The 72,089-nt window shown below is 42.6% G+C and overlaps 1 protein-coding gene across 1 annotated transcript; it reads right to left on the minus strand.

Annotated features, from left to right (window-relative positions):
- Positions 1-4,250: 4,250 nt before the first annotated feature.
- Positions 4,251-41,723, minus strand: pard6a (par-6 family cell polarity regulator alpha). Its single transcript, XM_028586427.1, has 6 exons — positions 41,325-41,723; positions 33,043-33,265; positions 11,375-11,664; positions 9,644-9,769; positions 8,915-9,114; positions 4,251-7,692 (listed from the first exon to the last, which is right to left on the minus strand). Exons 1-6 carry the CDS (start codon positions 41,403-41,405, stop codon positions 7,392-7,394), a joined length of 1,221 nt encoding a protein of 406 aa, XP_028442228.1. The 5' UTR covers positions 41,406-41,723; the 3' UTR covers positions 4,251-7,391.
- Between the last annotated feature and the right edge of the window lie 30,366 nt (positions 41,724-72,089).

Genomic DNA, 72,089 nt, shown 5'->3' on the forward strand with positions numbered 1-72,089 from the left:
TTCTCTCTCAGCCTCTGTTAGACAAACAGCAGCGCTGCTTGCTTTAGTTAATCCTGTAATGGATATTAGCTCTGCTCACACTGATCACATGTCAGACCAGACCCAGCCAGCCTCGGCTCATCACGCACACAGCTTCCTTTCTTCCTCAGCTGGAAGGATGAGAGCGCGACTGCATCAACATGTCGGGGGGGGAACAGTTGCTGCTCTGCTCGCTGCACACGCATGTCTCCCCCCCACCCAAAGACGATGGTGCTACTCTGTACCACTGGGCAGCGTTCAGGAGAGAGTACACTTTCTCTGTGAACGTTCAAAGGAAACAGACCTTCACATGGATTCCAATACAGGGAACCAAAGAAAGAATGTAAAGAAAAGAGAGAAAAGACACAAATGGAAGAAAGAAAGAAAATATTGCCATTAAAAGAAAGGCTAACACTTTATTTGAAGGTATCTACATAAGAGTGGCATGACACTGTCATGAACACATGACACTGTCATGACAGAAGCGTTATGTCATCGTTTATGACTTGTTTATAATGTTTATGACACGTTCATGACAGTGTCATGTCACTCTTATGTAGATACCTTCAAGTAAAGTGTAACCAAAGAAAGTCATACTATAGAATGTCAAAAATGTCACAATGTATTATGTCGAAAGTCACAAACAGTCATTGTATAGTGTGTCATAAAAAGTCATAATAATGAGAAGTGGAAAGAATGGAAGAAAGGAGGGAAAAGAAAGAAAACCAAGACTGGCAGGAAGGAAAACGAGACCGGATGAAAGAAACAAAGAGGAGGACTTTGCTTAAATTCAGTGGAAACAGGAAATGAAATAGATACAAACCTTTTAATAATACTTTATTTTGATAATCATCATATTTGATCTCCAAATGACATTCACAGTTAAGTTACAGACTCGCACAGAAACAACGGTGTGTTCAGCGCAGGGCACCCGTCCAATGAGAACCCTCTATCCGGCCGATACAGGAAGTGCTGCGGTCCTCCGTCCTCTGACACCAGCTGCTGCAGTGACATCACACACAACATGACATCATCGGAAACACGAGTATCCTTACTCAGAAAGGCACTTCCTTTGTTTTCTACAGTCAGGGGAGGACTTCCTCATGTTTTGCTTAGCCACACAAGTGTCCATCATCATCATCATCATCATCATCATCATCATCATCATCATCATCATCATGATGATGTTAGCGGCGACACACAGAGTTAAACAGTGACATGACATGGAGGGGGTTTGGCATCATGAACACAGATGGGGAGATGTCCTTTTGGCTCGATCTTTCGGTGACACTTTACTGGAAGGTATCTACATAAGAGTGACATGACACTGTCATGAACCGGTCATAAACATTATAAACAAGTCATAAACGTTTATGACATAACGCTTCTGTCATTAAGTGTCATTTGGTTTTTGTCATGACAAGTTAGGCTTAGGGTTAGGGTTCATGTGTCATGACAGTGTCATGTCACTCTTATGTAGATACCTTCCAGTAAAGTGTTACCGATCTTTCTTCCACAAAGTACCATTTTGCATCCCAAGAAAGACGCCCACGTGTCACACGTGCTTCATCACAGTAACTCGTACCACTCTGATCGTCGCGGTAACAGGAGCTCAGGCTGCTTCATGACCTTTTAAGGCTGAGTTATGCGTTAAATCCACACCGTTGCAACGTACGTAGCTAATTTTTCGAAACTCAAAAAATTTAACTACGCGTCGTGGCGACACTCATCTCTTGGCCGTGGCGTGGTAGCGTTGCATTCTCCCCCTCCCCCCCGACTCATTTCCTGGTTCTCCTTCTCCATCAACAACATGGGATCCACACACACGCACGCACACGCACACGCACGCACACGCACACGCACACACACACACACACACACAAACACACACTGCTATTCTCCTAAAGAAATCGACGCACACACCAACGCACACGTGTAAACTTCTGGCCACGGAGAAAGCTGTGCGTGCAGCCGCCGCAGAACCATAAATCACTCTTCAGTCAGAGTCAGACGGGTCTCTGCTCCTCCAGTACAGAGAGGGCTTAGCCTAGCTTAGCACAAAGACTGGAAGCAGGGGCAACCTGCTAGCCTAGCTCTGTCGAAAATGGGAAATACGTATAGAGTGGTTTGCAAACCATACATGTTGGGACCGTCTGAACCAGCAGGTAAACTGCTGAACATTTCAATCCAGTCAGAACGTGTTTTAGCTAACAGGTTTAGTGTCTCTGAACCCAACATAACTGTTTGACACTAAAGTGACAGTGGCTGGTCCATGAGATCTCAGCAGATCCAGGGTCAGTTTCCATCAATACATTATTGACGTAATATCCAAATCAGAAGCATACACTTTTTAAGAAAATCAAGCTGAAACTATGTCTTAAAGTGCTCATATTATGCTCATTTTCAGGTTCATAATTGTATTTAGAGGTTATACCAGAATAGGTTTACATGGTTTAATTTTCAAAAAACACCATATTTTCAGCTTCTCTTTTCACCCTGTGTTGAGCTCTCTGTTTTAGCTACAGAGTGAGACATCTCACTTCTGTTCCATCTTTGTTGGGAGTCGCACATGCGCAGTACCTAGGTAAGGACTACTAGCCAGTCAGAAGCAGAGTATGAGGGCATGCCCTGACAGTACCTTGGTAAGGACTACTAACCCGTCAGAAGCAGAGTATGAGGGTGTGCCACGCTAGCAGCTAGGCGAGCATTATAACGTGTGTTCCAAAGTGACCACGTTGGTCTCTGAAGTAAAGGCTGGACTACAATAGAGCTGTTTGGAGCAGTTGGTGAACAGTGTTTTCTGTTGGAGATGGTAAGTCCCTTTGGGGGGGACTTTGGGCTTTTTCACTTTGTAAACCAAAACAAAATAACGTGCACAAAAAAGATATATAACACAATAAAGGAAAGGGGAAAAGCCAAAAAGCATAATATGAGCACTTTAATGATCACGCATTCAGGGTTTGTTAGTATAAAAACCATAATTATTGCGCGTGGCATCACATGACTGGGGTTGGTTGAGAAATAGCTCCAAACTAACGGCTCATTTCTTGTTTTTACGATCCGGTTTATTTTTCAGCAAACTACAATGTCTAAAAATATGAGATATGACAGTTTCCCCTTGCTTCTGTTCTTTGTGCTAAGCTAGGATATGAGACATTGAACTCTGGGTAAGAATACTGGACTGCATCTTTAAGGCTGGCGTACACTCCTGGCTGAATTAGCCTGCTCGGGGCAGAAAAACTGCTGTGGGCACCTCCCCAAGTTAGCTTGTGATCATTTCACAGATTAATAAAGAATAAACTCTGTAAGCACAATAGCAAGTGAAATAGTGCCGGGACAGATGGCCCCGTCCCATTTCACTTTAAATTTGTGCATTAGTGGAGCACATTGGTCTGGTCCAATCAGCCCAGCTGGTACATGACTCCATTATTTCAAACCCTGTGCGTGCTGGCAGGGACACCCAAAGTTACTCATCCAACAGCAAGGAGAAATGATCCATACAGTTATGGATAAAGTTATAAGCCACGATGAGCACCAGACGTATGAACTGTGGAATGACTGATGGTACTTCATGTTGGAGAATATTCAAGGATTTCTACCGTTAATGTGGGACATTTAGGCATGCATTCATTACAAATTCAACTTGGAAACAAGCTTCAAATCTCTGAAAAGACATCCTTGATCTTGAATAAGTTTGTAGAAGCACGTCTGCTAAACACAAACAGACAAACAACAGCGAGCTTCCACACACAGCCCAGCCCGTCTCCACTCAGAAACTATTTCAAAGTACAAGAATAAGAAAAATACTCTCCATATTTTACACCTAATATAAAATGTTCTCTGACATAAAAACGTTTCCCAGGCAATAAAATTTCCCCCGTTTCATAATCTGATATTTACATTTATATTTTACAGTAACATACATCAAAAGGGAAAAAAAAGTGGCTGTAACTGTGTGTGTGTGTGTGTGTGTGTGTGTGTGTGTGTGTGTGTGTGTGTGTGTGTGTGTGTGTGTGTGTAGAGTTGCTGAAATCAAACCGTGATAGAATAGATCCAAGTCAGCATCAGTGGACTTGGACCATAAATTAAAAAACACTCGTCATGCTTTCCTCCAGCGGTTTGCTCGCAACATGTTCAGCAGGACACTGTGTCTTCTTATTATAGTTGTTATTATTATTATTATTATTATTATTATTATTATTATTATTATTATTATTACCTACTGACCACAGTTTATTTAAGTTGATGTTGAGGGGTAATAAGCAGCCAGGGTTTGGTTGGAGATGCTACATCTTCTGTACAGTTAAATAACATTTTTCGTAGGGAGGGGTTGGGGTTACACCCAGCTGTGCAGCACTGCGATCAGGACCGTCTGCTACAGGGAAACACAACGGCCAACCAAACCATTATTTTGGTAATCAGTGGGATTCTGTGTCATTTGATGGTTAAGCTTAGCTAACGTGGACAGCGGTCTCATATGAACGGTTCATCACACACACCGCTCTCAGACAAATGCTTGATCTTTCAGGGCCAGGCTCGAGCACCGTGGTACTCTTTTCCCCTCTAACAGTTGGTGATCCCTTCACCTGTGTCAGGGAGATTTTCCATAACTAAATTAGCTGCTTCACGCCGTCACACGCTAACAGACGACTAAAGGAATATGTTGATCGTCATCTCTTCGATGCTTGTCTACATTTTCCTGTCAGTGCGTCTCGTACATGTACACATTTGTAATCCCTTCTACAAAGCTCTGATTGGTCAATTCTCTGTGGACGGGAGCAAACAGCCATCAGTGAGTATCAGACCTGATTGAATAACCGACTAGTTAGTTCGTACTCACAGTAAAGGTGAAAATGCTACTTAAAAAATGACAACTAGTGATGATTATAGTTGTTTCTAACCAGTTAGGGCTCTCAGTTCTTTAGTTGAGTGTATTAAATAAGGTTGGCTGCCAGGGGTTTGGGACTGAGGACTGTTGTGAGCTGGACCGGCCCAACGTGGCCCTGGAAGAGGACACTAAACACAGGCAGACTATGGAGCTCTCCTGTTGCATGTCAGCTGATAATATTATGTAAAACATAAAACTGTAACATGGATTCAGCTTGACAGTCAGAGCAGAAATATTCGGGTGGATTATATGACTATCCACACACACACACAGTTTAAATATGACAGGAAGTTCCTTATTCTGACCCCTGATGAACAGTGGGTTTGTGTCTCTGCTTCTTTAGTTTATAAATGTAGTATGAAAACCATAAAAATATTCTCCACGTACTATGATACAGACACTTTGACTTTGATACCAACACCAAGTTTAGTATCACGACACTGGACACTGACTGGATCCTGGATAGCTCACAGATCACAATAGTAGATCATGTATTATAGAGCCGCCCTGCACAATGCCCATGTATTACTCTATCAATACTTCTTTCTACCACAGGCCATATCCACTGAAACATTACTCCCAGTTTGTTTTGGTTACGTTTAAGGTGGGTGAGTGCTGCTGACACTACGGCGCCGTGGATCATGTAGCGCTATGCTCGGTGTCTGTCCGTCACTGCGGCGCCGGTCGAGGGTCAAAGCGTTTCCTCCCTCGCACCACGCGGTTTTCTGGCCCCAGGCTTGGTTCTGTACCGGACTTGTGGGTACTTGGGTTCTGTACCGGACTTTGGGAAATTCCAATACCGAGCCGCTTTTAAAAAAAAAAAAAAAAAAACTAAATGTTGGCCCACTGTGCAATGACACTGTATATCTCTATCAGCCATCTCCTCCTTGTCCCATCCTCTCAATAACTGTTGATGAAATTATTTTAATACAATAATAATAAATGTGACTCACAGTCATTGCGTTTCCATATTTTGAAATGCCAGAATGTAAAAGCTATATCTTAGCCTACCAACACCGAAGATCTGACACCTTTTCAAAGTAAAGTGTTATTTTTTATATTTATACACATTTGAAAAAGGAAAGAAAACCCTATGTCAAATATAAGCCTTGAATTAAACCAGTGAGATGAATCATGATTATTGTTTGATATCTGATTTAGTGAAGAAAAAAGTATTGCAAATATTATTTAATCCCTTTATTAAATCCCCTTCTTCAATATATTATGTGATTTATAAGACAATTAGGGCTCTATTCTGCTGTTGAAACAACCAGTGCAGCGCTGCAGGTCTATAGTAATACACTGAGCCAATGCCATCCTCTGCTCAATTAGCTCTCAAACAGCTGAGTGACACTTCCTCCAATCAAAGGCTGCAGATGTGTAAACATGTGTACCGCTGCCTTCACATTCTAAATCCCTGCACATTCTGCAGGGATTTAGACTTCCATTTTACAACTGAGTTGTTAAAAAGCAAGTCGTAGTTAGTTTGATTCTTAAAGAGGACTCCATTACTGCTGAGCATTTGCTACAAGTACCGTATTGACTTTGCTCCTGTTGATGAAATCCCCAGATTAGCAGCTCTAGAAACAGACGTGAGCAGAGAAAGTTTCAGAGTCGGGGAAATGGCGACCTGTCGCCGTGCTGCTGCCACTGGCTGTTGTGCCGCCAAGAAAATAGAGCCATTAATGTTTCACTGGATATTGTTCTTTCTTCGTCTCGTTGTAGTCAATGAGTCAGCCATCCTGCAGTTAACGGGATGTTTGGGACTGGTGCAACCCTGGGATAGAGATCATCTCTTTAACATCTCTTGACATCAGACTTGACTTATGGCTAGATTTCTCAATTGTGTTGCTCTCCCAAAGTCTACATCGATTAGTTTCTGATGTCTACATGAAGCTTGATGAAGCATTCCCTTAACTTCCTGAGCCCACTAGTTGGCGCTCTCTGTTCAACAAAAGGGAAGCACACTAGGTGGCCCTTTGTTGAACCTACATTTCTTTAAGCCTAGAGCGCCCCCTAGTGGGCTCAGAAGATACTTCATGAAACTAATGGTTCATGAAGCTTCATTTGAACATCAGCAGGGCCACACGGCATCTGCAGACGCAGAATCAAATTTAAAAAAAGAAAAACACATCTCCACCCCGAGCAGAAAAACAGTCCGCTAAATTCTGCAGATTTTCATTCTGAGTCACAGCTGAAGAGATTGCGTTTTGGGTCGGGACATCACTAGTTCAAACATGATGGCATTTCAATCATCCTCTGGCGAATATAAATCCTTGTTTGGAACCTGACAGCTGACCTCAGCCATATAAAGAGTCAGTGTTGTTACGCTGTAGACTGGGAAACCCCCATGATGCACCAGGGCTGACAGAGCCTCACCTGTCCACAGGAACGGTCTGCGAGTCTTTAAAAAGGAAACGTGCTGACGGGAGCACGGCCATCCGTGGTTGTCATGGTGACAGCCCATCCCATAGTCCCAGCCGTGTCACAGTGTGATGATGTTGCCGTCCTCTCTCATGCTCTCCTGACTGCTGCTGGGTGTGTGGGCGGGGTTTCCGTTCTGATTGGACGTCACCGGCGAGCTGACGCTCAGGGACGCTCCGACGCTATTGGGCAAGGAGACGCTCTGTGGGAGGGGCCTGACCCCCGGGGAGTCCCTGTTCAGGTTGGTGTTGTTGCCGTTGGCGACCCGCTGGGCGTCGTAGGGCGTCAGGCAGTCATTCTCCAGAATCAGGTCGCCGTCGTCATCGTCATCATCGTCACTGTCGCCCTCGGCAATACTGTTGCTGTGGTAACAACAAACGACACGGAAAATAATTATTAAAGAATGGTTTGTTTTTTATTGTTTATTTTAGTGTGCAGCTGATAGAGGGAATTTTCAACATTGGAAACTTTCCATGGTAATTAACGGGAATATATGGGAATTAATGGGAATAAACTTGGTTAAAACAACCTGATTTAATGCAACTTTAGTTGAATGTCCTCCCTATATTCATCAATGACATGCACACACGCAGAAATCAGCATAGGCTACTACATATTGGCCAACATTTAGTTTTTAAAATACGGGAGTATTTTTTCTCTTTTTTGCTATTAACCTATGTGTGTTAATTGTATAGCCCACTTGTTCTTGATTGGCTTGAAATAATAGAATTGATGGTTAGCTTAGCATGCATACAGCCATAACCATAGTAAATCAAAGGCAGCATGCTAGCTACCTTATGTTAAGCTAAAGTTCCATGGTTGGGGCTACTACTTAGCCTACTGCAGGGCTATTGAGGCCACACCCACTGCAAAGATCATTTCTAGAATCCAACATTCTACAGCAGATTGAAGCTGATTGAAGACAGTTATTATAAAACAAAACGTTTATATTTATGTTTGTATAATATGGAGTTTGTATGAATTACCCAACGTTTCCAGTTAATTCTCGTAAATTCCCATTAATTCCCATATTTTCCCATTAATTCCCATGAAAGTTTCCAAATTGAAATGTTTCCAAAATTCCCCAGCTTAACTTTCCATGGAAAGTTTCCGGAAATTTACTGGAAAATGTCCACCCCTTTGCAACCCTAGCTGATGGATGTCAGTCCAATATTCTCTCTCTGTAGATGCTAGGGCTGTTGAAATGAATCGCTAAATTGCTGCATCATGATGCAGACCTGGAGGATTCTGACAGACCATAATCGATTATAGCCTACGGATGTCGCTTGTACATTTTCCTGTAGCTGCTTTCTCTGTTTTTGCCTTTTGTCTGTTGTGTTGAGACACCAGTACATTCAGGAAGTGTCTGTTTTAAGAGCAGATACGATAAAAACAAATGTGTCGATGAAAAACATATGTAGCAATATTTCATAATACTAAGGAGGGAATAATGCGTCCTGATGATATTGAACACAGCACTATCTGATTGGTTACACGTCACAAGTCACAGCCAATCAACAGTGCTGAAGGCCGTGTGTGTGTGTGTGTGTGTGTGTGTGTGTGTGTGTGTGTGTGTGTGTGTACCTCGCAGTGATGGGGTTGCTCTGAGAGGCGGGGCTTGGCGAGTCATGTGACAGAGCCGAGCCACTCGATCCGGCTGAGCCCACAGAACCCGAGTTGCCCATTGAGGTTTTGCTCCCACGATGCACCACGTTGTTCCTCTGGTTGGCTGGTTTGACCGTCACTATGAGGTTGTGGCTGTTGGCCACCATCATGTCTGTAACCTGAAATCACAGACAAATGCTCTTAGTCCTGAAGAAAGAGGAAAACAACACTCCCAGGATGTCAAAGACAGGAATATCAGTTCCTTCTCTGACGACATAGTATTTAGATATTTGACTTCCTGCTGCTCTTTACTCCTCTTTTGATGCTGTATTGAGATCACAGCACTTAACAGCATCAGTTAATGCCGTGTTGGATCTTCAATCTGCTTCATTCATTTCATCAGCCTGCTGTACCTGAGGGCTCCAAAGCTATTTACAGATCACGATCATTTACCATGATTATTCACTGATTTTAGAGACAACTTTTTTGTAGCTTAGATCAATGGTGCAGGTTTTAGATCGGTTGAATTAAGGAATGGAACAATGGATTGTTTTAGTTTAAAGTAATGGGACAGATTTCCCGTCACACTGTGTGAACTATGCTGAGCTGGTTTCACAAGAACAGATTCTCAGCTTTTGGTAACCCTGCAAAAAAAAACAAAAAACAATCCTCTTAAATATGTTGGCAGGTCTCCAGGAGGTAATTTACCTGATCCAAAGATTTCCCTGCCACATCGATGCCGTTGACCTCCAGGATCTCGTCATTAACTCCCAGCAGCCCCGTGCTCTCTGCCAGCCCTCCCCGCACCAGACGGGATATGAACACCCCCGGGACCTACAGCAGGACGGAGAGAATATTACATCTATACACCAAATCTATGACACATACAGCATGTTATTTTTATATTTGCTATATTTTTATATCAATAACCTTATTTTTGTAATATTGTCTGGATTGGTTTAACATACTGTACAACTGCAGAAACACTAACTGTGTTCAAAGTCCTTGCATTAGAGATAATACTGATACATGATCCCAGGAATGAGCTGGTCTAGTCAGGGTTGTGTTAGGGGTGTCACCATTCTCCGAATCCACGATTGGATTTGACTTTTGATTTAAAAATTTTAGAATTGAGTAGAATAGAACACACTTTGTTGTCCCCGAGGGGGAATTTGTCTTGGGCATAGTGCTACAAACTGTTGCTTCACAACAGAAACATGTAACAGGAATCTCAAAATCAACTAAAAGATTTACATAAAATAAAATCAACACAAAAACATAAGATCAACAAAGCATCGTAGGACATAAAAGAAGGACACACGTGACTGTACAGACAATACGACATCTTAAATAGTGACTGTAATTATTAAAGTGCAAAACGTGCTGGTATATTTATTGCACTTTTGCTCTGTTGTGATAGATTTACTGTATAGTGCTGTACAGCATGACAGACGATCGAATAAACAATAACTTTATTGTCTGTTTTACATCTCGGCACAAGGAATCTTCTTCCTGATGGCAGAAGTTTGTAGTAAGGAAAGACGGGGGGGGGGGAGAGAGACGGTAAAATGTAACCATTCTGACTATTCTGAGCAGGGACAGCAACGTCACAATAGGAGCCACTAGGTGGCAGAAGGGTTCTTTACAACAACACTGAGTTTTTTTTTTCGTTTTTTTTATTAAACAGAAAAAGATTAAAGACAATCGGGCCTGACTCAGTGTAAAACTGATTTTCAGCAGGTTCCTGCTCTGCAGAACATAAACACCATATACACAACAAAAACTCCTAGACAAAAACAGTAACAAACACAGAGTTTCTCAGTTTGTTTTTGAATGCACCATTAGTTTAACGGGGTGAACTTGAATGCACCATGGAGTCTCGTCGGAGCCCACACGTTTTACTTTGGCCGCTTGTTTCTATGACTCACTAACTGAGTGACTGAGTTGCCACACGGTGACTTCAGGGAAGCAGGAGGGTTTTCTGTTCTGTTGTTTCTCTGTCACCTCCGACCCCGGCAGAGGCCTGCCGCTAAGCTAACCATGTGTATATGGCTGCATGCTGCCAGCCACTAAACTATGCTGTGTCTGTTGTTGTTTTCTTCAGGCGGGTGGAGAGATATAATATGCTGGGGGAATCGCCGATCATGCTTTTGATTTCGACAGTGGCAATCAAAAGCTCATTTCGATCGATTTTAGATTTAAAATCAAAACCTTGACGCCGCCGATTGTGCTGTTTACACAATACATTTCTACTGTATAAGTATTATTAACCCCCATGTATTGCTTTGAATGCTGTGTTGTATGTTTTAACTACTTTAATTATTGTCCTGTATGACAACACCAAAATTCATATTCACTTTTCATGCTTATTAACAATTAATACAACTTAAAAAAATGTAAATCTTGTATTCTTTACTGTAATGAAGTCATTTGTCTCACCTTCTCGACGCCCTGCTGTGTGACCCGCATGCTCACGCCGTCCCGGATGTAGAAGCCCAGGGGTTTGTGGGTACCGTGCTTGTGCAGTCGTACCCGCCGATGTGTCTCGGGTAAGATGTCCACGTCGATGATGGAGGAGATCTGTCGGAAGTTCTGCGGCAGGCCTATCATGAGGCCCTGTCTGTTCTTGGAGTGGGTAGAGCCTGAGCCGGGGGTGCGCAGGCCGGTCAAGCCCAGCCCCTTTTTACGCCTCTGCAGGGAGTTGGTGGCAAAAACTACCGGTTCATCCTCTTAAAGAAGACACAGAAGGATGGAGGCAACGGTTAGTTATTTGTATATTCCGATACCATTTTTTGCTTCCCGATAACCATTCCCATACCTGAACTTGGATATCGGCCAATACAGAGTACTGATCCGATACCAGCGTGTTAAAAAAGTTACAAAATATATTTTGTTATGTTTCAACAGCTGTATACTACTATCCCTGGATGTGATAGAATTTCTATCTTAGTTGTTCACAACTCTTTGTGAAAAATGAAAAAACACAAACAATGAATGCCACAGAACTTTCTTTTATTATCCAGTTTGACAGCAAATCCTAACGGAAAAAGTACAGAAATAAACTACTTTTAACAGATCTTCTAGGCTACATTATGTGGTATTGGATCGGTGCATTAACTCCAATACTCGCTGATACCGATACCAGCGTTTTAGGCGGTATCGGAGGCTTTTCTGATAATGGTCCAACTCTAATGCTATCACAGCATACACCATGCACATAGTTTAGTAATTGATTGTTAGTGCAGGCCTCATAGCAGTGGACTTTCAAACCCCTCACTGAATGCAGTGATCAGATCACGTTGTGGGAAGCTGCATCTGCTGTGGGACAGACTCACACCTTTCTCTCTATAATCAAATCAGGTGGAACAGCACATTTGAATGTTTTCCTTCGTTCTTGTTTTGGAGGAACATTAACACAGTTCAGTCCAAAAATATTATTCTCTGTATTAAATGTCATATCTGGATCCATATCTCTGAGCACATGTGCACGGGGATATTTATGTATCCACATCCTTTTCTAATCCCACACTTCACCCTGTGCACACATCTCTCTCTCTCTCTCTCTCTCTCTCTCTCTCTCTCTCTCTCTCTCTCTCTCTCTCTCTCTCTCTCTCTCTCTCTCTCTCTCTCTCTCTCTCTCTCTCTCTCTCTGATGACTTCATCAAAAACATATCAGATGACCAGAGAGGTCAATACATGAATATACCTCACTTCTTCATCCACTACTTCATCTCTTATGAACACTTTGCTGCTACTATCATTAATACTTCACCTCTGGATTATTTTTGAAAGAAGCATGAATCACTTTGTTTATTAATAGCCAAATTCCAATCACATATTAAAATATAAGGCATTTGGTGGAATGCTCTCTTCTCTAATGGCTCACACGGTAAATTCAGTTTAATGAACTAATCATGTCATCCTCACTAACTGGCTGCTCGCACTCTCTAACAGAAATACAGTTTCTATTCTGCTCCACACTGCTGATAACTAGGGGTGGGAATCTCTTGGCACCTCACGATTCGATTCAGAGGCCAACGATTCGATTCTAAACTGATTATCGATGCAACAATTTTTTTTATGTACATTTCCATGTGTGATTTTTAAAAATATACACATAAATCTGAGTTTGCTACTCAGAGTTTGCTAATCACTTCCTAGATTCCTAGATTTTGACATATATTTGTCACACACAAGTTTTAATGAAATGTTCTGTCTAATGAGGTTTTCATTTTGTAGTCATTCCATGCTTAAGCCTTAAACATGCTTGTGAAAGTCACCTTCTCTCCCAGTAATCTTCCATGTCAGAGGCTCAGTCATGTTTAAAGGTGGAGAATTGGCTTCTTAGAACATGAAACATGAGGTGGTCAGATATCATGTGATAACGTAGATGAAGAGCCTATATGTGTTTTGCCTAATTATTTTATGTATGTCTTATTAGATCATGTGTATATATACAAAATGTAATTGTTTTTCCTTTTGGCCATTTTTGTGTGTTATTTTCTGCACTCTTGCCTAAACTCTAAGTTGTTGTCCATTGTCCCATCCTCTTTCAGTCACTCGGTTTTCTGATTTGTTCTTGTCTGGAGACAGTAACTTTTAAATAAAAATCAACACATTTTTTTTTCTTTTTCCGATTATTAACTTATCAGAATCGAGCATTGAATCGTTTTAGAGAGAATCGCGATGCATCTAAGAATCAATTATTTTTCCCACCCCTACTGATAACCAACTGGCATTGGTGCATAATACTCCCTTCCTTTCTGTTCCACATAAAAAAAATAAAAATACACCAGCACATTTTAGAGGTACTCTGCCTTACTAAACACTACAAAGAAATAACGGAGGCAGACATGCTGAGCACTGTCCAGAAGCCAGGTTACCAACCTAGCACTAAACCTGCAGAAAATAGTTCTTCTCAGGTTTCTTATATTTAGCTAACACTTTGCACTATTTTATGACACTTTATTAAGCATTTCTTAATTATTCTTTAATTTTGCACGTTAATGTTAAGAGATAATTGTTAAGTGTTCATTGTGATTTTAGACCTGTTTACATTTTAATTATTTGAGTGTTTTCCATGGTTGTGTTGACATTTCTGCTTTTATAACTGAGGGGATTATAATCAGAGTAGGGTTAAGTTTAAAATAAAAATGTTTAAATTTAATATATTTTTCTCCTGGTCCTTATTTTAAATAGGTCATAAAAAATATCAATAATTATCGATATCGACCGATATGAAAAACTTATATCGTGATACAGTTTTCAACCATATCGCCCAGCCCTACGTGGACGTGTTGAGTTTGCATCAACAGCAAGTTAAAACAGAGCAGATCTAAAAACATAGAATTATCAAATCTACTAATAGAACAGGCTTGTCTGGTAATAAAGGTCAGTGTCTGACTTACTAAGGATTCAAGGCATCATATAACAAAGTCTTGCACGCACGTAAAACCATTTAATAATATTTTCACAGCAATATTAGAATATAATTTTTGTATCATCCGGTCTGAAAGCAAGACTTGGACTGCAGTGGTCACTAACTTTCCTGATTGATTAAAGAAGAATATCTAAGGATTGTGGAAGATTTCTAGAAAGCTCTGTGTCTGAGTGAGCCGTGGAGAGGTTCAGACTCTGAAGCAGATCACACACACACACACACACACACACACACACACACACACACACACACACACACACACACACACACACACACACACACACACACACACACACACACACACACACACACACACACACACACACACACACACACACACACACACACACACACACACACACGAGTGATTTCTGGGACTGCTGTGTGCTCTACTGACGGGGATGATCGGGGCCAGACTGAAAGGTTTAAAGGGTTAATCCATTCCAGATGTGACTCGGATGTGATCCAATCATCCACTGATATCTGGCTGTATCCAATGTCTTATTTTTTTCCAAACATTCACAGCTTCTATTAAAATGAAGCTTCAATTGTCTGTCGTGATATTTTATGACGTCATCACACACAAAAAAAGAAAATCCTCAATTTGAACAAAGTGATTTATCGGATTAAACGAGTTTGTCTTAATCGGAGGCCTATAGCAACATTATGCTACGGTATGATACGGTACATCACATGTATATAACATCTGACTCACACAGGGGTGAAAAGCAGATGTTGAAGGGGTGACAGGACTACCGAGGTACCCACTAATCACTGAGAACATGCAGACTGGGCAGAGCCATTTCAAATATAAATGGAACACCTTTCTGTTTCTCTGGCCCGTCACATGACTAGGTGACAGCTCTTACACCCTCTGAAGCTCTGCGCCAGACAGTGGCGCTACACCTCACTTTATGTTGCTGTTGTGAAAACCAATCTTTGCACATGCTTTGTATCTGGTTTCTGTAGTCAAACCTTCCAATGTTTTCCTGTAAGCAGTGCTACGAACAGAAAAATACTTTGCACATCTATAGCATGAGAATTAGGTCACAAGTGGCAATATAAAAATAATAGCTGGCAACGTTTTGGTACGAGACCTTCGTCAGGCAAATGGTGTTACATACTATGAAGCTGTCTTTTGTAGGAGGTGGCTGCACCAATCACCTGCTCCACGTGAAATAAGGCATACATACTTAACATTCATTCACATTTCTATAGGTAAAGCTTAAACACAACACTTTATATTGTAACGATAAGATACCATCCCAAAGAAATATATGAATAGATTCTGATGTGGCTAAGCTGTGGGGGCCACATCACAACCTCCACATGTTCCTGCATCGATCCAGGTCAAACACATGTAACGCCATAGAGACTGGGGTTACCATCCTCCCCCATGTACAGCCATCTGTTCTCACATCATCCACATCCATACTGAAGACTGGCTGAGACTACACACACTGGACAGCCACACACGGCATGCTTGAAATACAGTAAGACTTTGTAACAGCTTTACAAAACCTTTTTTCTGTTTCTATCACCATTGTACTAATTAACTGTTAAAACTTCACACAGTCTGTGTGCCCAACATCTACCACTCTGTCATTGTGCTTGCATGTTAAAAGCACAGAAACCGCCCAGACAGACATCTGTCTGCTGTATGCCTGTGTTGCTAGGAATCCTGAGCCAAACAAACCAACCTGTCAGGCATTAGCCTCCTCGCCAGCCTTTGCAAACGATTTGGGTAAAAGCTGAGTGTGCCTGCCAGCTGAGGGAGAACACCTGCTGTGATGTCAGAGATCAGGGCGGGGCCAAAAGCACAGGTGGCTCACCTTCTGATCAAGGAGAGCACTGAGGGAGTCAGACAGACTGCTGAGAGAGAGAGAACATCCTGAGAGCCAGGATCGTGTTACTTATCGTGTACTTATTTTCTGATTCTGATTCTAATGGACTACAGAAATCCTAGTTGACTAAGAGCAAAACGACCATCAGTGGACTAATGGACTCAGAGGGGGCAGCCCTAGAGATCAGAACATGCTAAACAAAAAACAAGTCTTACATATCACATATTGATTCAAAAGATAAAAATACAAGACAGCCTTCTGTGGTGCTGTATTGTATGTCAGGAACCAAAATGATTTACGCTGTGAGCCGACCAGCGAGAGTTAAAGTCAGTCTGGCTCCTGCTGGCAGCCAGACTGCAGATGGTCTGCAGCACGCCAGCACAACTACATTCCATCAGCACGTTGTACGACCGCATTCCATAAAGCTGAAGTGAATATGACAAACAACTTCATGTCATTACGTCATCTGTTTACCAATGATCAGACTATACATATCAACACATGCACCGATCAATTTTAATATGCTAATTAAAAGGTAATTGTAAATTATATTTTCAATGGCTTCTGTGTGCTAACATTTACTCTGCTTTTGGTCTTTATGTCCTTTGTGTTTTATCTGGGACCCTCTTTGTAAACTCTCTTTTGATATAAATGAAGTAGTATCAACTCATTACAGATGGCATTGGCAAACAGAATAGTTTGCAGATGCATGTTTAAATTTGACTTTACATTTTTGACACAATATGCAATATCAATAAGTGCAGTGGTGTGTAGGGATGGGGGCTCCGGCCCTGTTGAAGGACTTAGGACCGCAGTTCTTTTCATTGAGAGAGTTGTGGAGCAGACAGACTTTATATGAACATTTTTTGATTCATTGATGGGAGTGGGCATCAGGCTCTTGCATGTGCATGTATGTATGTTTCTCTCTACAGTTTGTTGTCACAATGCATGAGGAAATGACAAGAAAAAGCATGTCAATGAAGCATGTCACAAATGAATTGCCCATTCTCATACTGGGCTTTTGTTGAGCTAGAAAGGAAGAAGAGCAGACAAAGTGAAGGCGGCTCTCTGCTGGAGACAAATACCTGACCTGCTGCATTCCTCATACCACATTCTTCATGTCTGTCTGTCTGTCTGGGTGTAACACACTGTTTCTCTCACTGCATGAGTATGTTTATAACTTTATGAGAGCAGTATCCACCATTAATGTAAGGGCAACCCCCCCCCCCCCAACACACACACAGTCTGCAGATAGAGAGTGTGTGCATTTCCGGACAGAAACTCAGCATGAAGGACCAGACTAAAGCCTGGAGGCACAGACACTGCTGAGCCCTCCTACACACACACACACACACACACACACACACACACACACACACACACACACACACACACACACACACACACACACACACACACACACACACACAGAATCTGATTAACATTATAATCCATGTAAATCCTACTGTACAGCATCATCCAAAACAAAGGCAAAGTCCAAAGTCGAACTATTCTGTAAACTGTCCTGATATACACAACTGGTTTCAGCCTGGAAAACAGCGAGGTACATAAAGATAGTATTTTGTGTTGCGTGGGATTTCCTCCCACTGTCCAAAGACCTGATGCAGGCCAGGTTCACTGCTGACTCTAAACTGCTGTAGGTGTAAATGGTTGTCTGTCTCTATGGCTGCTTTCCCGAGGGACAAGGGAACCCCAAAAAGTCCCTGATCAGAGGGTAGTACTTTCTGAATGTACAGGGAGCTACAGAGTGGGGTTTTGTAGGGCTGACCATTGCTGATTGGTCAAAAACACACACAGCCCGGTTGCTTCAACTCACCCACCGCTTCATTCATAAAATAAGGAAGTGCTCTGATATCGATTTAAGACCAATTCAGACAAAGGGAGAACATTTCTCTTGGTTTGAAAACTTTAGTAAAGTTAGGCGTTGCTGTCGGCTTCTAGACTCATTTTTAAAAGACCGAGTGAAAAAGAGAGATTGCGCAGAATAAGAGACACATTTTTGATGGTTTCACAGTGTTTACGTTCTCTGAATGTTGCAAATAATTGTTAATTGACTTCCCAGATTTCATATTGAAATGTGGTCAAATGTTTCCGAGCTATAAAGTAGAGGATATCTGTTGCATTAGGCTGTCCGTGTGGCCTACAGTCAGCCAACACAAGCTCCGTGTGGGTTTTATGTGAAACTGGATTCTGCAATTAGATCAGACTGTATTCATGTTAGCATGTGTGTCTGTGGGAACCATCCATCCATCCATCCATCCATCTTCGTCCGCTTATCCGGTGTCGGGTCGCGGGGGGAGCAGCTCCAGCAGGGGACCCCAAACTTCCCTTTCCCGAGCAACATTAACCAGCTCCGACTGGGGATCGAGGCGTTCCCAGGCCAGGTTGGAGATATAATCCCTCCACCTAGTCCTGGGTCTTCCCGAGGCCTCCTCCCAGCTGGACGTGCCTGGAACACCTCCCTAGGAGGCGCCCAGGGGCATCCTTACCAGATGCCCGAACCACCTCAACTGGCTCCTTTCGACGCAAAGGAGCAGCGGCTCTACTCCGAGCTCCTCACGGATGAGTGAGCTTCTCACCCTATCTCTAAGGGAGACGCCAGCCACCCTCCTGAGGAAACCCATTTCAGCCGCTTGTACCCTGGATCTCGTTCTTTCGGTCATGACCCAGCCTTCATGACCATAGGTGAGGGTAGGAACGAAAACTGACCCGGTAGATCGAGAGCTTTGCCTTCTGGCTAAGCTCTCTTTTCGTCACAGCAGTGCGATAGATTGAATGCAATACCGCACCCGCTGCGCCGATTCTCCGACCAATCTCCCGCTCCATTGTCCCCTCACTCGCGAACACAACCCCAAGATACTTGAACTCCTTCACTTGGGGTAAGGACTCATTCCCTACCTGGAGAAGGCATTCCATCGGTTTCCTGCTGAGAACCATGGCCTCAGATTTAGAGGTGCTGATCCTCATCCCAACCGCTTCACACTCGGTTGCGAACCGATCCAGTGAGTGCTGAAGGTCGCAGGCCGATGATGCCATCAGGACCACATCATCTGCAAAGAGCAGCGATGAGATCCCCAGCCCACCAAACTGCAACCTCCCCACCCCGACTACGCCTCGATATCCTGTCCATAAATACTACAAACAGGATTGGTGACAAAGCGCAGCCCTGGCGGAGGCCAACCCTCACCTGAAAAGAGTCCGACTTACTACCGAGAACCCGGACACAGCTCTCGCTTTGGTTGTACAGAGATTGGATGGCCCTGAGAAGAGACCCCCTCACCCCATACTCCCGCAGCACCTCCCACAGTATCTCCCGGGGACCCGGTCATACGCCTTCTCCAAATCCACAAAACACATGTAGACCGGTTGGGCATACTCCCAGGCTCCTCCAGGATCCTTGCGAGAGTGAAGAGCTGGTCCGTTGTTCCACGACCAGGACGGAATTCGCATTGTTCCTCCTCAACCCGAGGTTCGACTATTGGCGAACCCTCCTTTCCAACACCTTGGAGTAGACTTTACCAGGGAGGCTGAGAAGTGTGATACCCCTATAATTGGCACACACCCTCTGGTCCCCCCTTTTAAAAAGGGGAACCACCACCCCAGTCTGCCACTCCTTTGGCACCGTCCCAGACTTCCACGCAATGTTGAAAAGGCGTGTCAACCAGGACAGCCCCTCCACACCCAGAGCCTTGAGCATTTCTGGGACGGATCTCATCAATCCCGGGGCTTTGCCACTGTGTAGTTGTTTGACTACATCAGTGACTTCCGCCTGGGAAATCGGCGACAATCCCCATTATCCTCCAGCTCTGCCTCTAACATAGAGGGCGTATTAGTCGGATTCAGGAGTTCTGCAAAGTGCTCCTTCCACGCCCCTATTACCTCCTCAGTTGAGGTCAACAGTGTCCCATCCTTACTGTACACAGCTTGGATGGTTCCCCTTCCCCTCCTGAGGTGGCGAACAGTTTTCCAGAAGCACTTTGGTGCCGACCGAAAGTCCTTCTCCATGTCTTCTCCAAACTTCTCCCACACCCGCTGCTTTGCCTCTTTCACGGCAGAGGCTGCAGCCCTTCGGCCCGCCGGTACCCTGCAACTGCCTCCGAGTCCTCCGGGATAACATATCCCGGAAAGACTCCTTCTTCAGTCGGACGGCTTCCCTGACCACCGTTGTCCACCACGGTGTTCGTGGGTTACCGCCCCTTGAGGCACCTAAGACCCTAAGACCACAGCTCCTCGCTGCAGCTTCAGCAATGGAAACTTTGAACATTGTCCACTCGGGTTCAATGCCCCCAGCCTCCACAGGGATGCCGAAAAGCTCCGCCCGGAGGTGTGAGTTGAAAGTCTGTTGGACAGGGGCCTCCTCCACGTTCCCAATTTACCCGCACTACACGTTTGGGCTTACCAGGTCTGTCCAGAGTCTTCCCCCACCCTCTGACCCAACTCACCACCAGATGGTGATCGGTTGACAGCTCTGCCCCTCTCTTCACCCGAGTGTCCAAAACATACGGCCTCAGATCAGATGAAACGATTATGAAATCGATCATTGACCTTCGGCCTAGGGTGCTCTGGTACCAGGTACACTTATGAGCATCCCTATGTTCGAACATGGTGTTCGTTATAGACAATCCATGACTAGCACAGAAGTCCAACAACAAACAACCACTCTGGTTTAGATCAGGGAGGCCGTTCCTCCCAATCACGCCTCTCAGGTGTCTCCATCATTGCCCACGTGTGCGTTGAAGTCCCCCAGCAGAACAATGGAGTCCCCCACTGGAGCCCCATGCAGGACTCCAGTCAAGGTCTCAAGAAGGCCGAATACTCCGAACTCCTGTTTGGTGCATATGCACAAACAACAGTCAGAGTTTTCCCCCCACAACCCGCAGGCGTGGGGAGGCGACCCTCTCGTCCACGGGGTAAACTCCAACACAGCGGCGCTCAGCCGGGGGCTTGTGAGTATCCCCACACCCGCCCGGCGCCTCACACCCTGGGCAACTCCGGAGAAGAAAAGAGTCCAACCCCTATCCAGGAGTATGGTTCCAGAACCAAGACTGTGCGTGAGGTAAGCCCCACCAGATCTAACCGTGGCGCTCCACCTCCCGCACCAGTTCCGGCTCCTTCCCCACAGAGAGGTGACGTTCCACGTCCCCAGAGCCAGCGTCTGCTGCCCGGGTCTGGTCCGTCGAGGCCCCTGACCTTCACTGCCACCCATGTGGGAACCAATCAGAGGATTAAAGTCAAGACAATCTTGCTGGTTTTCACATTTTCAGAAGCTGCTGTGTTGATTTTAAACCTAAATTTAAAATTAGGTTATAGTAAGGATCGAAGTTATGAAGGTATGGTTGGTGGTTAGCTTTAGAGGATAGCTAATGAATGCTAACCATGAAGGACTCCTATACTAACTTCCCGGCATCCTCGCCCGCCACTCCAAGGTCGACAACATCATCGTGCATGTGGGCACAAACAACATCAGAGAGAGACGGTCGATAGCACTCCAGGAAGACTTCACCACTCTCATCACCATCCTGATGGGCACAGGTAAGCGGATTGTCATCTCTGGGCCTCTACCTACCTACAGGAAGGGTGCGGAGAGATGGTCCAGACTGTTCTGGCTCCACACCTGGCTGGAACCACTCTGCACTTCCCTGGGCCTTCCCTATGTCGACAACTTCAACTTGTTCTGGGAGATGCCCAACCTGCTGAAGCGTGATGGTCTCCACCCAAACCGACACGGAGCCAGGCTGCTATCTGACAACATAACGACCACACTGACAGAAGGCAAGTATTGACATTATGTTGAAAATATCACAGATTCATGTCCCCAGGTATTGATCCTGATAGCACTATACAAGTGGATGGATCTGAAAATGTTTTCTGTAGGATAACATGTAGTACTAGTATTACTCCAGTAACATGTGGTACTAGTACTATTCCAGTAATTATCAACAACAGACCACACAAAGTGGTGAATAGAGGGCAACACTTAACAACCTAATTGGAATTAAAACTACCACAGCAATGATAGAAAAGGATAGGAAAATTAGATGTGGATTACTAAATATCAGATCTTTGTCTTCTAAAGCAGTACTCGTAAATGAATTGATATCTGATAATCAAATTGATCTATTCTGTCTTACTGAAACCTGGCTGGGCCATGAAGAATATGTTAGTCTAAATGAAGCCACCCCTCCCAGTCATATTAATACTCAAATTCCTAGATGCTCAGGCCGAGGAGGGGGAGTTGCAGCCATATTTGATTCAAGCCTGTTAATTAACCCTAAACCCAAACTAAATTATAACTCTTTCGAAAGCCTTGTTCTTAATCTTCAACATCCAACACGGAAATCAGTACAGCCAATTATATTTGTAGTTGTCTACCGAGCTCAGGTCCGTATTCTGAATTTTTATCTGAATTCTCAGAGTTTTTTTATCATGTGTAGTCCTTAAATCAGACAAAGTACTTATTGTTGGTGATTTTAATATCCATGTGGACGTTGACAGCAATAGCCTTACTACTGCTTTCAACTCATTACTGGATTCAATCGGTTTCAGTCAGAGTGTGCACAAGGCGACGCACTGTTTTAACCACACCCTCGACCTTGTGCTGGCATATGGTATTGAAATTGAGGATTTAATAATATTTCCGCAGAATCTGGTATTATCAGATCATTTTTAATTACTTTTGAATTCTTGCTACCTGACCATACTAAACCAGATAGCAGCTTCTACACTAGATGCCTATCTGACAGTGCTATAGCTAAATTTAAGGAAAATATTCCTACAGCATTCCAGTCTATGTCGTGCCTTAACATAACAGAGGACCTCTATGTTAACCTCAGTCCCTCTCAAATTGATACATTTGTAGACGGTGCTACGACTTGCCTACGGACGACCTTAGACTCTGTCGCTCCTCTCAAAAGAAGACGATAAAGCAAAGGAAATTAGCTCCTTGGTATAACTCCCAAACTCGCAAATTAAAACAAATCTCACGAAACATCGAAAGTAAGTGGCGCTCCACCAAAGTGGAGGAATCCCGTTGGAATGGCAAGACAGTCTGAAAACCTATAGGAAGGCCCTAAGAAAGGCCAGATCAGACTATTACTCATCATTAATAGAAGAAAACAAGAACAACCCAAGGTTTCTTTTCAGCACTGTAGCCAGGCTGACAGATAGCCACAGCTCTACTGAGCCATCTATTCCTCTAGCTCTGAGTAGTGATGACTTCATGAGCTTCTTTAATGATAAAATTATAACAATTAGAGATAAAATTCATCACTTTTGCCCTTAACTTCTAACAGTTCATCTTTAAATGCAGGACCGCTAGAAAGAACGGCGACTCCCGACATATACTTGGACTGCTTTTATCCTATAGACCTTCAACAATTAATGTTAAAGATATCCTCAGCTAAGCCGTCTACCTGTCTCTTAGACCCCATCCCAACGAGGCTACTCAAAGAAGCGTTACCCGTGGTAAACACTTCATTATTAGATATGATCAACATGTCCTTACTAACAGGTTATGTACCGCAGTCATTTAAAATTGCTGTGATAAAACCTCTTCTGAAAAAAACCACCCTAGATCCTGAGGTCTTAGCAAACTATAGACCTATATCTAACCTTCCCTTTCTATCCAAGATCCTTGAGAAGGTGGTTGCTAATCAGTTATGTGATTTTCTACATAGCAACAGTCTATTTGATGATTTTCAATCAGGATTTAGAAAGAATCATAGCACAGAGACGGCACTGGTGAAAATTACTAACGACCTTCTAACTGCTGCAGACAAAGGACTTGTCTCCATTCTTGTTCTACTAGATCTTAGTGCTGCATTTGACACTATTGACCATACTATCCTGTTACAGAGACTGGAACACTTAGTTGGCATTAAAGGAATCGCACTAAGCTGGTTTAAGTCCTATTTCTCTGAACGATCCCAGTTTGTTAATGTTAATGATAAACCCTCCAAGCACGCTAAAGTTAGCCATGGCGTTCCTCAAGGCTCAGTGCTTGGACCAATTCTATTTTCCTTATATATGCTTCCTCTAGGTAATATTATTAGGAAACACTCGATTAACTATCACTGTTACGCAGAGCGATACCCAATTATATCTGTCAATTAAGCCAGATGAAAGTGGTCAGTTAGCAAGACTTCAAACGTGTATTGAGGATATAAAATCCTGGATGACCCACAATTTCCTGATGTTAAACTCAGACAAAACTGAAGTTATTGTGATAGGACCAACGCACCGCCGAACTTCGTTTTCGAAAGATATAGTTACTCTGGATGGTATTACCCTGGCCTCCAGCACTGCTGTCAGAAATCTAGGAGTTATTTTTGATCAGGATATATCCTTCAACGCCCACTTAAAACAAACCTCAAGAATAGCCTTTTTCCATCTTCGTAACATTGCCAAAATTAGGAATATCCTGTCTCAAAACGATGCTGAAAAACTAGTCCATGCATTCGTTACTTCTAGACTAGATTACTGCAATTCCTTATTATCAGGTTGCCCAAATAAGTCCATTAAGACTCTCCAACTGATCCAGAATGCTGCAGCACGTGTTCTGACGAGAACTAAGAGAAGAGATCATATTTCTCCTGTATTAGCTTCTCTGCATTGGCTTCCAGTGAAATATAGGATTGAATTTAAAATCCTCCTCCTGACTTACAAAGCTCTAAATGGTCAAGCACCATCATACTTAGAAGAGCTCATAGTACCTTATTGTCCCACTAGAGCACTGCGCTCCCAGAATCTTGGGGCTACTTATGGTTCCTAGAGTCTCTGGAAGTAGACTGGGGGCCAGGGCCTTCAGCTATCAGGGTCCAGTATTATGGAACCAGCTCCCAGTCGGGGTTCGAGAGGCAGACACCGTTACCACATTTAAGAGTGAACTGAAAACCCTCCTCTTTGATAAAGCTTATAGTTAGGGACGAGGAGTTGAAGCGTCCACCTAACCCGGCCCACTGCTTCTCCTCGTAGTCATCAGTTTTTTCTATACTGTATAATTAATAATCGAGCGAGAGTAGAGGGAGGCAGGCCAGTACAGCCCGATCCGGTTGGGGGGAGTTCTAGCCCGACCAGGCACCTCTCTTTAACCTGCCTCTCTTAAGTTATGCTATTACAATTCTAGACTGCCGGGGAGGCTGTTCCTCCCTAAGACACACTGAGCTGCTCTCTCATCTCTACTTGTTACTTTTGTATGCATCCTGTCCCAGAAATGCTTGTTACTAATCTAGCTCTGGGGAGTTTACTCCCCGGAGTCCTTATGTTTCTTCTTCGCAGAGCTATGCTCTGCGATTCTCTGCATTTCCCGGCTGCATCCTGCTGCGTCCTGCTGCATCCGCAGCCTCCACCCGTGCTCTGCAGCGCCACGTTACATCCCGCAACGCCCTGCTGTGATGTTCATACGCACAGAGTAGTCAGGATCCGGTATAGGAGACTGCACTACTCAGTATGACACGATGTGCCCTGCTATGACATGAACTTCCACGATAACCTTCGAAGTCAATGTGACTTCTAATGTGACTGTTATCACCACTGTTCATCACGCCCCCAACCGGCCCGTCAGACACCGCCTACCAAGAGTCTGGGTCTGCTGAGGTTTCTTCCTAAAAGGGAGTTTTTTCTTGCCACTGTCGCAATAGCCACTGCTAATGCTTGCTCTTGAGGGAATTACTGTAATTGTTGGGGTTTTGGAATTTATAGAGTGTGGTCTAGACCTACTCTATCTGTAAAGTGTCTCGAGATAACTTTTGTTATGATTTGATACTATAAATAAAATTGAATTGAATTGAATTGAATTGAACTATAGAGACACACATATTAGAAGCTGTGAGAAAATCCACATTCAGTTATATATTTATGCACTGTGGACCCAAAAAGCTTGACAATGTATATTCATTAGGTCAATAAAGATCTGTATTGCATAAGCCCAAAGAATATTAAAGTAAACATAATGAAATGTGTATATGTTATAACTGCCAGGGCTCAGTTTATTGATATGAAGGCCGTTCTTCCCTGGCAGACACTGAGAACAATAAATAGAAAGTTAGTTAGGTAGACTCCTGCTGCTCACAGAGAGAGAAAGACTCAGTGATGGATTAATAGTTATAGATAATCATTCACAATATATCATTTGGATATCATCATGTTATCATCTGCCTCTGTGTTTGTCTGTCCCAGATGCATCATGGGTCTGTGATCTGCAGCTGTCATAAGCTTATATGTGTGTGTGTGTGTGTGTGTGTGTGTGTGTGTGTGTGTGTGTGTGTGTGTGTGTGTGTGTAACAGTGAACTCCCTCTGTAGTGCCCACCATCTGGAGCCCAACAGGCTGCCATATGGCTGATCCAGTGCAGGTCTACGATGGGCTGGTGTACAATGGAGAGAGACAGAGAGGGCGCGACATGAAACACAAGAGCACCCTTCATGCTAAGAGGGGGAGATATTAACCCTTACCACCTACTCACAACAACAACAACAACAACAACAACACCTGGGAAATGCAATCTCACGCTTCCCTTTGAGAGATGAAAGTGTATTTTTCTCCCCACAGGTTACCAAACCTTTATAAAGCCTCTCCACTGTGTCATTGTGCTACAGTTAATTAGGGAGAGCTGGGTGATACGATGATACATGAAAAATTTCGACTGAATTTATTTTCCTGTATCATTTCTATCACGATGTCTTAAAGAACTGCGCTTCCACAATATCTACTTCATTCGCATGGAGCTATAGTGAAGGTCAAGTGGACACCCTGCCTGCAACACACAGCAGGAAGAGTGCTGCTGTTCTTTATTGCGTCATTCACATTGAATATATAACATATAACATATCAGCTCGCCACACACTATAAATTATAGAAGGAAATGCTGAAAGTACCATAAACAGTGTTAAAGGTGCAATATGTAATATTGTATGTAATACTGGCAGCTAGTGGTTAAAATAGTTACTGCACTACCAATCCAAAATACTGGAGAGTCGTCTCCCCCGCCCCCTCCTGCCCAGACTCGAAGTTCACGGAGGTTGCCAGGCTGAGACCGCAGCATTCACAACAATGTTGCTAGACGCTTTTCTCACATAGCCAGACATTACTACACAGCACAGCGGAGTAGCTAACGTTAGATGCTAGTCTCACATAGCCAGACGTTACTCCACAGCACAGCCGAGTAGCTAACGTTAGATGCTAGTCTCACATAGCCAGACATTACTCCACAGCGGAGTAGCTAACGTTAAATGCTGGCTATATTGACAGTCATAAAAGCCCGTGCTCACGCGGAGCTCTGTACCCAACTGACAGACACACTTTTTTGGCTTAAAATTACAGTATGAACCGCTAAAAACACAACAACCTCACTGTCCTCTCCATACGCCAGTCAGGCACACTTCCTCGGCTTAGAATTACAATACGAAACGCTAAAAATACCACTACCTTGCCAACGGAACACACTTCATTGGCTTAGAATTACGGCAACAATCGCTAAACACACTGCAAACTCACAGTCCTCTCTTTCCGATTTACAGCCCCCCTCTCGTGGCTTAAAATAACTCTACGTTGTCGGCTCCAGCTGCTGAACTACACGTTGTAAACAGCCATGGGCTGCATGCCTGGTCCTCCCGGTAACGTTAACAGTTAGCAGGGTTAGCATGGCGGCGTTAGCCAGGACCAGTCGAGATCACTTTACTGGCTATGTCTCAATTGTTTTTGCGAGCTGGGTTTACATGTTTACAGGTATATCTGGCAACCCGGCCTGCCTGTCAAACTGGGCCGATGATAACAACACACAGATCAAAACATAAACATAAATTCCGTCACGGAATGTAAATTTCAAAAAGAAAAAATACTGACATTAGCATTGTTGTCAGAAAAGATAGTATTTCAGTTTAACATGTTTCCTTAATATCTGATGAGGCATTGGTGTCATTTTTGGATTTATTACAGTACGAATATTACATATTGGACCTTTAAAGATGAATTTTACATAAAGAGGATTGTAGTATTTTCATTAGTGGCATTTTCTGCACCCATGACCATCATGTTGTTACTGCGTGACCGACTTAATTACAGTTCAACTAGTTTAGTATTTCGTGGTTCACGCCTGTCAGGGACCGCACTCTGATCCAACCTGGTAACCGCTCAGTGCCACGGCTGCAGCAGCAGAACTGTGGACAAATCAGGTCAATTCAAATCTCAACAATCTTCACGCAGCACCACTTACTGCACCTTTAAGGTTTTTATTTAAAACCCACCTCCGTTTAGAAAGGATGAGTTGTACTGACAAGCACGATCATCCCCAGACGATGCATTTCACCAACAGGGAAGGATAGGAGCTAACTATAGGAAAGGTTCTCTTTTTCTCTGCATCATTACATCTCCTCCTCTTTGCTACTCTCCAGTCAGTGTGATGAGTGCCAACACTTTCCTGTCTTCCTTATGTGCTGTACTGTATCAACTCATTCCAGTTTGACTCAGTTCCTCTCACTGTGATGGCAGAGTACCAAGACAGAAAACCTCTTCCTCTCTGCTCTCGGATTCTCTCCGTCTGTCTCTCTCCTCCCTCCGCCCCTGCATCTCACTGCTTGTGTATAAATATTTGATTTCCTCGTCCTCTCATCGTGCTGTACACAGATATTTTCAGCCAGCTCTCTATCTAGCGGAGAGATACTTGGAGATTTCAGTCAGAGGACCGGGGGGAGTGTCTCACAGCTGGAACATCATATAAATACATCTCTACACACATTTAAAGACAGCAGCATGTCAGCCGTATGCTGTGCGTTTGTTTGTCTGTGCGTTGGTCCTATTTCTGTGGCACCCTCTGCCCACCCCCTGCTTTTCCTTCTGTATCTCCACCTGCTCGTTTCCTATTTCTGTCTCTCTATTTTTCTTTTACTTTTCACACGCACAACACACACACACACCCACACAGAGTACCTTTCCCCAACAGGATGAAGCACTAATCTGCCGTCGGCTCAAGAACTGAACTGACTAAAAATACTTCACCAGCGACGTCATTGATTATTACACCAAACATTACTGCTACTTCTAGTTTTATGTTTGCAGATCCATCTTCAGCCTCATGCTAACATTACACACAGACTCTGATCCAAGCAGCAGGCTGTTCTCATGAACCATTCATAAATATAGCGACAGATAGCGTAGTTATGCACTGTAATATCCGTGAGATATCTTACAAATTGTTGTGCACGTGTTTTTCTACGATATCATACGAACCCATTCATGACAATGGTTAAAGTTACTGTCCTCAGTCAGTCAGCAGCAGGACAGCACTGTGTGGCCTTCTGGATGATTCTACCTGCAAAAACTACCACTGTAGTAAAAAACGGTTACCATGGCTACCGCTGTACAGTAACACTAACACAGGATGAGGCGGTTACCTGGGATACCATTGCAGTCCTTAAGCAGGTAGACGTGATTCCCATACTGTATCCACACACACACAGATAGGATTGATGAAATTGATGAAGTCTTTTAGAGTAAGATAATCCCACTCAGTAGCTAATGGTTTACAACACCAGATGGGCTGCCATCACTTACTCTCTCTGTCTCTCACACACACACACACACACACACACACACACACACACACACACACACACACACAGTCTCTGGTGTTTCCTGCGTGTCTCTACGACGTTTAACGTCAGACAGATCTTGGTAGAAGCATGCTTATATTGGCTCACTGACACTGCGGAGATTTACTCCTTAGGTATTGAAATTTGGTATTAAATGACGAGGCATTTTTCGACACTTTGAACGCAACTGGGTCAGTGCCTGAAAGTTCGGTTCCAAGCCCTATTTACAACCTCATAGACGTACGCATTCACTTCACACAGCAATATGTCCTGATGCAGTGCAATATATTATAACAGAGACACTATATTTTGCAATGACTTCTAGAGCTAAATCTAGAAAAAGCTGACAACTCTCAAATATCGTCACCACTAAATGCCTCAGAGAGTCCTGCTGCATGACTTCAGCTGTGGGATGTGGCCTATAAACAGGAGGACTGCAGGGATGGAACAGAAAGGGATTGGGTGAGTAGATTGTTTTGTTCCAACTAATATGGTGCAGGCTAGCTTCTGAAACACAATGATTAAATGATGCCATTCCTAATGCAACATGTGTGTGTTTAAGATTGGACTGTTTTGGATTTAATGCAGTTAAATGAACGGCCCTGCTAAACAAGATGTTAAAACTAAACTATAATCTTTCAAAACGGATCTAAAAACGGGTCAGAAGTGTTTCCAAATGTCTCTGGTTTAGGAGCTCGGAAACACCAGAGCAGGGAGAATAAGAGGGGGAAACACCAGAGCAGGGAGAATGAGAGGGGGAAATACCAGAGCAGGGAGAATGAGAGGGGGAAATACCAGAGCAGGGAGAATGAGAGGGGGAAACACCAGAGCAGGGGGAATGAGAGGGGGAAACGTAGCAGAAGATCTTCCATTTTAAACCAAAACGTAGCAATGTAAATGTAGCCTTAGCAGCTCCTGGACAGTATGGTTTGGTAATCGTACTGTCCAAAAGGGAAATCTTTGAATAGCATTCAACCTGACCGGTATCAATCTGCCGCCCCTAGAAGATATCTAATGTTCTAGGCTTGGTGCCTCTGGCATTGGCAGCCACTCTGTTTTTGCTCTCCTTCCTCCGGGCAGACACCACCGCTTCATAAACCGTTCCACCACTCCTTTCTTCCCCGGTGCAGTGCTCAGCTTCAATAACAACTACAAATGTTAAATGTATGGTTGTTCCCAGGTTACATATTTTTTAGGTTATTTCTCACATGCTGTTTCAGAGGTGTCATCTACAGACATGCACTTAAAAACTGAATTAACTGAATCAGGCGGTTGTCGGTCCAATCCTTATGTAGGAATTTGTCTCTTTTTTATTTCTCTTAACTAATATTGTTTATACTGTTTTTACTGTCCTCTAACTTCTACGCTATGTTCTTTAACATATGCTGTCTGTCTGATCTGTTAGGGTTAGTGCTGTATGTTTAATTCTAATGTGGTTGCGATTGCATATGGCAAATAAACTTGACCTGGTTGATTTCCTCTCGTTCTCTTGGTCCCAAATCTTCCCCTCCCTCTCTCTCTCAGACCACTCCGTTCATCTGATTAAACTAGCAGCTGGCTGTGATTTGGTAGCAACAATAGCAGCCTGCTAAGCAGCAGATTAGCATCGTTACATCATGGGTTATGCAAGATACAAAGCCACAGCATGAGAAGGTGTGCTGGGAGACAATGCGTCAGTAGACAATAATCAGTCAGATAATACATGATGGAGGAACTAAGCACGAGTAGAAGTTTGTTTTATCCCAGCCAACAGAAACATCCTTCATGTGACACAGAAATCATTACTGACTCGGATATGAATTCTTTATTATATCCAACTCACAGTATTTCAGAGTGATAAATAATAGAGCCAGCTAACATATTTATCTGCCACAAGTGGAAATGACTTAAATGTCTCAAAAAGTAAAGTGTTTTTTAAAAAAGCGGTTCCTGCCGTCCGGCGGTTACCGCCAGAAGATCAGCATGGTAAACTCTGATCAGCAGCAGAATCTGTGCACGTTCATAGCCCTACTGACGTGATCCAAACGGCTTCCTCCCATTTTGACTGGAGGCAGTAAGTTACCGCGCGGCGCTGTGAAAGCCTCTTTAGGTGATACACAGATAGCCTAAACCCTGAAAGAAACTTCAGGTTTGACCAAAATCTAAGACTGGCATATTCAGATTCCTCTTTTCCTCATTATATAAGCTGCCACAGCATCAGTCATCAACATTCACAGAGAACAAAATCACCAGCCCAACTGTCAGTTAGGGGTGTAATGATACATCGATCTGGATCATCTTATACTGATCGCAGGTTCCTGAATCAGATCAAAATCGTATCGTGACAGACTTTAAAGATAGCAGTAAGTATCGTATAAGTGTCCAAAGAATCTATATGAAATTGTATTGTGATAACCCCTACTGTCAGTTAGCACAGCACACCATCAACAGAAAACCTGCATTGATTATTCCTCTCTTACATCTATTGTGTCATGCTGTGCTTAAGCCAACAAGTCCTGAATGTTCTCAGAATAATGGAAAGCTTCAACATCTACAAGTTGATATTGTTTAGTCAACTGCTGTTTCCAAGGTTAAGAGTGAATTAGTTAAGCCTAACAGAATAAGAATGTGTCCATCAGACACTCTGAAGTGATGCAGTGTGTGAGAGCGCCTCTGTTCCGTCTCTCTTTGCCTTCCTGACAGCAGTGTCTAATCAAGTAGACCGAAAGAAAACATACACAACAACCCAGCCGAGCCAGAGAGAGAAGTGCATGAAAGCATGCGGGCAGAGGATCATCAGGTGGCGCAATGTATAAAGAATAAAACATGTTTGATGTGGAGAACAAGCAGCTTCCCTGCAGCTGTGCACAGCATCTGACACGCACGCACGCACGCACGTATATTAATTCTGTGAAGGTATCAAAACGCTCAATCCAAAGGGAAATGCACACAGCCCATATTCAGAAACTGTGCCTTTAAAAAGGTCCCATGGCATGAAAATTTCACTTTATGAGTTTTTTTAACATTAATATGCGTTCCCCCAGCCTGCCTATGGTCCCCCAGTGGCTAGAAATGGTGATAGGTGTAAACCGAGCCCTGGGTATTCTTCTCTGCCTTTGAGAAAATGAAAGCTCAGATGGACCAATCAGGAATCTTCTCCTTATGAGGTCATAAGGAGAAAGGTTACCTCCCCTTTCTCTGCTTTGCCCACCCCTCAGTCTGTCTCTAACGGTCTTACCTCTCTTGGTTATGATAATGCGGAGCAGCGGATTGGCTGACGAGACAGCTTTGTGGAAGTTGTCGTCATTGTTGATGGGAAGGAGGTCTCCGTGAACGTCGGCGTATCCCAGCAGCACGTCCACACCGGGGATGCGATGGATGGTTTGGAGGAGGCGGTAGAACTCCTGAAAGCCCGCCGGGCCATTCCTCTTCAGGGCAAAGCGGCGGTATTCTGCCTCAAACTGAAGAAGACAAGGAACTCAAGTTAACACACTGTCAGCTGAGACACACTAGATCATATCGCGGTTTACAGGTCACAGTTTCACTCACACATGCTGCGCTGAATGTGTGTGTCTGGCTGCTACTACTAACATAAAGAAGGAAATACTCTCAAGATACATAAGTTTACAAAGTGAACCAAACAGCTCTAATGTAGTCCAGAATTTACTTCAGAGACCAACGTGGTCACTTTGTAACACACGTTATAATGCTCACCTAGCTGCTAGCATGGCACGCCCTCATACTCTGCTTCTGACTGGCTATTAGTCCTTACCTAGGTACTGCACATGTGCGACTCCCAACAAAGATGGAACAGAAGTGAAATGCCTCGGGTGCCTGGTTAGCTCACCTGGTAGAGCAGGCGCCCATATATAGAGGTTTACTCAACGCAGCGGCCGCAGGTTTGACTCCGGTCTGCGGCCCTTTGCTGCATGTCATTCCCCTTCTTTCTCCCCTTTCAAGTCTAAGCTGTCTTATACAAATAAAGGCCTAAAATGCTAAAAAAAAAGAAGTGAGATGCCTCACTCTGTAACTAAACACAGGGTGAAAAGAGGAGCTGCAGCAATGTACAACAACCTATTCCTATATTAATAATAACTTTCACTAAGACGGAAACTTTACAGAAGAATGTACTGATGGTGTAGGTGTCCTCTCTCCTAACAAAGCTTTAGGTGTCAAGACTAACCCTAACCTTACATTTCCACACACTTTGTTTTTCACCATAACCCTGTGACACATCTGAACTGGTAATTAGTCTTAAGTGTTTCACCTTCTTCTCTATAATTTGAGGTCAGTTTGCTTCCATCAGTAAGGAAGTATAACATCGAGGTACCTATCTTTACAAACAACCAGTTAGTTTGCCATCTATCCTCTTCAGAGCCGGTTATCACCATTCGTTGTTTTCCCTGTTGTACAGCCATGCCGTACTCACTGCTGCTGTATAAAGTATTGAAGTTTTCCACTACGTCAGTGAATCTTAAAGCATTCTCCAAACAGTACAGAGAAGAAGCATTATGTTGGCGAGCCTTGTCACATACCTCACGTGGATGTAATTATGGTGAACACTTGTTGTGACAGCATTCAGTGACTTCAGGGCCTGAAGCACGCCCACAGTTTTTACATTTTAAACAAATCTCCTATTGGCACACGATGACGCTACAGCTACCGTGATCAATACAGATATAGGAGGGCTGCTTTGGGTTGTAGGCCTGAGCTTTTGGCACAATGGGGAGAGGTTGGACCTGACTCAAACCAGTGTTTCCTCTATGTTGATTTTGGAGTGGCGGCAAAATTTCTGCCGCCAAGGTATCAGAAATAGGGCAGACGCACAATGTAGTCGCGGTTGCCTTTTAAATTATCTTGGCAACATAAAGCTGCCGCTCACATTGCAATTTAACAACAAGTAGGCTAGAACTATTCAGAGGTTATTGGGCCCGTCCAGTTTAACTCCACATACTGTTGTCTTGATGTAGTTTATTGTCTGAACGCTTTCTTCCGAGTGGACTATTAAACCAACAGCTCCAGAAAAAACAACACCGCGGTGCGTCCGTTCTAACTGGACAACGTTCAACTTGTCAGTTCTGTCAGCTCATCGTCCTCATACAATCTGGAAACATTAAAACGGTGAGTCAGTGTAATATAATATAAATTGGAAATTAGGGCTGTGCTCGATTGAAGAAATTCTTAGTCAACTAACACTCATTCAATTGTATCGACTAATCGATTAGTTGATTTAATCGACAGATCTGTAAATCTGAGTTTCTCCGCAAAGAGTCATACAAAAGCACCACTTTAATTCTTGTGTTTACCAGAGATGTGCTCGTACGTTTCTTGGAAATAAGTCATTCAGCATGAAAAAACATGACTAATCGACTAAAGAAATCTAAGTTGACTAAGACCAAAACGACTGATTAAGAGACTAAGAGGGAGCAGCCCTATTGGAAATAGTCTATAGCTGTAGTCATAGATGTAATGATAGTAAATATATTGTCAGGTAAACACTAAACATCCTAAAGGAAACACTGCAAACAGATGTCTATCCTGAGGCTGAGCCACTTGGTTCAGTGAAAGGCGCTTGCAGTAAATTAAGGAATTGGCTCGTAACAAGTAGTTCCACAGTTACCTCTGGTGGAAAAGGTTCTGCTTAGTTAAATCTAAATGACCCAGCGGGAGGGGCTGTAGCAGCAAACGGCAATGGACTCAGCGGAGAGATAGTGAGCAGTGTCAGGTTATACTGGCTACACTCTACACCTGTATACATGTGATTGGATGTTATTAGTGAGCTGCTAAGCCAAGCAGCTGCTAAATGAGCCACGAATGGTGAAGCATGAAGGAAACAGCTGACGCTCAGCATTAGGGCTGGGAATTAGATTCTGATTCACAAGGTGCCGATTCGATTACATTTCCGATTCGGTATCAATTAGGTTCGGTAAATTTCAGTTACAGTACCAATTTATGCATGCATTAAATATTTTTATACAAAGCACTAGGTTAATGTTTAAATTAAGAATTAGGAAAGGTATGTTTTACTTAACAGGACTAAAACAACACTACAGTTGAGTTTAGCCGACAAAAGTTGAGCATCATATGGCGACGACCGTTAAGTTAAGACACCAAAACGACTAGTTAAGATTAGAAAAAAGATGGTGGCTTGGGTTAAAACAGCGGTACTCGTAAGTAGTACTCCCAGGACACAAACACCCTGTGTGTGATACTTGATGCCTTTATCCATCCATGGTGAAAAGGTATGTATTAAAAGATTGATTTCTGGATTTCATTCATGTATCAGATTACTCAAAAAAGATTGATTTTAATTGAAGAATAGATTATTTGAACCCAGCCCTACTAATCAGCTAATGCAAGCATGACTTCCATGCTCTGTGTGAACTAATGCAATTCTCTGTTCAAAGAGACCTAAAGCTGCTCAGCATCGGTCTGGTCCTGCTACAGAGTCACAGTGCAGCCTGCAGTAGGCTTTCAGCTGGAGTAAATGATGTGAAGATGGCAAAACACTGGCATTTGAAAATATGCATACTGAAATTCCGCAATGTTTAGCACACAACTCTAACCATGGCAAAGTGAAAGAGCAATGATGCTGTTAGTGCTGTAGGGAAAACTGTTAAACAGAGGACAGCCAGCATTATCCACACCACTTCAGACGCCTTTGTTTCTTGACATTTTATTCAAGCAGTGATTGGTCAGGGACTAGAGCCCGACTGATATATCTGCGGGCCGATGTTATCAGCCGATATTAGGCATTTTCCAAACTATTGGCATTTATAATGGCCAATAAATGAATATTTTAAAAAATAAATAAAAACGGACAAAACACCCTTTAACCATGTTATGAGAGTTGGCGTTGCATAGTATGTCCACGAGAGGGCGCTCTACAACGTCCCTGTTGGCAACACTGATTTTTTTATGTTATTGTGTTTTTGTTCAAAGACTTTAAGTTTCAAATCTTAAGTTTCTATTTTTATACATTTTATTTATCAGAACTTTAATATATTTTGACGTTCCTCTGCTCTGTTGTGACAATAAAACAAGTTTATTTTTAAAATGCATTATCATATTATTTTAGTAAGGACTCATAAATAACTACAAATAACTAAAGTTAGGGAAATCTGTTTATGTTTTGTTATGCGTTTCTGGACAAATATATATTGGCCGATATATCGGATTTTTAAATCACCAAATATTTGTATCAATATCGGCCTTAAAAATCCTTTCTCGGTCGGGCTCTATTGTAGCCTGGCTCCGCCCTCCGTACTTACGCTTAATCAGCAAACAGAGGGAGTGGCTGAGAACGATGACGTTGAGGCCGTGCGGTAGAGTTGTGGCGGAGAAAGATGCGAGCGAGCCATTTGGTCTGTTGTGGCAACGCCACCGAATATCCAGAAGTTAAAGCCCGAGCAAGAACAATCTTTGCTGAGTTGTGTTGGTGGCCATGACGTCATGGCCCTCCTCCCCACAGGGTTCGGAAAAAGTTTGATTTTCCAGCTCGCTCGGTTAGTGGTGAAGGAGTTGGCTACGGCAAATAGAACTTGACGGTCTCCCCTCTTGTTGTGCATGCGCATGACATACGTCACGACCAAACGTTAGCGATTGGTTCTGGCAGATCCAGAGTGGCTCTGGGCAGATCCAATAGTTTCAAACTTCAACAGAGCACCCGCCTTCAAGGAAGTTAACACTTGTCAATGGAGCGAGGCCAGACTCTCTGGACAAATTAAATGTACCAGAGTCTGGTAGGACCAGGCTAGCTCTATTGGGGACCAACGTGTAGTCTATCATGTCTCTGACACAGTGACCATGGTAAGGCCGCGTTTAGCAGCCTGCGTCTGCAGTACGAACGGGGGTAGTGCGTTTAGGCTGCGGAAGGGGGTTACCGCAGGGAGGACACTCAAAAAAACGCTGCGGGCCTCGGGCAAAAAATTTGAGACTGACTTAATTTTTGAGGAAGTGTAACCAGAGATCAGACTTGTGGGTGTGTTTTGAGGCGGCGTGAGAGTCCCGTACAGGAAACATCACTGCCTCTATTGCTGCCACAAGAAAGTTTTAAAACACCCAACACAAGCTCTGAGTAGGTGTAATAGCAGAATGTTTCCTGCAACAACAACTCGCTATGTCTCGCTCGTCTCTTTTCTTTCTCTTTCTCCTGTGAAATGAAGCTGCCTTCAAGTGCTGTCAGAAACGCAATATCTGTAAACGGACAGACAGAAAACACTAATTGTGAAATATAAAGTCTACTTGAGCTACGTTAAAGAACACAAAAGGACGTCACACAAAAGGGCTGTTTCACTGACACACAACCATGCAGCAAATTGCCCGATTGCTTTTTTTTTTTTGTCTGAATGCATCGTAACAGAGAGACGAAGATTGTGAAGATTGAAGAAGATTGTGTAGGCTGAATGCCAGCCTCTGAAATGCGGTCGGGTTGGACCTGTTCTCAGCTCATCTGTTCTGTCCTTTCAGGGGACAACATGTCTATTGTTGTGTGGAGCTGGCAGGACAGGTACTACATGTGTGCTCCTACACTTTACATCACACAGTGTTGCACAATCTCACATGCCTCATCTCTGATCCATTCCTGTGCACCCTGCTCTTTTAAACAGTTTCACAGTCTTCTTTAAGGTACATTCTGGAAATGTAACTCACACAGCTCCAATCTAGCTTTCTTCAGTCTAAATATTTGATCTCTCTCTGGACTACCCAACTTTGTCACTCATGCAAAATGCCTGGACGCTGGGATGCATCAGATGCAGGAATTGCTTAATTACAGCATTTAGTAATTTAAGAGCGAGGCCTTACGTGATCAACAACATGATGTGATGTTAGTGCAGACACATGCGTATGATAGTTAGCTCACGGTAAACATGTTGGTTTGGGTGGGGAGATGCATACCGGTCGGTCCTTTAAACCCTGGAAATACTTTAGTCTGGTAAAATGGATTATTATAGGAAAAGGCATGCTTATATAATTATGTAAATAGCTTAACAGGACTGTTGCATAAACTCACTGTGTTGGTGTGCATTAAACAAGTAAATCAAGCCATTCTTAATGCAACAAAGGAACAGTAGCACCCTGTATAATTCAGATTAAGATGAAAACATGAATATGAATCACTAGTGTGATATGCTGCTGATCAGTTTAACAACTTAGCATTAACATACGCAGCAACCTCAAGCAGTTGAAATGTAATCAGTCACCTGAATGCATGACTTGCTGCCTAACTGTGTAAATAAATCTGTTTTTGGTCCAAATTATTAGAGTATAACACAGCCTAAGTATGACTGTGTGCCGGAGGAAGGCAGGACAGGCTCTGACTCCAACTCATTTCATCACAACTTGATGTGAAAGTGGTGGATGAATTCCACTAATCAAACACTAGAAACCTGTATACCTGTAACTATAAACTGCTGCTACAGCGAGATACACAAAGAAACTGATGCAGCACAAATGTGCTTGATTCCAAAATATTTACTTCAGTCACCATTCACCTCCATCTGAGTAAGGTTATGACACTGTGTTCAGCCTTATGCAGCTAATTATATGTATTAATAGTTTACTGGCAGCAATGACAAAGATGACAGATGTTTGTCATCTCCACGCTGACTCACATATGAGACACACCAACAGACAGTGTGCACAAAATTCACAGTATACACAAACATAGCTTTTAGTCAAGACCTATAGTGTTTGGATCAAATGGCCTGGGAAAGTCTGCACTCCAATTATTTCCACATGATATTTAATCCATATGTAGGTAAATATAAGACTGAGATCAGACTCGGTTTAGGACTCGAATCAGGATTGGGGCCAAAAGAACATCCTAAAAACAAGTGTTTTTGTTTTGGGAACATCATTTTCTTCTCTTCCAGATGTGTGTTACATAGAGAAGCAGAGATGCTTGTTAGCAGTTCAGATAATAGAGAGTGAGACCGTAACAGACTGTGTGTGTGTGTGTGTGTGTGTGTGTGTGTGTGTGTGTGTGTGTGTGTGTGTGTGTGTGTGTGTGTGTGTGTGTGTGTGTAAACGTTGCCCTCTTTTGTCACCTCTAGTGACCTAAAGCTGCAAAACATCCTGACATGTTTGTTTTGATCATTATCTTATATTTTGCGCCAAAGAAATGGCAAATGTGTTATTACGCTACATTTAACATATGTATATGTTAAACACATAATCTAAAAATATAATTTAGGCTTGAAGCACAATAGCGAGTTTCAACTCCTTAACTACAAATCCTGCATACCTGCTGACCATATTTATTCTCGCTCATTAACTGTAGTCGACTCAAAAGTGACAGCAGGCGTGCTTCCTTCCACAGTGGCACATTATTAATGCATTCCTCTGTAATAAGTCTGTTGATGCTGGAGCTGCTCCAAGTACTCTATATAGCCCGCTGCTGGTGTTCACGCCAAGGGAAACGTAGTCAAAGGACATAGGGACACGATGGCTGTGCTGTCTCTGATGGAACTGTAAGGCCCAGCATTAGCAATGAAAATACAATGAATAACTGAGAATAGATTCATATAAGGATAATACATACTGACTGCATATTATCCCTTGCCTATGGTGATTTAGGTGTATATTTATTATAATTATATGAAAATTAAAACAGTTTTCACTAGGTCTGCCCTCTTTTGGTCTCTGTTGACTAAGATTTCTTTAGTCCATTTAGTCATTTTTTATGCTTTTTCATGCTGAATGATTTATTAAAGAAACGTGTGAGCACATATCTGGTAAAACACAATATTTAAAGTGCATGATTCTTTGTGGAGAAACTCAAGTTTTAGATCTGTCCATGAAATCAACTGATATGAGTGTAAGTCGACTGAGACTTTCTTCAATCCAGGACAGCCCTATTTATCTATCGGTCACACTCATTCAAATGTATCTATGTTTTGAATGTTATGAATGCACCTTAATATGCAACGTTATAGCTGTCACACATATTTCCTGCATTAGTTCCTCCAAAATTAGCCTCCCAAAATGAAAATACTCTGATAAAGTACCATTACTTCCCAATAATTGCACCACTTCAGTAGGCTACAGATACTGCGTGGGCCTGCGTGTAGTTACAAAGTACTGCACTTAACATCTGGCCCACTGTATATTGTCTGTATACTGTGGTATATATGTAGACAGTAGCTACACATCACTGAAAGTAGCCTACAGTAGGCCATTAGAGTAACAGGCTGGCGGGACATGCAGAATAATTGAACGGGACAGAGGACAGCGAGACATAGTATAAAGAGGCTGTTTTGACACAGAGAAGAGACGGAATATTTCGGAATTAAAACAGTGGTGGGGGGTAGCCTCTAGGCCGCCTGTCGTGTCAGCACCCCCATCGCTTTTCATCCGCTACAGAATATATTCCCCTGATTAGCAGCGTCGAGCAGTGAGTTTAAAGAGACAGCAGAGGGTTAATATGTTGCTGTAGTCAGTGCAGCGTTACCGTATCCTCTCATTATTAGCCTACCGCTTACATTATCAGTCGAACACCCCCCATTAGCCCCTACTCACTTTGCTCTTGACCTCCACCACACTGTCGGTGAGTTTGAACGGCGTCCGGTGCTGCTGCTGCGGCTGCGGCGGTCTGGACATGGTGCTCCCCGCTCGGCCGCTCTGCTGCTCGGCTCAGGCACTGCGGATAAAAACCCATCCACCGGGGCTATGCTTCTGTTTCCTCCTCGGTCCTCGGGTAAACGGAACAATCCTTCAGAGAACCGCGGCGCTCATTATTTCACCTGTTTATGTTCTTTTCGGTTTTCTCAGCTCTCGTTCCTGCGTTTGTGTCTCGTGCCGTGCCGTGCCGTACTGTGTCAGAGCGTTTACGACACGGACAGGAAAAACAACAGAGCGCTCGCGACAGGTGGAGTCCGGTAAATCCAGTGTGGGACGTGAGGTGCCGGTGTAACCCGTCCTCCCGCTGCACTGTGGACAGCAGAGGGGGCGGGGCCTGGTGCTGAAGACACCAGAGGGGCGGGGCAACGCATTGGGGGCGGGGCCTGTCGACATTTAAGCCAAAGAGCACTGCTGCTGCTGAAGCACTCACTAACACTATAGGCTACACCTCAACATAAACGTGTACAGTAGTGATGTGCGATACCACTTAATTTCTATCGATCCGATACCAAGTAATACCCAGGCTGGTATTGCCGATACCAAGACCAATACCAATACTTTTTATCTAGAGGGAAATTCAAGTATCCAGTAGCATATGAACATACATAGATTAAACCTATATTAAAAATCAAATTAACTTATAACACAGTAGTCACAGTAAGCAGTGCAAATGGAGTGTAGATGGAAGTAAAGAGTACAGCTGGAGGTAGAAATTGTTCTTTTGTCTATTGTCCTCCATGACTAGGAGTTGTTGTACAGTATGATAAAAAGATCCCTGTAAATTCTATGGGCTATTTGCAGCCTCTCTCAATACACTCTTAGCACTGATCTCGGGAAAGCTACTCATTGTTGCATTTATTTCATTAGGATAGCTTACTTCATGTTTCACTAGTATTTTCTATTTGAACACACTGCTTTCTGTTAGCTTGTTGTAAGAATGCAGTCACAGAGCCGCAATGCATACACAACTGACCGGCGGAAGGAGAAGTAGTTCCTTCCCCTAACCGGATATAATTAGACTTTTCTGGTGACAACAAATTACTTATGATAATATAAACACTCACTCCAAATTACTGAGTTTAAATATCGATCTTTTTATATGAGAATCGATACTAGAGCAGGAGACGTTGGGATCGTAAATATCGATACTTTAGTATCGATCCGCACATCACTAGTGTACAGTAAAATATACTGATTAGCAGAGGGCAAGGCTGTCACCATATCAGTTCTGTATTACCAATAATTACCAATAATATTGGTTTTGTTTGGTAGGCCTACATTTGATAAAAATGCAAAATAGCAAATGTTAAGCCCAACTTTACTGCCTTTTTATGTCAAATTCAAAGAATATATTAAGACTCTCAAACTTCTAAACACAAATTTGAATGGATGATGTGTTTTGTTTTCAATTCAATTCAATTTATTTATAGTATCAATTCATAACAAGAGTTATCTCAAAACACTTTACAGATAGAGTAGGTCTAGACCACACTATAATTTACAAAGACTCAACAATTTCAGTAATTCCCCCAAGAGCAAACATTCAGTGCGACAGTGTGTCATATTATAACTTTGTATTTGTATTATAAACTGATTCATCCCCACACTCATACATTTCATTAACTCACATCAAAATCTTTGTATACATTCATCTCTCTGACTCTCACTGAGTATCTGTCTGGTGTGTGCATGCGTGCGTGTGTGTGTGTGTGTGTGTGTGCGTGCTTGTGTGTGTGTGTATGAGTGTGTGTGATTGTCACTTTGGCTACATAAGCAACCCTCTGCGCCTACACACAGTTCAGTTGTCACCCCTCATTGTAGTGTTTAATCCTAGAGTTGACACACAGGTCAGGTATGAAGAGAATGGAAACCGCTCAGTTGTCAAACACACCACCTGATATGTAGCTGATCTTAAACCACCTGCCTCGACTGGAAAGCACTCGGTCTGTTGTTCTTAATGTGCTGTAGAAAGAAAGATGACTGGACTTGATACTTGTTGTACCCTGCGTGTTAAAGCGCCTCAACACATGGCTTCAGGTGATGGTGGCCACCTGAGCAGGACATGACTAGTAAAGCCGGGCTCTAGTCGGGACAATATATGTAATATTGGACTGCACAGCAGCCTTTACTGTCCACGGAGGTGAACCGCAGCTGATATACATGGCAAGCACAGACAACCTGTGCAGTCACAGCCAATCACAGGAGTGACCAGGGCTTATCTCTAGTAGCCTGTCCTATGGCCTATAGTTACATATTTAACGTGGTGTAACACAGCTGTTGTCTTCTGATGGCAGGCTGGGATACATGCCGCTGTCTGTGTGCTTTGGCTCGTGTTATCTGTGTTTTTGTCCTTTCAGATCTCGTCAGTGTGAGAACACAGATGCAAATCTGTCGGCTGGGACTTTATTCTGTGAGCCAAATATGAAATGACAAACAATGCTCCAGTGTTCTCTCCAACTGATAGAACTAGATAGAAATATTTATCACAAGTGATTAAACTGAACAAACTAGCACTGAATAACTCAACGTGTCTCTGTTCAGCACACTGAAGATCAAACAATGTCTTCATCAGACATCAGAACACGTCAGACTGCTATTATCTGCATTCACACTTTTAGATGATTCACCGTGACCTGCGTAAATGCTTTTAGACTTAACACTGTTTTAGGCATGTGTGCGTGTGTGTGTGTGTGTGTGTGTGCGTGTGTGTGTGTGTGCGTGTGTGTTTTGGATTTGAGCTTTTCACCTCTTTCTTTTCCTCCTCCAGATTTACACCGTGTGCTTACCCGTCCTAATCATTCTCAGTACCAGCCCGTACTGGGGCCAGTGTGTGTGTGTGTGTGTGTGTGTGTGTGTGTGTGTGTGTGTGTGTGTGTGTGACAGGCCCTTCATGCTTACGTAAGAGGCTGTAATTACCAACAACATGTAAGCCTTCCAGATAAGGATGCATTCCAAAGAGAAGGAGAGCGAGCGGAAAATGAAAATATGTTGTTTTTAGCCTAAACTTTCATGTCTTCTATTGAACTCCATCCCTCTTTCACCCTCCTCTCTCTCTGTCCTCACCTCTTCTTCCCCTCTCTTCACCTTGCCTTCACACTCTTCTCATTCCTCCGCTCCTCATATGCCTTCCCCTGTCTCTCTCAGCCTCTCAGCGGCCTCCCAGTGTGTGTGTGTGTGTGTGTGTGTGTGTGTGTGTGTGTGTGTGTGTGTGTGTGTGTGTGTGTGTGTGTGTGTGTGTGTGGGTGTGTGTGTGATGACCCAGGCTCAGTGTTGAGTCAACTGTGTTTTACTGTAAAGCCTCAGGATTCCTCTGACTGACAGTTGAAATCTGAAGGAAACTTCAGGGAATGTTTCTCCTCATTTGTAGTTTTTGCACATGCAGTACATGCACGTTGTATGCGTTTAAGTCTACTTGGTGTTTTGCTCAGGCCGAGGCTGGCCACAGGTTATTTAGGTTCCCGTCAGTAAGCACAGGTGATGCTGATTGGACAGAGGCTCGGACAACATCGGGGCTGTATTTGTTTTCTCCAGGAAGAGCACCCTTGCACTCTTAACGATCCAAAAAGTAAAAACTACTTTTGACTAAAACATGGTCCCTATGAAAACCATATCCAGCGTGTTCTGTGGATTATACAGAATAAAAACGTTGCTTCTGTAAAGACTGCTGCCAATATGAACAGAAATAATAAGGCAGGACATGCATTGTTATCTAATCCTGAAGTATCAGAAAATTCTGTGTCAAAAATCTGGGTTTTATTACATCTAATTGATATGTGCTTACATTTAGCACACTACTTAATAAATATGTTGAATGAAATTACCACACACTAACACAGCAAGGGCAGTTAGTCTGTCAGCATACAGTAGGAGAATTGGTTGAATTTTGAGGTCCTGGTTATAATGTATAATAATAATAATAATAATAATAATAATAATAATAATATAATGTCTTACATGTGCAGTCTGTAACACATCCTTATACCTAAACATTCTAGGTCCATTACCAGAACAACACATACGACCGTTCTATTTAACGTAATCAGGGGCAGTTTTAAACACGTAGTAAACGTTGTGTATGTTGTGTGTTGTGTATCTTGGGCTACTATTAAAACTGTAGTTGAAATACACCTGATGGATTGTGGGTAACTTTAGCTTCTGTTGTTGGTCTTAGCCACGCTGCTGTTACGCTAATAAACGGTTAATATTCCGTCGTAGTCCGGGTTATGATTGTTATATCTAGTAACATGAAACAGTGAAGAATATAACGTTGTAAAAAGAACAAGTTAAGTTTAGGCAACAAAAATACTTAGTAAGGGTTAGTAAAACATCAGGGATTGGCTTAAAATGAGTCACCTAAAACTGCTATGGCCTACTTGTCTGAACCCCCTAGTCTGGAGTCTGAAATAAAGATATGTTATTATATTACTAAAATCAGGACGTCACAGACGTGACCCAAGACGGACTGGGGTCTGCATAACTCATAGACAAAACGCGGTTCATTTCAAAGTGACTGTGACATAAACCCCAGTCTCCTGGGTGAAAGTCCTGTTTTTTGTTCAAGTTTTTTTTTTTTTATTATTAAATGAAGTCTGGACAATAGTTTCAAACATTGTACAATAGTAATACAACATAAATGAAGATAAAATAAAGATTCCTTTTCCCAAGCCCATACCATCCCCATTCCCATATCACCCACCCCCCAAGATAGGTCTTACATGGCGCACAAGCATTGAGCACAAACAAACATTTACTGAGAAACCAAATTAAGTGATCATTTAAAATTTAAATTAAAAATAAAAACAATGGAGTAAAAAGTGGTTGTGGGTGAATGCACACCCTAATCAAGGAAGTGTTTGTAGCTCATTGAAATAAATAACAAAAGATTTGCAAGATTTGAAACATTTTGAGAGTGAATTTCACCTTCTCTAATTTTAGAAAGAAAATAAGGTCCTTAAGCCACAGGGACACAGAAGGGGACCGTGAGGATTTCCAGGAGAATAGGATCCTACGCCTTGCCAGCAGAGTAGCAAAGACAACAACATCTGCCTGCCAAAAATACCAAAAATAGCTAGTAGGGGGCATGGTTCTAATTGGACTTGAAGAATGGCTGAAAGTATATTAAAGATAGCATGCCAAAAATGTTCAAGTTTGGTGAAAGTCCTGTTTGTTCGACCCATTCAACCCAACCTGCGTCCTTACGCAGAACTTGGGTACATGAATTATCATGAATTTATGCATGACTTACATTCATGTAGTACTTCATGTACTTTCAACTATCAGTGATGTACAAAGACCTGATGCATGACTTAATGCAGGAACAATACATTAATTAATGCATCAATTAAGGTATTGCAGTCGTCATGAGTTGAGATTTATAAATGATGTTCATGTCTTCTTCATTGGCAAACATGTGGTTAAAGTAGTTCAAAACGAATGCATTTTATCTTTTTACTAACTTCTAAGTGTCTGTACACCTGACATTTTTCTCAGGGGTCACAAAGATGATTGATCATATCTTATTTATCAATGTTAGGTCAGCATTTTATTTCAAGGGCCACAAACATGATGAAGTAATGAAGAAGTCATGTTTAATTAGCCGTGATTACAACACTACAGTCAGTTTCTTTAGCCTGTCACTTTAACTACAGATTTACCTATGAAGAAGACACGAATATCATTCATAAATCAGAAATCGTGATGATTGTAATACCCTCATTGATGCATTAATTAACATAGTGTCTCTGCATTAAATCATGCATGATATACTATCTTGTACATTGCTGATAATTCATGAAGTACTACATGAACGAATTCATGCTTTTTCATGCATGAATTCATGATAATGCATGTACCCTTATTATAAAGTGTTACCATGACGTGTTTCAAACCGCGACCGTTCTCTGGTTTAGATATGAGGATGGGAAACGCTCCTGTGGGTCATACTGGGGGCGGTCAAACAACCTTTATCATCAAATGGTTTGGAGAACTTGTTGCACAGAAGAGACTTCCTATGTCCAGTAAATTCACTTTGACAGGTCCAATTGGCTTTAAAGGCGCCAGGACACATACACAGTGCATAGAGAGTGGGAGGAACAGGCGGATCAGGGGCCCACAGCTGGTTTTCATCCCCAGGCCAAATGAGGTTTTAGCCCCCCTTGCAGGTTAATCCAGCTGGAACTATGCAGTCTCTGTCACAGCTCTGAATATGTATATGAATGGGCCGTTTACTGCACTCTGTTTCCCATGAGATACTGAGAAAATGTTTTGGACAGAAATACAGTAACTATTCTTACTGGCACAGTACATACACAAATACTGCGCCAGCGTGTAGCAGCGGTAGGTGGCTCTGTGCTGTGTGTGATGAGACAAAGAGGGACTGTGTGTGACTGGATCCTGCAGCCACACCCAGGAAGCAGCTAGCGCAGGCTTAATGAGCTCCAACCTGACTCACACCTCCACTCTGTCCTCCTGCGGTTCTGCTTCTTCCTCTGGGGGCGTCGGAGACAAAGATAGCATGCGAGCAGGAATGTCAGCTATGTGAATCAGGCAACGTACCAAGCCGACCGGTTACTGCTGCTGCTTTTCATCTCATTCCTTCTCTCTCCTTTTCATGTCTCCTCTCCTCTCTCTCTCTTTCATGTCTCTTTCAGTGGTGGAATGTAACTAAGTACATTCACTCCAGTGCTGTACTTCAGTCCAAATGTTGAGATACTTGTAATTTACTTGAGTCTTTTCTTTTCATGCCACCTTCTACTTCTACTAGTTACTAGTTACTTTACACATTCAGATTTCTGCACACAGAACACATGTAGTTTATAAAATCTGATGTTTGATTCTAAAGTAAACTAGCCAACAATATAACGGCTACAAGTCCAGCTGAGATGATGAGATCATTAAACACACAGCTGGTTGGATCCTTCACAGCTTCTTAAATGGTAGGATTTTTATTTACTTTTAATACTTTACGTACATTTTCCTAATGATACTTACAGACTTTTACTTAAGTAACATTTTCAATGCAGGACTTTTACTGTAACAGAGTATTTTTACAGTGTGTTTTTTGTACTTTTACTGAAGTCAAGGATCTGAATACTTCTTCCACCGCTGGGGGAGAGAGATAGACCTGACTACACTACCCTTCATCTGATGTGTTTTGATTGTTATTTCAATGCCACCCTTCTTCCCCCGACTGAAACTGATATTTACAGTCCCTCCTCGAAATAGAAACCACGATTCCATTCCATACAAAGACAATACGTGGCATACCTGAGCGAGGCGACACTTTATGAAGACTTAATTTAGTCCTGTGAGTCACGCTGACTGCAAGGTGCGTTAGGTCATGTCCGGCTCACGTATGTTCGTTATGTGTGGTATGTCCTGGCCTCCAACCAGAGGATGCTTGTTTTGTGTGTCGGTGCGTGACAGGTGGTGCCGCTAAAGGACAGGTTTCATCTGAGTCACGTGGCTGCATTCAGTGCTGGCTGGCCTCCAGGTTAACAATGCAGGGTGGATCACACACACACACACACACACACACACACACACACACACACACACACACACACACACACACACGTGCACACACACACGTGCACACACAAGACACACACGCGCGCACACACACACACACACACACACAACCCCCCCACCACACACACACACACACACACACAAACACACACAACAACCCCCCCCCCCCCACACACACACACACACACACACAACACACACACGTGCACACACAAGACACACACACACACACACACACACACACAACCCCCGACCACACACACACACACACACACACACACACACACACCACCCCCCCTCCCCCCCCCCCCCCCACACACACACACATGTTTGTGGCACTATCTTTGTGGGGACCCGTCATTGACATAATGCATTCCCTAGCCCCTTACCCTAACCTTAACCATCACAACTAAATGCCTAACCTTAACCCTTACCCTAACCTTAACCATCACAACTAAATGCCTAACCTTAACCCTTACCCTAACCTTAACCATCACTTAATTATATCCCTAATCCTACAACCAAGTCTTAACCCTCAAACAGCCCTTTAAACTTGTTGGGTCCAGCATTTTGGGCCCCACAAGGCTGTCAGGACCCCACAAGTATACAGGACTCCCGGTTTTTGGACCCCACGAATGTAGTTAAACAAGAACCCACACACACACACACACACACACACACACACACACACACACACACACAGCAAAGCTCCACTCCAGCTGTGTAACTGCTGCTGCTGCTGCTGCTACCGTTAAAGAACAACATACAGCATATATATATATATATATATATATATATATATATATATATATATATATATATATATATATATATATATATATATATATAGACATATAGGATCTGCATATCAGTGTGTCTGCCTGCAGCACATGATTGGATGATTGCTGTGTTGGTTGTACAGGGGGGCGTGGCCCACTGACAGCCTAATGATACATGCAAAACCCATGTTTTATAGTTTTGTCTTCTAGGCCTCTTGCCTACTTCCTACCTCTATTTCAGGCACCCTTGCTCAAACCAAACCCATCTTCCAACTCCATTTTGCTCTCAACTAACCATCTGTACTGCATCTTGCACCTGGGACAAAATCTGGCACGTACTCAAACCTCCTTTGTGGTAATTCCTGCTACAGTAGATGTCTCCAGGGTCATAATTATTATTATAATAAAATGGAAATAAAATAACTGATACCCTGAATATAACAACAGTGAAGTGCAACAGTGGAAGTAACTTTACTTTGTTACAGTAAAATAAGAAGAATGGGATTGGTTCCCCCTCAATCATCTTGTCAAACCTTAGATTTTCTGAATCATTGCTGGTTTATGTCTCCCTGAGGTTGCTTGCATTCACATATTCACACATATGTATAGAAATAACCGGCGATTGATTAAAGTGTACGTGAATGGTGGATTTTCATTCATCATTCCCTAAGGGAAACTTGACATGAACATACAGTATACAACTATTTAAACACAGGACATGTGATACGTCTTTGTATGACTGGTTCTGAAGAATGTCAGCGTGACTCACACGTGGACAAACAGCACCACCATGATGTCAAAATGTCTCACTACAACAACACAATCCTCTGGCTGTTTGAAAGCAAACCCTGCATGGAAAAGAATAAAGTATGGTAATAATGACTGTTAACACCAATGCAACGTTGTCAGTACATTAACGCACGCATGCACGCACGCACGCAAACACACACACACACACACACACACACACACACACACACACACACACACACACACACACACACACACACACACACACACACACACACACACACACACACACACACACACACACATGAACATTAAACAGCACTGCATGCTCCACTCCAGATGTGTAACGGCTGCTGCTGCTGTTGCTGCTACCGTTAAAGAACAACATTTTTTCATACAGTATATATATTTATATATGCTTTATATATATTGTGATGTGATCAATAAACAAGCCTTACTGCCTGCTGAAAAGACAAATAAGAACCTTAAATCGACCCTAATTTCTTAAAATTCATACCACAACATGAATTGGTTGCCCAACAAACTCCCCAAACATCCCATTGTGTAGCAGATCCTTCCTTACTGACACGGTGTCTGTTGTTTGGGCCGTGTCTATGCACTGGGCCCCAGCTCTGTCTCTAGGTGCTTGGCACACTGTTCTGTGGCGACATCTGCTGGCCAGTGTGGTCCGGTGCCTGTCATCACATCTTACTCCTCACATGCTTCTCATCAACATCGTCATCAGTGTCATCATCAGCTTCACAATCCTGATAAGAATACCAATACCAACCCTAGTTACACAGCAGTGACAATTAAAACAAATCTATACACAGTGGGATGAATTACAATAAAATCTTAAAAGTCATTGTTGATAAGAGACCTTTTTATATGTTTTTGGAATGATGATAATGCAGATGTTGATTGTAATGATGCTGGTGGATACTTCTCTGTATGTCAGTTTATATTGGTTGAGGGACGTTCGACAAAATGGGAGATGAAAGTCCTTAAAGTGTCTTGTATTGTATGAGTGAATCTCCTAAAAACTTGTTTGGAAACTGCTGGGGAAGTCTTGGGTCAGGTGTACTTTTAGCAAAACTAATCCTTCTCACACATTTCTTTTGGATTGTGAGAGCTCTTCCTGCAGCTGTCTCTGTCAGGACAGTGCATGCTCACAATAATAATAATAATAATAATAATAATAATAATAATGATAATAATGTTTATTTGGAGCAGGTCCGAGATATAAACAGGTGCCTGACCATGCAAAGCTTTATAAGTCAGAACCAGAACTTTAAATTTGATCCTGTACTTGATCGGAAGCCAATGCAATAAATTGGAGTGATGTGCGACATCCTGCTGGACCTGGTCAACAGCCTTACAGCAGAGTTCTGGACCAGTTGTAGACGGTCCTGGGACGTCTTGCTGAGACAGGTGAAAATGGAGTTGTAGTAATCAAGCTGGGATGATATAAAACCATGAATGATCATCTCAAGCTCAGAATGCAAAACAACAGCTTTTGTTTGGCAATGTTTCTAAATTGAAAGAAACATGTGCAGGGTCAGTGATTTGATATATTGATCCAAATCCATGTTATTATCAAATACCACACCAAGATATCTCAGTTTGGACTGTACAGCTGAGGAAAGGGACCCCAAAAGCTGAAAATCTTGGAAGCTGCAGTGTCCGGAGCAACAATAAGGACTTCGGTCTTATCTTCATTGAGCTGTAGGAAGTTACACTACAGCCAATAGGAACGCTCTCTCTATCTGAAGTGACCTGTGATTTGCCAAAATCTTCCTGAAAACAGAGCCAGGAGGAGCGGCAGAATTTACAACGCTGCTACAGCTAAAGTGCCTACCCCAGCTTTGAGTGATTGCAGTTTGGATCCACTTTGTGGCAGCAACAGCACACAGATGAAGCATCACTGAGCTGCTCCTCAGTGATTGGTCAGCGATGCAATTTTTTCCGTTCCGATTCCGATACCTGAACTTGCGTATCGGCCGATACCGACAACTGATACGATACCAGTGTGTTAAAAAACAAAGGGTTAGGGTGAGGACCAAGGACTTTATCCCCAGCTCAGGCAAGAATGTGATCAGACAGAATCACTGTCTTCCAGTCCACTGCATGCTGTGTGCTTCTCTGTTTGGAGCTTAAAACTCAATGATGACTTGTTTCAGGACCACACTGCCTGTTCTGGTTAGCTTTTAGTATTTTTGTTCAAGGAGAAATATATAGAGCCCTCGACAGCACAAAAGATCTCCAGATCAGTGGTGAAACACTGTGGGCAGTGCATGTTCAACGCCTTGGTCTAAAGATAAATCTGTATCGGTGGAAGCCAAGACCTCCTCCACAACTCGCCTGTAGCCTTCATCCGAGCTGCACACGCTGCGTGAAGCTCCCACTCTCCTGCAGCTGCAAGCATCGCCTCCTCTCTGCCCCTCTCTGTGTCCCGCCGCTTTCGCACTCATTCGTACGCCAAACTGATCCCTCAACGCAGTCAAATGAATGAATGCAAATGACATGTTGAAGTCTCAACACTCCAGATGTTCTTGATGTTCATTGGCTGCTCAGCGAAATGCTCAGCGCTTTTGAATGGGAAATGTGCGGTAGAGCGAGGGAGAGAGAGATCGGAGTAGTCTTGCATTGCCAGACCATCCTCCACAGAGCTGCGGAGGAAGGTCTGAAAAACCTGCTCTGGTTTAGTGGCATTTCTTTAAACCAATCACAATCGTCATGAGTGTTGAATGTTTATTTAAGTCCTGCATTTAAAATGTTACTTAAGTAAAACTCTGTTAAGTATAATCAGGAGAATGTAGTTAAAGTACTGTGTGATGTAAGTAAAGTACAAGTACCTCAACAGTTGGACTTTAGTACAGTACTGGAGTAAATGTACTTAGTTACATTCCACCACTGTACAGCACATTCATAATCTGCCGGTATTACACTATTCTGGTTTTAAAAACATTCTTAAACATGTATACAGCGCATTCAGACTCTGCGTCTCAATCAGGGTTGAGAACCCCCCCCCCCAATGGCATCACATCACAGCCTTCATCTTTTTCCTGCTGCTGCTGACTCACAGGGAGCCAGCCTACCAGTTGCTCACTGCTCACAGGGTCAGCCATCTTACAAACCAAAAGCCACTGAGGGCGACAATTTATCTGGATGGATAGATGCACTGTCCCTTTAAGTACCCATAAACCTTTGTTTATCGAATTCACTGGCAGATCCATTTTCTTTGTCTTTTTAGTATCATAGATGGGATCTGAAATGATGAGTCCCACAGTGGCTGACAGGGTCCTGTTTGTGCCAGTGTGTGACAGGATGCTCGTACGTCTTAATAAGGTGAGTCCTGGGATGAATAAATATCTCACACGCTGTAAGATGAACAGCTCCTGTTCTCAGACAGTAGCCTTGTATTCATCATATGTCGTGATGGACTTGAAGAGATACTGGGAAGTAAAATAACTGAAATAGTGTTAGTGATATTAAATATGAATCTAATGCATGCTGTGAGGCAATACTTCAAGAAGCCTCAGCAAACATCTTCCCCCATGTTGTGAAAGTTGGAAACATTTCTGTGATAATGGCATGGAGATTTCCTGACCTCTCCGGTGATGCACTTAAGGACTCAATATACAAACACAGAAGCACAGAGAACACTGAACCCTAACTTACACCCGGCGCAGCGCAGCGCAAAGCCCGACGCCAGTGTCTTTGCTAGTTTAAGACCGACGTAGTTATCAATTTACTGTCCGGCGCCCGCGTCCTTTAAATAGCAAATGCACCTGCGCCCATCTGTGCGCCCATGGGTGTTCCGGTCTAACAGGGAGGTGTGTTCAGGTGCATTCTGGGCGTATTGCTATCTTGAGGCAGCGGGAAGTGATCGCGCCATTGACCAACAAAAACCTGGTCTAAAGTCAATAATGCAGCATTTCATTGTTATTTTAACAGCAAATTAGTAAAATGCTCCTAGGCTCGTGCAGGGCGCGGGCACACTACGCTTGTTACACACACACACACACACACACACACACACACACACACACACACACACACACAGGGAAGCGCAGCAGCACACACACATGCAACAGATCACAAATAAAAATATTAAGGTGCAAATCCGCCGTCATAATAGCAATGCTCCTAGGTCCAAACGCGCCTGGCTTTTAAAGGAAATGGGAGATGATCTCTGATTGGTTTATTGCATGTTACGCCCAAAACACACCTCTGAATTAATGAAGACACTAAGAACAACCCTTTAGAACTATGCGCCTGGCGCACGGAGCCTTTTTTTCCACCGTCAAACTAGCAAAAGCCATGCGCTTCACGCCGTGCGCTTAGATCATTAAAATAGGGCCCTAGGACCCAATATACAAACACAGAGAACACAGAGATGGTTAAAATGATATATTGCAAAAGTTTATGTGATTAATTACAGGGATGTTACAAAGAAAAAGTATCATGGTCTCAACAGATCGGTTTTCCCCAGCAACTCCCACAAGTTGTGCACATTGATTTTATACTGTCACAGAACAAAAGAAATCATTTCTGATTGGAATGCAGCCAAAAACATATCTCTCCTTATCCTATGGGAAATTGTCTCTCTACAATACTCTATTATCATTGGACAAAAGTCCTCAAGCAACACTCCTCTGTGTCCTATAAGAAAACAGTATTTTTCACCCACTGGCGACCTTGACATATACATTAGTTCACACATACATGGTGTTTCCGTCTGGTCTATGAAATGCCTAGTTCCATTTCCATATCACAGCTCAGTGAACAGTGTGAGCATTTTTTAACACGATGCATATATAAAAATGTTCAAATGATTAACAAAACTCAAAGAATCATAATTCCTTTAACAATAAAATCACACAAGAGAATCCGTCAGCAGCCTGCAAGACCCTTTCAAGTTACGGCCCCTTCAGGAAATATAGGCGTCCCATTGGCTGCTTCATCTCCATAGTTAGGCTATAAGAACTGAATGGCTTTCATGGTGGAACATAATTCCAGCTTAGACCGGTGCAGTCTCGTCAAAGTAAAGTGACATAGTGATGTTACAACATTATGAAGTGAAGTGAATTTGGGGACAGGGGAGTTGGGAGTGGGCGTGGTCACGTGGCTGCAGTGGGCGTGGACTCCAGTACATTACATTCAGTGTAGTCTCGCATTGCCAAACCTTCCTCCACCGCACTGCAAAGGAGGGTCTGACTAGTCCACACAGCATTCCAGGATGTGAGAAACAAGTGCTCTGGTTTATTGGCATTTCTTTAGACCAATCACAATCGTCTTGGGCGGTGCTAAGCGCCGGATGGAGTCACGGTGCCCCTGCTCAATAGTCTCAAGAAGGAACTTGTTTTGGTGGAACGGGTGTAAGTTTAAAAGTAGTTTTAGTCGTGCAACAGAAAACTCAGATTGGACAGATAGTCTAGCTAGCTGTCTGGATTTACCCTGCAGAGATCTGAGGAGCAGAACACTGACAAAGAAAGAGGAAGGTGACAGATATCCAACATCTGGCGGAATTTCGGGCGGCACCTGCAGCAATCCCGGAAGTGGAACGTCGTGGCTATAGACTACATTCAGTGTCAACAAACAGTAACAGTACAACACGCGAAAGTCAATCCTATAACTCAAGACACTATAATTGTTTAAAAAAGGAAAGGAAGGCTGTACATTTTTGGGCAGGGTGTGCAAACATTGTTTCCATAATGCCAATAAAGGCCCCTTTACGTGACTGGTTGGACCTGTCTAGTGTAGTTAACGGGATGGCTGACGTAAGCACTGCTATCTGGTACAACGGGATTCCAAAATGTTACCTTAATGTGCAGACTAGCTCCAATAAATGACTTTGATTAATATTCAATATAAGAACACCTTGATGTTTTTGTTTTATAGTCAGCATTCACACCTAGCCAACATGTTTATCTAAATTAATTTAGCTGGGGAAGATTAAGCGCAAGCTGAATGTTAACCGGGCAGAATGACTTTTTCTGCAGGGACAAGGCTAACTAACGTGTACTAACGTCACATTTCCTTTAGTTTTACAGAAACAAAATAATAGGGGAGATTTCCTAGCCTGGATGCCAGCCGAACCTAGCCCCGCCCACAACATTCGAGGTCGGGAAGTTTGCATTCTGACTAAAATCTGAGTAACTTGTGTACTGTTGCTCCAGGGCTCCCTTGTAAAAGAGATTTGATTATCTCAATGGGACATCACCTGGTAAAATAAAGGATAAATAAATAAAATAAATAAATAAAAATGACCACGTCAGGCTAGAGATTTCCTACGTAGATACATGCAATTGTTTTTTTTCAAATCTGGTAGCGTAACTAGGTAACTAAAACACACAAGAGTGTTTCAGATATTTCGGGGACCTTTTCTCTGCTGTACAGTGGACATCTGAGCCCATTTGAAATATCGATGATATCTGGTTTTTGCATTTTTATCCAGAGAAAAAATAGTTTTTCAGGAAAAATATCTTAGTTACACCCCATTTGGGAATGCTGCAGTAACTTTGCTGTCGCCCTGCTGTAGGACTTGTATGAGGTTTTTAGTCAAAGTCAAAAAGAAATTCAGACAAAGACATATTCTAACCCTCCCCTCCCCCCATAAAGACCATGGAAGCATAATTGAGTTGAGGTCCTTTTTTCTGTTCTGTTGCTTTTGTTTTGCTGAGCAGACAGGGAGAAATCCCATTTCAAATTAAAATTGAATGACCCCCTCAAGCCCTGCAACACACACACACACACACACACGCACGCACGCACGCACGCACGCACGCACGCACGCACGCACGCACGCCCCCACACACACACACACACACACACACACACACACACACACACACACACACACTTGACAGTTTGGATAGTGGTTCAGTTGTAACAAAGCTCCAGGGCCTACAGTGAGTGATACATGGGGCGCAGGGGCTTGGGTGTGCACACTGTGTGTGTGTGTGTATGTGCACAAATGTGTGTGTGTGTGTGTGTGTGAGTGTGTGTACTACTATCGATGTGAAACTCAGGGTTGATTTGGGATATGAAGTATGAAACAATTAAGCTGTGAGGCGGAGCGCAGGCAGTCAGTGCTGACGTGGCTGTAAAGTGGGAGTGCAGGTCACAGCAAGAAGACACTCAAAGTAAGCTAAAGATGATCAATATGGATTTTAAATTCAGATGTATTGACTGAGATAAGAATTCAAGTCCATGCCTGGGTTGTAGATTTCATTAGATTTTCTATCTGACTTCATGGAGTTTACAAGGCTCTGGATCCTCTCTATTCAAGATAGATCTGTTCTCTCAAGCTGACTTTAGTTTCCATTGAAAACACTGAACTCAGTCACTATGTTCAATCTACGAGTAAATTATTGTCCTGTTTGGTAAAGAGGACTTATTTTAATGCAATCAAATGTTATTGTGCTTGTATTATCATAGAAATCATATTGCTAATACAGAAACCCCTGTATTCCCCCAGGCGCGCCTGCGCTGCGTTCAGGCCAATCACAGCCACACCAGACAACGCTTCTGATTCCACCAGCTGGGACGCACAGGCCAGGCAGGAAGTGGAAGGGCTAGAGCACCCGGTCAGTTTTCCAAATACACACCCTATGCAAACTCAGGGTATCACATCACATCATATATCACATCATTACACTATTTTAGATTATTTAATTTTAAATCCCAGAAAAAAATCACGGTGAATAACGGCATGCACCTTTTTAACATTGTTGAAACAGAACAGCTCTGTGTGTGTGTGTGTGTGTGTGTGTGTGTGTGTTTGTGTGCGTGTGTATGTGTGTGTGTGAAACACTACTACAACATGTATTTCGGTTTGATTAGGCATTCATTTTTAAGTATTCTGTTATTCTACAGTATTGAAATAAACACAAAAAAGCAGAATATCCGAATCACAAAATTAAAAACCGATTACCTAACTTTTTCATATATATATATATATATATATATATATATATATATATATATATATATATATATATATATATGTACAAAATGTATGTTTTGTGATAAATGGTTAGGATTTTACAGCACTTTCAAAATAAGAGGAGAATAATGAGCATGTTGAATGCCATGGCGGGCTAAAATAAAGGGTACACAGGCCAATCACGGCCCACGGGCCCCAAATATGGTGGCCTCCTTGACCAAGACGTTGTTTGCTTGGCAGCAAAGTTAGGAGTGCATTTCCCTGTCTGCAGGGTTTCTGTTGGTCTTAGGCCTCCTGCACACATGGCTGCGTGGCGTGAGCGTGTCAGCTGCGTGGCGTGTCCGTTTTTATTTGGGCTCCCATGTTAACAGGTTAGTGCTTACACACTGCCTGCGTGAAACGCGTGTATGCTAGACATAGGACCGACGTCTATTTTTCACGCGACATGCACGCATGTTGGAAAAATAGAATACGAAAAGATGTTTATACGTCAATTTAACACAAATACATTTAATAAATGACATTTTGATGTTTGAAAGTCTCTAGGTTTTGACATATATGCAGATATAAATGAAATTTAAAAAAATAATAAATAATTATCGATTTTCAAATATTGCAACGAAATATTCTGTAGCCTATTTTGCCGTCAATACTGCCGACGTTGTCTTTGCTGTAATCAAATCAGTATATATTTATGTTTAACATGAAGTATGAATATGAATAATGAAAACTACTGCTTGAGTGCAGTAAATTTCCACAACTCTCTCCCCATATGTCGAACAAAGGTGATCCAACAGCAGCAGCAGCGCCGCGTCAGACACGTTTCTGGTGTGCAAAGACAGAAAACACCACGCAGCCGCTTTGCAACTGACACGCTACAGAAACGCTAAGCTCACGCCACGCAGGCAGTGTGCAGAAGGCCTTATATGTGCAAGTTTAGCAAAAGCAGTAGAATCCTTTTGCCCAAGAGACTTCCTTGCACAAAAACCACTTTGAAAGCTACACTGCCGATGCTCTGTATGAACGAGACTCATCATGACTTATCATGTATAAAAAAAGCATGGCTAAAAACGTGAGTGACAGCTCATACTTGTACATTATATTGCAGTTTTGGTAATTCAACAAAAAAGAGGAGAAATAATGGCTAAGTCATTACAAGTTGCTCTAAAACAGTTCAAGTAATAGTATAAACCCAGAGAATTTAATATAATCCTCAGGCAGATATTAAATAACTTCACAGAGGTTAAACAAGAGTAATAGTTGCTGGTTAAGTTTTTAAGTATTAGATGGTATTACATTGACTCATTTCCATTTGTTTCCTTCTCCTGTCCTCCTTGCTGCCATTTAATAGTTTAATAGTTCCTACTTTAATAGTTATATTAAAGTAGGAATATAGATAAAGGTATGTGTCTGATCTAATGATGAGATTGAAAAATATTATCTTTTTCTAGATATTCATAGCAGATCCAATGCATATTCTCTATGTGCATCTCACTATATCTCGCCACACAGGCAAGCACGCACGCACGCACGCACGCACGCAAGCACGCAGGTTTAACAGTCATGGCTCTGCTTAAATATTCATACGGATAATTTACAAACTGAGGTTATAAGGTAAGTCATCAGTAAACCTGCTTGTCTTAATGTGTGTGTGTGTATGTGTGTGTGTGTGTGTTTATGTGGTTGTTAGTGTGTTTGTGTGTAAGAGAAAGAAGGAGTCATGGAGATTGAGAGAGAGACTTTAAGAGCCAAATCAATAATGAAGTTCAAAGGCTACATCTGGTGACACACACACACACAGGACACACACGCACACACAGGGTCAACAGCCTCAGTATTATGTGGCCTTCTCCAACATGACAACATAACAACTGGGACTTCACTTATTGATACTGAAGAAACCATATGCTGCTGCTGAGCACAGGGTCATCCAGGCTGGAACCGTGCAGCCATCTCCGCTTTCTCTCCACTCACATGTTGTCTGTCTGCATCCTGGATGCTCACCGAGTTTGAATGCCACATCAAATGTACGATCATTCCATAAATGATTATGATGTTCATACATATTCCTTTCATCCTATCTTTTATTTGTATTGCTTTAATGCTGTGTTTACAACCCCTGCGTTTCACGCAGTGCCATCTCTCTCCCTTTTATCCCTCAGCCGGCCCTGACAGTGAGTCCATGTCATCCATCCTAACCCTTCAGTGTGGTCCGGTCTGTTCTCAGCAGAGGAAACCTGGAACTCCCCGACAGATGATGAAGGTCAAGGGCTGGGGGTTCCCATGTGAAAGCAGCTCAGCGGTGCTCCCATTAGTAAGCTGATGCTCAGCATGTCAGCGTCTGGCAGATGCCAGGGATCGTGGGGGGTCGAGGCCGTCATGACCTGCGCTCCGCTACACGTAGAGCTGGGTATCGTTCAAAAATGTATGATATCGGTACAGATACCAATACTGTGACTTAGATGGTTCCTAAACGATACGGCTTTGTCTTCGGATTCGGACAAATATTGGGCTTTTTGACGGGGTTGACATTTTTTTCTACCGAACCGAACCCTACACTTGCACTACGCGCATTACGCTTGTCGCCGTAATGACGGCGCCGTTGATTACGGGAAGGTGTTTAGGTAGGTGGAGCGTTCAACGCAGTAGGCTGTGAGAAAGTGGAAATGGAACTGGTGAGCAGAAAAAGTGTTGTGTGGCAGTACTTTCAGTCTAAAGAAGGCCATTCAAGTCCAGCTCCATGTTCAATTTGCAATGACGATGTGTCTCGTGGTGGCGAGGACCCAAAACAATACACAACATGGCCGCTGTTACAACATTTGGTATGAAACATCCGAAAGAATACGAGTTGTGCAACGTTGTTTACTTCATTAATGTGTTTACTGTGTTAATGGACTGGGGATGGGAGGAGGATTCGGTATTCGGTTTCAGATTCGGCAGAATCTTAACCAGTGGATTCGGTATTCAGCCTAACCCCAAAAATCTGGATTTTGTGCATTCCTACTTTTTTCGATACCAATTTTATAAAACAAAAAGAAATGACAACATTACGTAACAAAACCTATATATTTATATTCCAGCTCCTACTACGTGAGCCTTCTCTGTGTAACATAGAGTCTCTAGAACACGTAACGTTAGACAGCCAATCACAGACATTATTAAACCTTGGTAGAAGATGCTGCATGCTGATTGGCTCACTGACGCTGATGAGATTTACTCCTTAGGGATTGAAATTGGGCATTGAATGACGAGGCATTCTCCGATACTTGAGATTAAGGAGGCTATTCGGTCGGTGCTTAAAAAGTATTGAATTCGGTCGCCAGCCCTAGGTAAACATGATCTACAGACTTCACCATCACACTACGGCCACCCATTTTATTTTAACCCTTGTGTTGTCCTTTCCGGCTTAAAATTTAAAATTAACACGTTTTTTATCACTTATTTTGCCGCTTTTTAAAAACATTTTTCAGTTTTTTTTCTTCTCAACATCTTTGTAGCATTTTCAACGTTTTTAAACGTTATTTAAGATCAGAGTTAATGAATAATCACAGACTGTCAAAGTTAAGTCAGAATAATGCTATCAAATTAAATAAAACACCCAAAATTCAATAAAAGTAATTAACTGATCCCTAAATATGACTTGTGAAGAGCGTTTCATGGAACCTTCTGTGTTACTTTTGGGCAATTTGCTCGAAAGAAACCCAAATGTTCTGATATAGAAACTTCAACTAACCCTAACCCCTAACCCTGACCCGAAGACAACAGGAGGGTTAAACATTGTTTCATAAAAAGAACCACACAGAAATTACAAGTCTGTTATTTCTTTTTTTAAACTATATCCTAATTTTTCTACAACCTCACATTATACCCACCACTGCTCTCTCTTCTTTACTACTAACAATAATATTTAAGAATTACTTTGATTTGTCCCAAAGGAGATGGATCTGCCTTCTCCTAACCAATGTTTAAACTAAATCACAAATCTGAAATATTCCTGCTGATTATATGGAACTACTGATCATGGTAGTTTTGCCAATATTTTCAAATAAATCCAAGTTCAAGATAAAATGATGTTATGTGATCATTTCTACACACATTTCCTAAAAACTGACTAAGTATTGTTATATTTGAATGTAAATGTCATAATGTAGGCTTGTCTTCCATGTAAATGTGCGTGGAGGCAAAACAGCCCGCCATTCAAAGTGATTATACAATGTTCATATTATATTTTTAATGAAATGTGGAATCTATGACTAATGTTTGTTAAAGACCAGAAAATAAGACACTGAAGCAAAGGCCTGAGCTGTTGAAGGTCACAGATTATTATTCTGGGGAGTAAGTTTTCCAGATATCCACCAGATTTAAATGTAACACATAGTTAAAGGTTGCAAAAAGATCAATATCACCAAAATGACCTGAGTGCCATCAGTGGAAGCTAGGACCCTGCCAGGGTTGTAATGTAACTGTAATTTTCACGTTTCTGTACTTTACTTCGTTATTTATATTTCTGGAAACCTTCTGTGTCTGTTCTTCTCTTTGTTGATGTCAGACTTTGAATTTGATGTTTAAGAAGGTTTGGAAACCCTGAATATTATGCTTCACTATAAGGAAGCCACAATAAAGTCAATAATCAAAGGTTTTTACCTTTTAGTTCTTATAATTAATTACATTTAATATCATAAAATTACTTTCTAAAACTCAAGTAAAGTAAATACCAGATATTTTGAGACTTTTACTCAAGTATATATATATGCAAAAAAAATTATTATATATAAAGTATATAGTCCAGACTTTACTTCAGAGACAAACTTTGTAGCACACGTTAAAATGCTTACTACTTTTGCTCAAGTACTGCTTTAAAGTTTACAAGGCTGGACCCTGCCTCTGGGAGATTTTAGACGTGTTAGTCGGTGCTCTCCACCATCATTAAAATTTTAAAACATTTCTGCAGTAAGATGAATACTTGCTGAATCAGTGCTCCCTGTAGATGTATGACAGGCTTTGGGGCAACGGCAGTCATCTTTGTTGCACCTTTAGCAGAGCAGCAGATGGTCCCAGCCGCCTGTTGGTCCAGATGGAGATGGAAGAAAATAACGCACCATCCTCCTTCAGTTAAAGGGGAACTTTGGTATTTCTCAACCTGGACCTTATTTCCCCATGCATTTGTGTCTAAGTGACTAAAGTGAACAAAAATCTTTGAAATTTATAATCTTCTGGTAATTCAGTATTAAAAAAAACATCTGTATTAAAAATCTAATATGCTGCCTTGCCAACTGATTTTATTCTGGCTACCGCTGACACTGTTTTCATGATGAACTATGTATGAACAATTAATAAGTAATAATGAACAAACCATTAACTAATAGTTAACTAATGCTTAATAAATGATGAATTATGGATAGTTATTATAAAGTGTTACCATATATGCTGTGATTGCTGTTCACTGTCTATGGTCCGAAGTGTCGGTCCTAATGGTTACTTGGCAGTGTGCACAAAGATATAAAACAATAGATATGACATGTTGTAATTCAGAATTTTGGGTTGGCTAACGTTAGATGTGGTGAACATCATTTTAAGTGCGACCCCTCAGCATTTTTTTTGCGTTTTGCATTTTTTCCCAACAAGGGAAGGGAGTCATGGTTCGCTGCTGAGTCCAAGTAAAGTGACAAGTCATCTGTGTTAAATGCAAAGTGATCAGATTCACAGCCTTAACCTGACTGGAGTTCAGGTCACGTTACTTGCGTCCACACCTCTGCCATGTTCCTGGTGTGCAACAACCAGTGCTGGTCCAGTTCCACCCATCCAGAAGGCAAGTATTGACATTATGTTGAAAATATCACAGATTCATGTCCCCCAGGTATTGATCCTGATAGCACTATACAAGTGGATGGATCTGAAAATGTTTTCTGTAGGATAACATGTAGTACTAGTATTACTCCAGTAACATGTGGTACTAGTACTATTCCAGTAATTATCAACAACAGACCACACAAAGTGGTGAATAGAGAGGCAACACTTAACAACCTAATTGGAATTAAAACTACCACAGCAATGATAGAAAAGGATAGGAAAATTAGATGTGGATTACTAAATATCAGATCTTTGTCTTCTAAAGCAGTACTCGTAAATGAATTGATATCTGATAATCAAATTGATCTATTCTGTCTTACTGAAACCTGGCTGGGCCATGAAGAATATGTTAGTCTAAATGAAGCCACCCCTCCCAGTCATATTAATACTCAAATTCCTAGAGGCTCAGGCCGAGGAGGGGGAGTTGCAGCCATATTTGATTCAAGCCTGTTAATTAACCCTAAACCCAAACTAAATTATAACTTTTGAAAGCCTTGTTCTTAATCTTCAACATCCAACACGGAAATCAGTACAGCCAATTATATTTGTTGTTGTCTACCGAGCTCCAGGTCCGTATTCTGAATTTTTATCTGAATTCTCAGAGTTTTTATCATGTGTAGTCCTTAAATCAGACAAAGTACTTATTGTTGGTGATTTTAATATCCATGTGGACGTTGACAGCAATAGCCTTACTACTGCTTTCAACTCATTACTGGATTCAATCGGTTTCAGTCAGAGTGTGCACAAGGCGACGCACTGTTTTAACCACACCCTCGACCTTGTGCTGGCATATGGTATTGAAATTGAGGATTTAATAATATTTCCGCAGAATCTGGTATTATCAGATCATTTTTAATTACTTTTGAATTCTTGCTACCTGACCATACTAAACCAGATAGCAGCTTCTACACTAGATGCCTATCTGACAGTGCTATAGCTAAATTTAAGGAAAGTTTTCCTACATCATTCCAGTCTATGTCGTGCCTTAACATAACAGAGGACCTCTATGTTAACCTCAGTCCCTCTCAAATTGATACATTTGTAGACGGTGCTTACGACTTGCCTACGGGACGACCTTAGACTCTGTCGCTCCTCTCAAAAAAAGAAGACGATAAAGCAAAGGAAATTAGCTCCTTGGTATAACTCCCAAACTCGCAAATTAAAACAAATCTCACGAAACATCGAAAGTAAGTGGCGCTCCACCAAAGTGGAGGAATCCCGTTTGGAATGGCAAGACAGTCTGAAAACCTATAGGAAGGCCCTAAGAAAGGCCAGATCAGACTATTACTCATCATTAATAGAAGAAAACAAGAACAACCCAAGGTTTCTTTTCAGCACTGTAGCCAGGCTGACAGAGCCACAGCTCTACTGAGCCATCTATTCCTCTAGTTCTGAGTAGTGATGACTTCATGAGCTTCTTTAATGATAAAATTATAACAATTAGAGATAAAATTCAACACCTTTTGCCCTTAACTTCTAACAGTTCATCTTTAAATGCAGGACCGCTAGAAAGAAACAGCGACTCCCGACATATACTTGGACTGCTTTTATCCTATAGACCTTCAACAATTAATGTTAAAGATATCCTCAGCTAAGCCGTCTACCTGTCTCTTAGACCCCATCCCAACGAGGCTACTCAAAGAAGCGTTACCCGTGGTAAACACTTCATTATTAGATATGATCAACATGTCCTTACTAACAGGTTATGTACCGCAGTCATTTAAAATTGCTGTGATAAAACCTCTTCTGAAAAAACCCACCCTCGATCCTGAGGTCTTAGCAAACTATAGACCTATATCAAACCTTCCCTTTCTATCCAAGATCCTTGAGAAGGTGGTTGCTAATCAGTTATGTGATTTTCTACATAGCAACAGTCTATTTGATGATTTTCAATCAGGATTTAGAAAGAATCATAGCACAGAGACGGCACTGGTGAAAATTACTAACGACCTTCTAACTGCTGCAGACAAAGGACTTGTCTCCATTCTTGTTCTACTAGATCTTAGTGCTGCATTTGACACTATTGACCATATTATCCTGTTACAGAGACTGGAACACTTAGTTGGCATTAAAGGAATCGCACTAAGCTGGTTTAAGTCCTATTTCTCTGAACGATCCCAGTTTGTTAATGTTAATGATAAACCCTCCAAGCACGCTAAAGTTAGCCATGGCGTTCCTCAAGGCTCAGTGCTTGGACCAATTCTATTTTCCTTATATATGCTTCCTCTAGGTAATATTATTAGGAAACACTCGATTAACTATCACTGTTACGCAGACGATACCCAATTATATCTGTCAATTAAGCCAGATGAAAGTGGTCAGTTAGCAAGACTTCAAACGTGTATTGAGGATATAAAATCCTGGATGACCCACAATTTCCTGATGTTAAACTCAGACAAAACTGAAGTTATTGTGATAGGACCAACGCACCGCCGAACTTCGTTTTCGAAAGATATAGTTACTCTGGATGGTATTACCCTGGCCTCCAGCACTACTGTCAGAAATCTAGGAGTTATTTTTTGATCAGGATATATCCTTCAACGCCCACTTAAAACAAACCTCAAGAATAGCCTTTTTCCATCTTCGTAACATTGCCAAAATTAGGAATATCCTGTCTCAAAACGATGCTGAAAAACTAGTCCATGCATTCGTTACTTCTAGACTAGATTACTGCAATTCCTTATTATCAGGTTGCCCAAATAAGTCCATTAAGACTCTCCAACTGATCCAGAATGCTGCAGCACGTGTTCTGACGAGAACTAAGAGAAGAGATCATATTTCTCCTGTATTAGCTTCTCTGCATTGGCTTCCAGTGAAATATAGGATTGAATTTAAAATCCTCCTCCTGACTTACAAAGCTCTAAATGGTCAAGCACCATCATACTTAGAAGAGCTCATAGTACCTTATTGTCCCACTAGAGCACTGCGCTCCCAGAATGCGGGGCTACTTATGGTTCCTAGAGTCTCTGGAAGTAGACTGGGGCCAGGGCCTTCAGCTATCAGGCTCCAGTATTGTGGAACCAGCTCCCAGTCGGGGTTCGAGAGGCAGACACCGTTACCACATTTAGGAGTAAACTGAAAACCCTCCTCTTTGATAAAGCTTATAGTTAGGGGAACGAGGAGTTGAAGCGTCCCACCTAACCCGCCCACTGCTTCTCCTCGTAGTCATTTTTTTTTTTTTTTTCTATACTGTATAATTAATAATCGAGCGAGAGTAGAGGGAGGCGGTCCAGTACAGCCCGACCCGGTTGGGGGAGTTCTAGCCCGACCAGGCACCTCTCTTTAACCTGCCTCTCTTAAGTTATGCTATTACAATTCTAGACTGCCGGGAGGCTGTTCCTCCCTAAGACACACTGAGCTGCTCTCTCATCTCTACTTGTTACTTTTGTATGCATCCTGTCCCAGAAATGCTTGTTACTAATCTAGCTCTGGGGAGTTTACTCCCCGGAGTCCTTATATTTCTTCTTCGCAGAGCTATGCTCTGCGATTCTCTGCATTCCCGGCTGCATCCTGCTGCGTCCTGCTGCATCCGCAGCCTCCCCGTGCTCTGCAGCGCCACGTTACATCCCGCCACGCCCTGCTGTGATGTTCATACGCACAGAGTAGTCAGGATCCGGTATAGGAGACTGCAATACTCAGTATGACACGATGTGCCCTGCTATGACATGAACTTCCACGATAACCTTCGAAGTCAATGTGACTTCTAATGTGACTGTTATCACCACTGTTCATCACGCCCCCAACCGGCCCGTCAGACACCGCCTACCAAGAGTCTGGGTCTGCCGAGGTTTCTTCCTAAAAGGGAGTTTTTTCTTGCCACTGTCGCAATAGCCACTGCTAATGCTTGCTCTTGAGGGAATTACTGTAATTGTTGGGCTTTTGGAATTTATAGAGTGTGGTCTAGACCTACTCTATCTGTAAAGTGTCTCGAGATAACTTTTGTTATGATTTGATACTATAAATAAAATTGAATTGAATTGAATTGAATTGAATCCTCTATCCTCCATCCCAGTCGGTTGTTGCTGAGAAGGTAAAGATGTGCACAGCAGCAGAGCAGAGAAAAGGCTCATTTACTGTCAGCTCCACCTGTCTACACAGTGTACTGCAGGACATCACACACTGTCTCTGAAAGATGTGGCTGCTGCATCACACACACACAGCCCAGCCAACAGTATTCATCCTTTTCAATCAATCCTTCAAAGATCTCCATGCTACTGAGGACACCAAGAGCCTGTCCTCAGGGATGTGGGACTTTCACTGACTTGAGGTGCATGTCACCATTTTCAGTTTGACAGAATTAGCAGGTCACTGCAGCGGGCATGAGTTGTGTCTTCAGTATGAGGACCAGAGGCCTCTCATCTTTCTCATCACTTCCTCTCCCGCACCAGTTGCTGCAATTTGTAGAGTATGTGTGTGTGTGTTTTGCAAATAATATGTGCGTATATTTCTGTGGTGAGCTGGGTAGGAGATGTCCTTGTAATGACTTTAATAAAGGACAAAGCCCTGTGGCCTATCCATTAAACACACACAAACACACACACACACACACACACACACACACACACACACACACACACACACACACACACACACACACACACACACACACACACACACACACACACACACACACACACACACACACACACACACACACACACACACACACACACACACACACACACACACACACCAGATGTGATATATGTGGAAGAGGGTGGCCTTTAGTGCTATAATTTATCTTAAATCTCTCTCTTTCTCTTATTTTCTCTCTCTATCTCCTAAGTTGTGCCCTTAAATATTCCTCTCTCTTTCTCACTATCACTCCCTCCCCCTGCTTTCCTTCTATACCTCTCTTGCTCTCTCTAATTTTGGGTTCTCTGTTCATTGTTTACTGTAATCTCTTGTTTATTAATGACCAAAACTGTATTTTGTTGACATGTTTACAATTCAACAAGAAATTTTTAGGCTTATAGATTGAATTTGAGCCTGTGATAAAAAATACAATCACATGTATACTTGGACACATGAGCAGGTGGTAAAGCTGAGCTTCAGTGGCAGAACAACATCATGCCTCTGTATGGTTTGTTGTCAGGTGGTTTCTTTGTTCCAAACCAGTTGATGGACACTTTAGAAGAAAATAACCTTTGGACTCAGTGCAATTGTTGAGTCAGAACACACATTGATTCTGAGTGAAGTCATTTCAAACTCCTTTCTTAGTTTTTTCTCTAAAGAACTCTGTCTGCTCACACTTCAGTTGTGCTGGAGAATAAATCGCTGAGAAGTAAGTTTCTTTTAATCAAGATCACAATTTGTCAACACATCTATGGTGGAGTGAGGAGTTGCAGCGTCCGCCTAACCTGGCCCACCTGCTTCTCTTCGTAGTCATCAGATTTATTGATCATATAATCAATAATAAAGTGAGAGTAGAGGGAGGCAGGCCAGTACAGCCTCTCATCAATGTTTTCATTTGTTTCCTTTTGTATGCATCCTGTCCCAGAACTGCTTGTTACTAACCTAGCTCTGGAGAGTTTACTCCCCGGATCCTTATGTTTCTTCTTCCCAGAGCTATGCTCTGTGATTCCCTTCAACGCCCGGCCGCGTCCTGCTGCGTCTGCTACGCCCACCCGTGCTCTGCAGCGCCACGTTTCATCCCGCAACATCCTGCTGTGACATGAACTACAGCGACTACCTTCAAAGTCACTGTTCCACTATCTTCAATGCGACTATTATCGCCTTCACACCCCCAACCGGCCCCGTCAGACACCGCCTACCAAGAGTCTGGGTCTGCCGAGGTTTCTTCCCAAGAGAGAGTTTTTCCTCGCCACTGTCGCAATAGCCATTTATAATGCTTGCTCTTGAGGGAATTACTGTAATTGTTGGGGCTTTGTAAATTGTAAATTATAGAGTGTGGTCTAGACCTACTCTATCTGTAAAGTATATGATTTGATACTATAAATAAAATTGAAAAATAAAATGTAATCCTAGTAAGCTGGATTGACATTGAGATATAACATCAATAAATCAGGCTTCTCCTGTATTACTGTGTTGCAATGTGACATGTAATCAATAAAAAAAACATGTACGCTGTGTGGCAGAAAAGAATTATGTCCATTGTATTTTGAGCTCAGGGTACTCGGTGGTTGTCCGAGTTCAGAGCTTGGAAATCCAAGGTCAGGGGGCGTGTTTCTGACTTTGACCTCGGAAAATCCGAAAAGATTATTACTCTCTAACATATCATCTGGTGTTTGCAGGCATTTTTCCCTGTTTCAGAGTAACTGGAGGGATTAAAGGTTGTAAGACATCGACAGGTGACCAGAGAACAGGACTATCAATGGATTAAAATATGAAATCGGGATTAAACTCATGACCATGTCCATAGTAACTGGCGATTAATCGCAAACTATTTGCACATTTTGCATGTGTTGTAAATGTTCTTTCAAGGGATATGTTTCCAGTGTTTAGAGCAACACTAGAGAACTTTTCCTGCTTCGGTCCCCCTATAGGTTGGAAGCGGAATTGTCCGTTACATTACAAGCTTGCCAGATCGGGTAGTGGATCTGTAGTTCGAATGAACTGGACAATGTAATGTAATTGACAATTCCGCTTCCAACCTGTAAGGGGACCGAAGCTGGAAAAGTTCTCTAGTGTTGCTTTAAAGCTCCAGTATTGTTTGAGACTGGTCGTACTCCGGTGGCAACTCAGTTCACATCAACAGTACATGCAGATAACTAGCAAGGACCACGCCACAACAATATATCGTTGAAAGATTTAATGAATTCTTGATTATGTTGAATGTGAACATAGGAATAGGTGGGGTGAGATTGAAAGGGGGATGTTGTTTGGTTGGTTGTTCCGGTGGAGTGACACTTAGTGTGAGGGTTCCGTCTCAAGTGCTTTCACCCGAGCAGAATGAGAAATGAGAGGTATCCACCCTAAGTTAATTCATTATCTTCAAATAATTTTAGTCTTTAGAGAGAATCATCTGGAAGGGCTTTAAAACTCAATTCGCCATACAAAAGACCCTTTTCTTTATCTATTTCTGCTCAAGGAGTTTGGTTTCTTTTTTTTTAATGATCACTGATTTAGTTCAAATGTAAGTAATAAAGCTTGTTCCTTACAACGGGAAGTGTCTCTCAGATGAAGTGTGTGGCTCTTTTCTTTGTGATTCAGGATCAGGTTTAACCTGCAAAGTCTCTTCAGAGTCTGCAACACATCCATGGCGCTAACCGTCTTCCTCTTGGCGTGCTCGCTGTTAGCTGATGACATCACAGATCCCGTTCTCCAGGAACACCTTCAGCACACAGTCGAGGAGACTACATCAGACCGGAGATCCGCTTCACTCGGCCGCGGCGAGCCAGACGGAGGATGGAGGGTTAGGTGATCCTCTGGATGTTTTCATGGAGAACTTCAGGCTTTCTGCTAGCCATCCACAACGTTACTGCTGCATCACTTCCTGACTTCACATTAACTATGGAGTGGCCTGACGCCCAAATCACAGAACGTCAAAGAAATTGGTGGAAATTTGATGGAGGCCTTCAGAAACCCATTTTATTTCAAAGTCACAGTGCCGGAGAAGAGAAAAAGCAGATGAAGCAGACGGAGTGACACATTCAGGTAGCTTTAGATAGAGAGGTCTTGGTGATGGTCTGCAGTATTTTGTGATATTGTGACCAGTGCATTAGCGGTGGTTTGTGATGTGAAACGTGTGGTGAGACTTAGAGTCTTACATGGTGACTGTGGAATGCTACTGCGGTGCCATGAAGTCAGAATAACCTGCCAGAAAAAGGCTCTAGTGGCCTC

This window comes from Perca flavescens, chromosome 8 (assembly GCF_004354835.1).
Source record: "Perca flavescens isolate YP-PL-M2 chromosome 8, PFLA_1.0, whole genome shotgun sequence".
In the NCBI taxonomy this organism is placed as follows: Eukaryota; Metazoa; Chordata; class Actinopteri; order Perciformes; family Percidae; genus Perca; species Perca flavescens.

What these genes read in the sequence shown, in the direction of transcription:
- pard6a (XM_028586427.1), bottom strand. Translation starts at nt 41,405, where the DNA reads ATGTCCAGACCGCCGCAGCCGCAGCAGCAGCACCGGACGCCGTTCAAA. An exon ending in TGGTGGAGGTCAAGAGCAAA is followed by an intron (nt 33,266 to 41,324) that starts GTGAGTAGGGGC and finishes TGTCTTCTTCAG; the next exon opens with TTTGAGGCAGAATACCGCCG. An exon ending in CACAGCAGGGCGTCGAGAAG is followed by an intron (nt 9,770 to 11,374) that starts GTGAGACAAATG and finishes GTCCTGCTGTAG; the next exon opens with GTCCCGGGGGTGTTCATATC.